Genomic DNA, 72,089 nt, shown 5'->3' on the forward strand with positions numbered 1-72,089 from the left:
AATATATGGAAACCGGCACGACACAAACTATTCGGGCGACCAGATAGTTCACGCGACAGGAGTCCCATCGCGCGAAAGGGAGCCTTTCGTACGACATGGATCTGTTTTAGTGCAAACCGCACTTCATTCGAACGTTTTAACCATTAAACGGCTATGTTTGTGTGTCCAGTTGAGTTATTTAGTTACAGGTATATAGTCTAACAGTCTAGAATGTTCATATAGTTCATAGAAATCATGCATGGAGGTAATAACCTCGTTATATTTCACCAAAGCACTAGTTAGTTAACTTAGTTAACTAACCGGTTGGTCATGAATAACAAAACTTAAGTAGCCAAACAACCGAATAAGTACAACCCGGGTGTGCCGGCTCAGCATGGAAAGAGTTAACTAAGTGTTGGAGGCTAGACAAGGTTAACTTATTCTAGGTCTAGGAGATTGTTTGGGTGTTCGTTTCACAAATTCAAGTGATGTGGTGGAACTAGATTGGAAACCAAGGCTTCCACGGTTTACACACTATTATATCAGAATCGTTCCTATCGAAAATGGGATCTGATCAACATACAACACTTAGAAAATGTCAGAACGAGGTGAAACAGCACTTTCGTGCGAGAGGGTGTCCCTGTCGTACAAAAGGGGTAATCTTTCGTGTTACAGGATGGGCTTCGTGCGAGAGGCTCTGTTTCGAGATGAAAACAGCTTGGTTTTGGTTGAACTGTTCACCTTCTTGGCTGGAATCGACCCTACTGTTAACCCACAGCTATGAACTAAGCTTGTGAGCTCAATGGGTCCATGATTCTGCCAAGTACGAAATCAGAATGTTTGTTTTGAAAAAAGTTTGAAAGATAAATCTACAATCTTTAAGTTGGTCCTCAACAAGTTGAGAGTTATCAGATTGCCCTTGCAAATCTGAGAAACTAAGTTCAAATGATTGAAGAAGTGTATTAAAGTTTAGAAAAGTAAAAGAAAGATAGAAGAATTCAAGGTGTTTGTGAGTTGTAAACTCACTTAGAAGGTTGCTGGAAGTAGCTCAACTGAATAGCGCGAAATCAGTAAGTTGAGAGAGTTTTCGGAGTTGCGGAAAGTGGGAAATGAAGGCGTGTATGCATATTTAGAGGGTTAGGTGAGAGTTTGGGATGACAGGCGAGTTTCAGGCGACAGGGCCTTTCGTGCGAAAGGGGTCTTTCCCTTTTGTACGAAATTCAAGTTCATCAATTTCGCGTATTTGTCGATTTTAAGCGTTTTAAATATGTAAGTGCAATGCATAAGTGTAATGTATAAATAAATGAATGTATAAATGAATTTTGCATGTATAAACAAGTATGGATTTGCGTATAATTGTATCAAGTATGTACGTATAATGAACGTATAATAAGCATTTACGAGTTATGTATAACAAGATGTATAAAAAGATCAAGCTTTCATTATGATTCAAGTCTCGGATTACAATGATTGGAAATGAAAGACAAATACAAAGAGGATACATGTTTTCAAAAATAGAAATACAAACAAAGTTTCTAAATAAGGGAAGTTACAAAAAGCGAGGCGTTACAGTCTCCCCTCATTTAGGAAATTTCGTCCCGAAATTTATTCAAGAGGAAAATGTAACGAACAGGTGCGGATACTTAGTCTTCATCTCACTTTCGAGTTCCCAAGTAAATACAGCGCCACGTTTTCCTTCCCATTGTAACTTAACTATGGGAATTCGACTGCGCCTCAATTGCTTGATACCTCGATCCATGATCTCGACAGGTTTCTCCACGAAGTGCAGAGTCTCGTTGATTTGAAGATCTTCGAGTGGAACTTGAAGTCCTTCTTCAGCTAGAGATTTCTTTAAGTTTGAGACATGGAATGTAGGATGGACATTGTTGAGTTCTTGAGGTAGGTCCAGTCGATACGCTACCTTGCCAATCCTTTCGAGAATCTTCAAAGGGCCTACATAGTGAGGAGCGAGTTTCCCTCTCTTACCAAATCGAACTACACCCTTCCAAGGGGATACCTTGAGAAGTACAAGGTCATCAACGTTGAATTCCAAAGGTTTGCGATGCTTGTCAGCATAACTCTTTTGTCGGCTCCTGGCTTTAAGCTAGTTGTCTCGAATCTGTAAAATCTTGTCCTTTGTCTCTTGTATAAGCTCGGGACCGGTGATTTGAGCTTCTCCGATCTCGTGCCAACAAATAGGCGAACGACACTTACGACCATACAATGCCTCGAAAGGTGCCTATCAACGTAATTATCAGCGTTTATATCTATATTGACCGGCGCTTTTAAACATTGATCGACATTATCCGGTGTATTTAAATTATGTCTGACCAACGAACTTATCATGACCGGTGTAAATATTCTAATTCCCAGCATAGCTAACCGTCATCAGAAAAACTTTTAAGTTCGTATTAGCACATATAATAGCGTATTTAACCTTTTATGATTATTTTTATTTTCAAATTTAGTATATATATAAATACTTTTATTTTCTATTTTTTTAAAATGTATATACTTTTATTTTACAATTTTGTTTATATATTTTATAATTTTGTAAATATTTCAACTAACTAACTATTATGTTTCGGAACCCGGAATCTCACTTAACTCGTTTTCGTGGTTTTCATAATGGCGAAGCAAATCGTTTGGGATAAGACGCGGAAGCACGATCAACCAACCACATTAGTGCGAGCGCCAAAAGATTTTGAAGGTGTGGCAGATTGGTTAGGAAGAAGTAATATCAGCTATGTCGTTCAAGCAGATCCAATAATATACAACATTCATATTGAAGAGTTCTTGAGAACCGCGAAAGCGAAAAACGTTAACAAAGTTAAGATAATCACGGCAACTATTCGCAACAAGGAGGTCGTCGTCACAGAAGATAGTGTGTGGAGAGTTCTAAGTCTCGGAGATAGTCATAAAGATGCATTATGTTTGTCAAAGGAAGAAATTCTGGAAGGATTCAGAGGCTTGAAGTATGTTGAAGACTTTCATTACAAAAATGTAATAAAGAGAAATGGTCTTACAAAGCATTGGCGATTTATTCTTCACGTCTTCGCAATGAGCATGGCCCATAGAAAAGGAGGTTATGACGAGTTAAATCTTGAATGGTCCGCTGCCATGCTCAATCTTTGCACCAAACAACCATTCAACATTTGTGGCTTGATATTTTATTGCATGGTTGATAACGAGAATAGGATGACGTGGGCCATGTATCCTCGATTCGTGCAGCTCTTTATAAATAATCAACATCCCGAACTCCCCCACGATGGAAACACGTATAAGTTTCAGTTATCGACCGGACGACAAATAACGGAACTAAAAAAAGAATGGGTAATGCTTCACAACTGGATGTACAGAGAAGAAAGACTCCCGTTAGTTAAAGCTGCATATCAAAAGTATCGGGATGCAGTTAAAGAATCGAGAAAGAAATAGAAGGATGTTGATGAGCAAGCAGAAGAAGAAGAAGAAGAAGAAGAAGAAGAAGAATAACTTATTAGAAAGAAGAAAGGGAAATAAGATGTGGAAGAGGGGGGATCTTCCAAGAAAAAGAAAGACACCTCGAATCCAGAAAGAATTATGGGTGATAGTATACATGCAGGCTCGACAAGAGAGCAAAGGGAACATATCGAGAACTTACGAGCTATCCGTGCAATGGAAGAATTTGAGAAAAGAGAAAGGAGAACGAAAAGGCATGAAATGATTGAGTCTGAGACTCTAGAAATTGTGATGACCGAAGAAGAAAAATTGGATGCTTTTGTTGAGGGGATGTTGGTAGATCCAAATGAATCAATGCCGAGCAAATCATCTCCCCAGAAAAAGAGAAAAATAGGGGAAGGATCTTCTAAGAATGCTCAGGCAAATCCAACGCCAATCACTCAACCACAACCACAACAAGCTCCATGCAGACCTTGTCCCTTCCAAGAGCTTTACGATAAGTTATCAAAAGAAATTGGAGCAGGTCCTACTAAGGAAATCTGCATTCTAAAGCGTCAGGTTAATGATACGAACGTGTTAAGAGAAAAGCTGAAAGAACAGAGAAAGAAAAACAAAGAGCTTCACTCATACATATCGGAACAAACGAGATTCATCAGATTTCAACAAGATGGAATGGAGATAATGTATCGAATGATCAGAGAATTATGTGCTAAAGCAAAGATACAACCAATGTTCTCGTCCACAGATATCTTCGATTACAAAAAGTTTAAAGAAGAGGAAGCAAAGCGTAAGGCCGAAGAAGCCTAAAGAAAGAAGCAAAGGTTGGAATCGACAGTAAATGTTAATGAAGATGATGAAAGTGAAGAAGAAGATGTGGATAGGGATGAGATGCCTGTGAGATTTTTTGAGTGGGGATTGGAGGATGAGATTATGTATGAAACAGAGGATGGTGATGAAGTGGCCCCATAACATCCTGAATGGTTCAAGAAGGAAAGAGAAAAACTTTCTGATTTCTATAAGTTAGTTACTGTGGAAAAGACAGAAACTACTGATAAAATCATTAGTTGGAAGTATTGTAATTTGAAATGGATGTTTATCGTAAAGCGACGTGGTGGGGTCATCCAACATTTCAAGACTGGTTTAGACATGCAAAGGCCTTGCCTCGGTGGGATATCCGTGAGCTAGGAAATTTGGACATGATCAATCCTACTTATATCAGCATCGGAACTGATTTCGAAAGATTAATTCAAGAATGTAATCGCGGATTTACTATCTTCAAACCCAGAATTCCACGTAGAAGGGTTTCAAAGACCACCAAAGATCTGATTACCTGAAAAGACAAGGTCACATTGGTCATCGACCCTGCAAAAGTCATGACAAAGATCAAGATCCCTCCGGAGCATCCAGTGACACTCGCCAACTTCAAGAAATGGTTTTACGATGGAATAACCGGTGAAGCTGTCATCAGATCAACCTCCAACGAAGATATCCGTATTCTGGATCCAATAGATATCTTCATGTTCTACTTGTCCGGTCTGGACATCTTGTACGGCCACAAAATACATGTCGGTGATGGAAACGAATACAAAGAAGAAGGCATGTTGTTTCAGCGGGCGGTAGAACGGGCGAGAGAGCGGAAGATTGAAATGATGAAAATCATGAACATAATAGAAAAGCAGAAAGAGCGAGACGAAGCAAAGAAGAAGAAAAGCAAAGAAAAGAAGAAACAGAAGTCTCCAGCTCAGCACAAAGATCCATCACCAGAACCTGTCGCAACAGAATCTCAACCTCCAACCTCATCCACATATGAGGTCACTATGGAGGATCCACCAATCGCAAGTGAACCTATTGTTAACCAACCACCACCTAAACCGACCGTCAATCAAGCTGCCACAAATCCAGAAACCGAAGCACAAGAATGAAGAACGATCAAGTACGCAACGATCTAGGGGAGATATTATTAGAGCTTATGAGACCGTTAGTACATGGTTTTAGTAGGTTTTCGATAGCTTTTGTAATATTTTGTTATGTTTTAGAAAGTTCAGGGACTAGATGTGCAATTAATGTAAATCAGCACAGTAGCGGCGTATTTAATATAGTAGCGTAATTATTAAATACGCCAGGCAGTAGATTTGTATAAATATGAAGCTCGATGAAACCCCTTGGCCAAGGTTTTTGGTGATTTTACTTGTGTTTTGACTTTGATTTTTGTGCTTAATCCGAACATCTAGGTGCTTTAGTGTTAATATCATATTGGGATTGTATAAACAACACTTGTTGTTTGATCCTTGCTAAGAATCTCCATCTTCATCTTTTGGTTTCTTAACTTTTCAGCATTCAAGCACCTAATCAATAGGTGTTTGGGTGTTGTCAATCATTCCACTGTGATCCGATCTTGTTTGGGACTCACAAATGAACATCGAATGATTAACAAAACTTGCATACGATTATAAGCTTTCGTCAGATACTAGTAGTCTTCTATTTCCTTGAATGTTCAACCAAATAATGAGTTAGCAAACTTCATTATATAGGTGATATACACATCATCCTAATTGAACCCAAGCCCACTATTACATATCAAAACCCAAAAGCCCATCTCGAGAACTCTACATAGTTCTCGAGATCCACTACTTGTCCAACACTAATACATATTATAATACATAAACCTCTAGGTCCTAAAATTAAGTGTTGGACAACAATGAATTATTTAGTTAAGATATATAAGAGTTAAATGTCATTTTAGTTCCTGTGGTTTGGGTCATTTTGTCAGTTTAGTTTAAAGGTTTCAGTTTTAGTTTCTGGGTCCAAAAAGGTTTCACCGTTGCCATTTTAGTTCACTGGGTTAACTTCATCCATTTTTTCTGTTAACGAGAAGGGCAATTCGGTGATTTTATATGTAATTTTGTGAACTAAAAGGGCAATTTGGTCATATAAAATGACCGAACTGCCTTTCTCATTAACAGAAATAATGGATGAAGTTAACGGAGTGGACGAAAATGGCAACGGTGAAACCTTTTTGGACCCACAAACGAAAAATAAAACAATTGGACTAAACTGACAAAATGATCTAAACCACATAGATTAAAATGACATTTATCTCCATATATAATTATGAAACTTCACGTTTTCTTTAAATTTTATCTAAATGGATCAAAACTAATTTTAAGATGATAAACGAATTGATATCAAATTATATCCATAATAATAAGAGTTAAATGTTATTTTAGTCCTTTTGGTTTGGGTCAATTTATCTGTTTAGTCCAAAGAATTCGATTTTTCACCTGTGGGTCTAAAAATGTTTCACCGTTGCCATTTTAGTCCACTGCGTTAACTTCATCCATTATTTCTGTTAACGAGAAAGGCAATTCGATCATTTTATATGGCTGAATTGCCCTTCTAGTTCACGTAATTACATATATAATGACCGAATTGCCCTTTTCGTTAATAGAAAATGGATGAAGTTAACCCAGTGAACTAAAATGGCAACAGTGAAACCTTTTTGAACTCACAGGTGAAAAATAAAACCTTTGGACTAAATTGACAAAATGGTCCAATCCACATAGACTAAAATTACATTTAACTCTAAAAATAAAAATAAAACTACAATTTTAGACCACAACATGTGATATCGGCAAGAGCATCAGGAGTCTGACGTGGAGGGGGACCCCGACGGGGAACACCGCCCCCGTCCAGATATCTGTGCCATCGGGAGCTTCTTCCCGTTCGGCCCTGAACTCTCTCTCTCTCTCTCTCTCTTGGTATGATTGGTTAGAGATGGATGGGGATGAATGAGGACACCATTTCCTATGGATGGAAAAAGAGAAGAAGGTGGTGTGATTAGATGGGCGAAGGGAAGCACAAAAGCTTTTAGGCTATTCTTTTAGTAACTAATTTATTTAAAAAAATCGTTAAAAATAATTATCATATTTAACGTTTAAGTAAACTCAAATAGCATATTTAGTTTACTAATTAGTTTCTTGTATTCATAGAATCAGTAATATTCACATTTATAAGTTAACAATGAAATAGACATTTAACCTTATTATTACAATAAAATATTATTTAGAGTTTCGTAAACTTGGGGCATTACACCTTTTTATCTTTTTTCTAGAACAAAATATTAAATTCTTAGGGTAGCAGGTAGCTTTTTTTTACTTTAAAAAACCCATTTAAATTGTGTAAACTTAAGAAAACTTTATAAAAAATCCATATAAACTCAACAAATCTTTCTAAAAAAATAGGAAATGTAATATACATATATTTAAACATTTTTAAAAAAGAAACACAAAAAAACATTGAGTAGTTTTTTTTAATATATTTGAACATTTTTAAAAAAGAAACCCAAAAAAAACACCGAGTAGTTTTTTTTAATGTTTCAGGTTACATAATATATATGTCCAAAAAAATGTAATATACAAATTTTCATATTTTTTTAAACAGTAAGCGGTTTTTTTTTTCATTTTTTTTCATAAATAGGTCTGTGTACATTTATATTACATTCTCTGGTTTTTTAGAAAAAAAAAATAAAAATATTACATAGTGTTTATTTGGGTTTTCTCAACTCACATGGGTTTTCGATTTATCTTTCCCCTATATTATATATAGGGGAAGGCTACAGAGAAAACCCGCTTGAGTTGTGTAAACTCAAAAAAACCTTTCTAAAAAAATAGGAAATGTAATATACATATATTTGAACATTTTAAAAAAGAAACACAAAAAACACCGAGTATATATATATATATATATATATATATAGGGTCAGGATTTAGAGAAAACGGTAGAAAGTATGAGAACGATGAGAACGCTTATGGATCGTCCGATCAAAACAATCTATGGACTAGATTGGCGCGGTTGCGTTTTCGAAAATAACATCAATTTTATTACGTGGACGCGCTTCACTAAGGGTAAAAAAGGTAAAACATCATTTCTCACATAAAACGCCGTTGAAATATAAAACGCCAAACAAATACAAACGCCAATTTTATTACTGCGTGCTTTTTTCTGTGTTTTTATTTAAGCTCTCAGGCTACAAAAACGCCACAAAATGTGAAACGCCATAATATATAACGTCAAGCCTTACATCCGGATAAATGTTAATTACATTTTTTGTTATAAAAATAATATCCCACCTAAACTACGCGTCAAAAAAAATCCTATAAATAGAAACGTCTCACCACCGTACGTTTATCACACCAAAAAAAACAAAAAAAAAATACAGTGGTTCCTAAAAATATATAACTCAATGTAAAACGCCAAAAAAATATAACGATGGCAAACATCTTTTCTTTGATACTCAGTAATGTTCTGCATGAAGTTTCACTGAATGATTTGTTACGTAAGTGTAGTAAGATTTTGCTGCATGAGATGGACAAAATTCAAAAAATAGGGACTAATGACACCTATATGTCATTCTGTCATCTTTGTTCTTGAAGAAGGTTTGGATGATTAGAAGAGACCTATCCCAGTGTAAATGCTACTTTGACCTTGATGATTATAATGAAGACGACGGGCAGATAGCATCCACCCACACAGGGTCGATCTATGTCTCCAACATCCACAAAGACACTTCAACACATGAACAAAGAAAATAAACCACGCCAAACCCAAAACACCATTTATTTGTGACAGTTTTTGTAGTTTCAAAAGAAAAAAGAGACTGATGACACTAAAGATTTAGATCATAAATTGCTTCTATTTGTTTTTTTTTTTAATTTTCTTTATCTGTTGTTTGTTTTGTAATTTCAGCTAAGAAACAACAAAAGTACATTAATACTATAATGAAAAATATAATAAAACGCCAAAACGAGCAAATGCTTGTAAAACGCCATCATGCCATAAAAACGCCCCCAAAAAAATACCAAACTATAATAAAATTACTTTGAACAAGTACTATTATAAAAAACCTTAAAACAATGTGCAAAGAAAATAAAACAAAAAAGTCCCATTGTTATCTAAACGCCATTGGAAAACAAAACGTCATAATTACAGCCGTCAAGATTAGACGTGTTACACCATAAAAACAGGTGAGTCTAAAAACAAAACACGGTAACTGCAAAAAAACAGTAAAATGAAACGACGGAAAACATAATTACTAACATTTATTATATTGAAAGCCAAATACTTGGGGAATTGAATTTATTTATCTTTTTCAAAACGCCATAATTACCTGTCAAGCGCGGGAAAAACAGTCAATATAAAAGAAGACCATAAGAACACAAGCTCAAACATGCCAAAAACATTGACTAAAAACGCCACATATTGTCCAAAACGCCAAAAACTTTAAAAATGGCTAAGGTTATTGCATGGAGGGTGAAGGTAAAGACAATCAAAGCCACGCTTGGTATGAATGAAGGGGTTCAGAGGGATATCCTGGCCCTTGGGGTTCCAATGGCCAACGATTGTGAAAGAACCCAAACTGTAATAAAAAGACTGAAAAGAAAATTTCCGGCAAAAGATGATGATGATATTGACGATACTCCTCTACCAACACTTAGCAGTTGGGTGATGCATGAGAAAGAAAGAACGCTTGAAGTGACTTATAAAAACGGGGTGCAATATTCATTGCCAATGGAGGAAATGTTGAAGACAGGGTTGTTATCTATCACTGAACAAGTCTGTGATTTAGCACCTTCGAACGATCCAAAATCCAAGGATGCAGTGATATTCAAGAATAGGCTGCAGCAAAGAAGAGACGAGCTAATGGCGTTATACGCCAATCTAAAATTTGATGATGATGAATCTAAAGAAAGTGATGAACAAAGCGATGGGTATATCTCTGATGTAATCCCATTCACGGAAGACTAGTAGTTAATTTTGATTTCGTATTATTGTAATTTTATAAAATATTAACCTGTGGTAATCAACTATTAACAAAAAGACCCAGGACGCCAAAAAAATGACATCGAAAAAGCCATAATGCCAAAAAAATTAACTATTTGACACAAAAAGAATTAATTCAACGAGAAAAAATCTGAGAAAAACAGTAAAACGCCAAGTAATTAATGATTCTAGATAACGCCAAAATTATTTTGCACGCCAAAAATGAAGTAGCATGTCAAACGCGAAAATCGGGAAAGGAGAAGAATACTAAAAAGACAAAAAAAACCCCTCGGACCCTGACCATGTCCCGCGCCACGTGTTGGGTCAGGATGCGTTCTCACTGTTCTCACACTTTTGGGTGTTTTCTCCTGGTCCCGTTTCTCTCTCTATATATATATATATATATATATATATATATATATATATATATATATATATATATATATATGGGGAAGGATCCACTAAAACGAGAGTTTTGTCTAAGTAGCTTAAGGAAGATTGTGATGATGACATACGACACTCCATATAAATAGGAATGGATGACATTTTGGTCCTAAAACATTTGGATCCTTACAAGTAGGAGTGTGAAAGTCACATGTGACACCTCTTTTCTTTTCTCAAAAATGCAAAAAAAAAAAAAAAAATCTAGCACAAAAGATTCTACCATAAAAATTCTAGTACAAAAAATATAGCACAAAAAATCTAGTACAAAAAATAGAGTTAAATGCCTGGTTGGTCCCTGTGGTTTGCAAAAATTGCAGACTTGGTCCCAGTGATTCACTAATTACAGAGTTGGTCCTACTAGTTGTATTTTTTGCACTCGTGCTCATTGCGATCTCGTTCCCCTTTTTCTTTCATTTATACCGGAACCTTTGAATTCCTTAGATATGATGTAGCCCATTTGATATCTTCGTATCTGAGAATCAACAAAAATTGCGAAACAAAATTTTAAAATTGGATCAATAGGTCCTTATCACATACTTAAGTTAAATATCTCACTTAAATTGATGTTAAATGACCAAATTGCCCTCAACAATTAAAAAAAATAAAAGTAAAAATATATGAAACAAAAGGAGATGGGCTCACCCCATCATCTTCTTCACCCCATCTCTCTCTCTCCCCCTCTGAAACACCAGTAACCACCATCAGCCATCATTTTTGGGCCACCACAACCTAAAACCAGCACCGCAAACCACCACCTGAAACCAGCACCGTCGCATACCACGACTGCCCTGTCACCAACTTCAATCGATCTAAACTCAGATTCTGTTGCGAAACTGACAAAATTACATAAATTAACGTAATGTTAACGACACACGATATACTATATCAATTCTTCATAAATCATAATTCACCTCTAACAAATTCAATAGCAAATTCACTGAGAACATAAATAGAACTCACTTCTATTGAAACAATACGAAGGTAAAACTAATTCAATTAAATAACAAATACCTTCAATCGATCTAAACATAAATCATGTTGCGAAATTCAGCTGTTAAAACAACTTTTAAAACGATTTGCATGCAGAATTACGAACCCAGTGGATGCGAATTGGAGTGTTCTATTGAATCCCGGTAACTGTTTGGAGTGAATTAGTTATTTTTTTGATGTATAGGTGTATGTATATATATCTGAAGGAGATGAAGTGATGATGATGAAAGATAGGGTTTGACAGAGCAAATAGATTTGTTTCTGTTTCTCACTCTGAAATGATGACAATGAAATGTAACACCTCGTAAAATCATGTCCAATACAATGGTGACACGTGTCATAAACCTTGATAATGTTAAAAGATAACTGGAGGGGTTAAAAGTGTCAACATGTAAATTATTACATCTGAGTGACCTTTTAAACGTTCCCAAAGCTTCGTAATGTGTTAATACACTCTTATGAATGTATGATAAAGATTTCATAAACTTTCGGTTAAATCTTGTGATGAATAATTCAAATATCAAGGAAAAATAGTCACATGTGTCTATACGACAAATCTTCATTTAAATGGCCTCTTTCAAAGACTCCAAAACTTTATTTTGCATGGTATTACTTCTAAGGACTTTTCAGAACTGATGAAGTGGACCCTCTTGCTGAAAGTGACCTTGGATTCGAGTTATGAAAGTTGCATGGTCAAAATCTAAAAGCTCTAAAAAAGTTGTCTTCTGATTAAAGGCTTACGGACCGCAAAGTGTCACACCCCGACCATGTAAAACAACAAATCATGGCGGAATCATCGGGGAGTGTTGTAACAGAATCATTGTTTCATAACACATGGAAAATTTAAATGTTGTTTTATTGATCAAAAGAAGTTACAATGTCTTAACATCAAGGAAGCATATATAATTATCTAGTCTTACATCTTTTATTGTTACTAAGGCCCGAGTCTGCCTATGTGTATCTTGATCAATCTTATGCATCATTTCCTGAAACACATGTGAAAATAGGTACGTCAGCATAAAAATGCCTGTGAGATACATAGGTTTTATTGATTTAGGATTCATGACTTATAAATAAAAAAAAATGTTTAACAAAAGCTAGTCATGATCCTTGTAAAATGTCTTCTTTTATAAATTATACAAAAGTGATAAGAAATTAGATAATATAAAAGAACAATGCAAAATGAAATGAATAACCAAGTAAGAATGAGTTTGTATAAAATATGTTGTTTGTAAAACAATGTTTCATGAAGATATGATATAAGTGTAAGATGTATTATGTCTAACTTGAAATGGTTTAAATAACGTTACGATATGTAATACCATAAAAGCACTTATATATAGGAAGTACCAGCGGCGTATCCACCATGCTTTTATCATATTACACATGCCTCGTTATTTAAATCACTTACCAAACAAACCACCAATGTTAAAATGTTCATGTATTAAACAAATGTAATGTATAGTGAATAAAAGCCTTTATTGAATTAAAAGCATTTACTCAACCCTATAAGAAAGAAATGTACAAAATAATGCATTTGATAAATTATAATCAAAAGTTATGTTCTGTAAAATAATGCATGTTTTACTGATATAAACATCTATGCGGTATTGTGAAAATGCATACATTCAAGCCTTGAGACTGTGGCGATAAACCCTTAAACGAATTTAAAGATTTATCTGAATTATGTGTATCGAATTCGATCATTCCATTCATCCAAACAAACCTAGGATTTCAGGAACGGTAGTTGTCAATTCCTATGGTATCACTACCTACTAACGAATGGCGTGATCAATGTTAATGAATGTATTTTTATCCCATTTAAACAAACCAAATGTCATACCAAAATGTAAGCATGTTCTATGAAAAACAATGTACCTAGTATGCTAAGTGAACATACAAGATAGAAATGTAAAACAATGTGTTCATGTGCTACTAGAACATATGCAACAGAAATGTAATGTAAATCAATGAGTCCATATGCTACGAGAACATATACAACAGAAATGCAATGTAAAACAATGTACTAAGTATGCAACAAATGAACATACATAGCATAAAATGTAATGTAAAACGATGTACTAGGTATGCACTAAACGGACATACGTAGCAAAAACATAATGAAATCATGTACTATAAGTATACTAATGAACATAACAAGCGTATGATGTAAAATCATGAAAAGCATGAAAAACACGAAAGTAACAAGTAGGTACATGTGTTTCACCCCAAAACGTTTGAAAAAAAAACAGTAAAAGAGGGGAACTATGTACTCACTTGAGGGTGCTTAGGAGTCTTGAATAACAACCAAGCAAAGCTAGAGGGATCACGGAATCAAACGACACCTAATATAGATAACTACATAAATAACCGGACCTAAATCGGATAGAATGAGGTTTCGTAAACCAAATGAGTATTGGAACTCGTATAATATGGTTTAACGAAGCCTACATACTAAAACGAAACCTAACCTAAGTGCTTACGACCCATTACGACTCGTTTAGGTAGCTTACGCTACTTTAACGCGTCGTTCGCGTAAAACGCGTTTGGACCGCCTAACTAGTCCTATGATAGGTAATATATACCTTAACATGTCTAATAATGTTACCTAATCAGTTTAGATGTCAAAATTTAGGTTACATATGCTTAAAATGAATTTATGCATAAAAAGGGCATTTTGGTCATTTTCCTAAGGCATATAAACTACCTATCATACAAATAGTTAATCGAAGTGACCATAAGGTATAACCTCGGAAGGTTATTCCCTATACAACTACGGTCACAAAACATGTTTGGTCGGATCCTAATGATCGACCAAACGGATCGGGTTCGAAAGTCTAAGCGGTTGTTTAGACCGCTTACCTTTACGACCCTATATAAGCACCAAACCTAAAGTGACGAGCTAAACATGTTAAAACATGTTTAACGAGGTTTGAAAACAGGTTTGGTATCAAAACAAACGGTTTGGTTACCTAAAGTAGTTTGGTTGCAAAATACGCATTTTGACCGAAACTACGACTCGTCACTATACCTAGATAATGTGGTAATCAGTAGGTATAGTCACAAGGGACTATAACCATCGTGATTACGCTCACGTTACGAAGTTCAAACGAACTTCGTGTTGACCATAAACTGGCCAAAGCTGAAAGTCAAACAATGCTTGACTTTCACGCTTAAAACGCGTAAAAGAACGAAAGAACACTTACAAGAGGTCAAAGAAATGGAAGTTTGATCCAATTATTCTCAGGTATGGAGTGTTAGAACTCCAACTTAGAGAACAAATCAGATCAAGGTGTGAATTTGCAAATGAAACATGGGGGTATTTATAGTTTTCGGACCACCGTTAAGATCGTTCCTCGATAAACGAGCTTTAATCCGGGCCTTACATGTGTACCCCCTGATTTGTAAAACCATGGGAGCCTCAAAACAAGCCCCTAGAATCATAAAAACCATTTGCAACACTTGGAAACAGCTGGAACAGCTGGAAATCAGATTTTTGCAGATCTGCAGGTCTTAGGCGCCCCACGTAAGACCCAAGGAAGGTCTACGCGCCCCGCCTGGACTCCACAGATCAGCAACAAGATTCAGTTTTTGCAGTTTCAGTCCCTGCATGCTTTTAAGCCCCATTTTGACACGTTTGAGACCCGTTAAGCCATTTTCAAGGCTCTACAATGATGCCTAAACATAGGGGATATGAAACATGCTCAAAAATATGTCGGATGTCGGTTCGTTTGGTCGTACGGTTGCGTTGTTCGGTTAATTACGACGAAACACGAACGGACGCGAAAAACCATCCAAATTACGCGACGAATGGAATTTTATCATTCCAATCACTAAAACATAATATTTTAACGATTACATAAATTTTTGGATGTCCGGATGTATTCAGAACGTAAGATATGCGCGAAAATGCAAACTTATGCACTTTTTGACGCTTTTAGTCCCTGAATGACCAAAAAGTTTATTTTAACATACCTAACCCCTCAAAGCCTATTTCTAAGCTATGTAAAGGATATTTAGGGTATGTTTAACTTATGATCAAGTTCCAGAATGTCCGTTACAGTACAAATCGGCATACTTTCGTAGTTTGTCGAAATTGGTCCGTGTAAGCGAATAAACTTGATTTCGGCACACCAAACCCTCCAAAACTTATTTCTAAGCTATGTAAAGGTTATTTAAGGTATGTTAAGCCTATGTCACTGTTCCAAAATGTTTGTTGCATTAAACTGGTTATATTTACGCATCAGTTCGCGTATAACCTTCCAGAAAGCGATTTAAAGCTCGAAATCGGACAAGAATTGATATGTGCAAATGACACACATATTTATACAAATCCAGGTATGAAATACAATAAGTCATTGATTTGGTATTTGTTTGATGGCCGTGGAGGCACAGGTGTCACACAAAGCATCCACCTTACAGACTGTAAGGTGGCTTAACTGGGCGACAAAATTTAAAAGCGGATACGGACCGTAAGGCCTTGGCTTACGGTCCGCAAGACCTGTAACTGGGCAGTAAAATGGACAGCTGCAGGTTACAGCCCTTCCACCGCCTTTGCAAACTAGTTTTTCGATACCAGGGACTGTGCAACTTGTTTTTACTGCCCTAGGGACACTTGTTAACATCTGGTGACCTCCTAAGAACAGCTGCAATGATCTTAAGACACCCAAACTTCCTATATAAAGGGCCTTCTTGTTCTTTGTTCATGCACAAATCAATTTTTCACTCTCAAAACTCTTCTCTGGAGCATCAAACTACTTAATAGAAAAGTCAAACGGGTTAGTTTTTATAAAATAATTCATAACTGATAATGTAGAGGATATAAAATACATTTTATCACTTAATCAACTTGGTAAATAATATAAGAACATGTTTACGCATGTTCAACCCGACAATTCTGAGCTTAAGCTCGGTTCTCAACCGAAAGTCGCAAAAGTATACTTTTGCTTTGACTTTCAGTTCTGACCCGATTTAGCTTAGTTTAGTTATTCCTTAGGGTTCCTTTGATACCACATTATATGTTAGTATAACCCTCTGAGATTATACTACATGGTTCCTTAGAAATCTGATTCATTTGCACGTCCCCGTTAAATGCTTAAAAATTGACCATTATGCCCTTTTATCATTAAAATGAGATTTTTGAAAATGTGAGAGGACAAAAACCTTTATTACTGATATATAAGTATGTCCTAAAAAGTTGACATCCGTTTCTGGTCTGAAATAAGAGTTATGCACAATATCGTAAAACGAAAGCTTTTTATTAATTAAATTGCATTTTTGGCATAAATCATATTTAAACCCAAATTTTGGCACCAAACTTTCTACCCACTATTATAATATAATATTTTGGGACTTTTGGAAATTTTTTTCAAATTTTATGCGGACTATAACATAGAGTTCTTGCATGGACTTGGTAATTGACGTTAATGCCCTTTTCATTAATAAATGAGTTTTATGTATCATTTGCATGTCAAACCTTTTTCTACTGATTTTATACATTAAATAAATTATTTTAAACAGTTGAGACTTATAAAAATCTCAGATTTCCTTAAAGAACCCAAATATCGTCAAATACCGACTTTTATGCGATTTAGGCGCATAGTATGGTTTAAAACCATATTTAGCACCTAAGACTTGTTACCTACTGATTTTAAAAATAAATTTTTATACTTTAACAGTAAGTAAAAGTCTTGATTTCAGATTTCCAAATTTGACCCTTAAAGCATATGTGAAATGACCAAAATGCCCCTGCGGTGCATAGTTTGGTCACAAATGATAAACCTCACATATGTATGATATCTTACTGATGTAACATGATAAAGTTTATATTTTTACTGTATATTTTAGACCAGAACCTCAGTTTACTACTTAACCTCTTTTATAAACTGCAAAATGACCAAAATACCCTTACGGGGCTTAAATTGGTTTTAAATTCGTTTTGGGCATAATAGAAGATATCCTACTGATATCATGACATATTTAAGGCATATTAACTTGTGGAACTTGTACATGACTCATTTGGTTACCCATTATGCATATTCGCGTTCGGTACGGTTTATGTAACTAGTTTACATAAATTGACCGAAACGGGTCAAACCTTATCATTCTTACTTCAAAATCCAGAATGTGTTTAGTTTACCCATTAAATACAAGTCTTCATACTTGTTGGGTCTAAATCACATTCTAATCCGGTCTCCGCTTAAGATTGCATTTTGAACTGTAAACCTTTCATTAAAACTAACCGGTCTAAGTTTAAACTTAAATAAGACCAGTTAGGAATCTAAGTGATTATTAAAACCTTCATTCCAGATTTAGGAGCCCAGTAAAAGCTACTTGTACTTGCTAATTTGAAATACGACTGAGAATAAAGTAATTTTAGCTCAGGTAAACACTTCTAACTTATTTTCCGTTATACGAGCTTGGGATACGGTATTTAATAATACCGCTTGGTCGGTTATGAAATCTCTTAATCGGATTGTGATTAATAAATTTACATAACCCATTTTAATCTGTTTTGTTTGATGCAATGCCTTTGGGGGGTTAATGACCGTGTCCTGGATATCCTCGGCTCATTCATTAGAAATGGCCACGACTTAAGCACGGGGTGTAGGCATACACCTGACCGTTGCGTATGTAAAACGGTATCTCACTTGTGAGGAAACTTCTTGTGCGCCTATACTAAGTGGTGTGTCTATTAATCTTGTCTCGGCTCTTCTAACCGGGCCCTGAACGGACGACAAACATATAAATCTGTATACAAGATTATTTTAATAATTGTCCCAAGTTATAAAAGAATATTTGTGCCTTGTGCACTTAAATCAATTTTATTAAATATTTTCAAAAGATTCGGTTAATTGTATTTACAAGTGTAAACTGACGTATTTTTCAAAAAGACTAAGTGCAGGTACTAAGCGTAATGGGCTGGAAAACTCCTGAGTATTAAATAAAGAGTCTTGCAAGCTTCTAATACTTAAAGTCTGTTGAACAATATTTCTTTCTATTTTAGATCCGCCTGTGGATCCATTTACAAATCGTTGTGTAATATTTTGTTATACTTTCAACTCAGTTTGTATAATTACTTATAGACTTCCGCTGTGCATTAAACTGTGATTAATTGACTATGATGATATCAACTACGTCACGATACTCCCCACCGGGCCCACCGGTAATACGTGGAAATATCGGGGTGTGACAGGTTGGTATCAGAGCCAACATTGAGTGAATTAAACACTAGCCTTTTGTGTTTAATCTCAATGACACACTTGCACATTCCTTGACTTCCGAGTCTAGGCAAAGGACTTAAGATTAATCCTAATCTTAAATTGTTTTCTTTTGTTTGTTTCTTTTGTTTGTTTTGACAGGATCAAAGACAAAATGCCGCCACGTGTTAGAGGTAGAGTTGGAAGAGGAAAGGCCTCAGTTTTAACAAGAAATGATCACGAAGCTGGGCCATCTCACAGGCGCACACCATCCGCATCACTCGGATCAAGTCCTCATGAAGACTGGAGGACCTACCTTGAGCCTGTGAGATGCTCGGTCTCGCTTAGCTCCTCACCATCTTATCATGATTCATCCGGGTTGCATCAGAATGACGAGTCCGACCACTCTCACCATTCCTTCATACCTTTGCAGCGATCGGGTTCGCACCATGCCTTCCAGGACCCGACCCCCTATTTCCAAAGCCGGTTCAATCCAATGAACCAGATTCAAGAACCAGAGGGTCAAAACCCTTTGGGACCCGCTGACCACAATCCTGAAATGCAGGACATGGAGATGGATGAAGACCCGGATCCTGAGATGCTACCAACTGGGACGCCGACGCATCCCATTGAGATTTCCAGTGGCTCATCCTTTCATGGTTCGCCTTACAGGGGCCCTGACATTTTTGCAGAAAGATGGGCCACATACAAGTGGGAGTACACTCCCCCTCACCGCAACTCACCACCCCACCAACAGGTCCCTTCTGAGGATCCGCATTTTCAGGCGGTCACGCCGCCACCATGGCCAGCACCAGAGCAGCAACTGCCTCCGAAACCACCGAGGCGAAGAAGAACAGGTGCACGGATGTCCGTGCATGGGGGTTTCCACTTCAGCACCCCCCAACACTCGAGCAACAGCCACTACCCGCAGCTGTATGAAGACCCGCAAATGGGTGGGCCTTCAAACCCTGTTTCTGAAGTCGAATCTGCACCAGTCGCACCACCACTACAACAAATGGGTTATGATAACCCAATTCCTTCTTACCACGGCGCAGCGGCATATAACCCGTTTGAGCAACAAGCTTACACGGGTTACAATTACAACAATGCCCCTATTATTGACCCGTACCTCGAGGCGGTGAACTACAATGCTCTCTACCCTGGAGGACCCTTTCTAGCTGCGTACCCAACTAGGTACCCAGCATATGGGTATCAATACCCACCACCTCCTCAACCTCAGCCGCAGCAGCAGCAGCCACAGATCCAACCACCACAGCAGCAAGAAATCTTCCAACGGTTGCATGAGGTGGGACAAAAGGTAGAGGAGGAGCATAGGAGCCGCCGTGGTTTACTGAAGGGTTTGGCAAGCCTCATAAAAGGGAAGTAGAAGAAGAGGGATTATTAAAATCCTTATTTATTTGTTTTGTAATTTTAAATTTCAATTAAGTGCCTGCGTGGACATTTATTTATGTATTCGGTCCCTGTGTGGACTTGTATTTCTTCTTTTAGTCCCTTTGTGGACAAATTATTTATTTAAAAGTCTCGTTTAGGGCAGCTATGTACTCCTTTCAATGTATGGGATGTTTTATTTTTAAAATTTCATTTGCTATTATATATATATATATATATATATATATATATATATATATATATATATATATATATATACTACTTTATAAAGCATATAGGAAGGATAGAATGGTCTTTTGCCACTTTACAACCTTTTGAAGCTTATTGTACAACCTTTAAAGCACAAAGTGTTGAAAAATTGTTTTCAACACATACCCCGCTCATCTCATTTGGGCGGCCAAAGTTTTTCATTTAACTTTTGAAATCCCGCTCATCCCCACTTCCCCATACATCTGTCTTGTCTTTTCATTTCACAGTCTCTTCTTCCTTTTGATCTCTCTCCCTCTCAAAACCATCTGCATCTCTCATTTTTCTATAAACATGAACCCTAAAAGCACCAAAACAGAAACAAAGATTAACCAAAACACTGATAAAATAGCATGGACGGAAGATGCGATTAGGGTTTCACATATCTCATTCTTATCCGCCTCCGCCTCTCTCTCTCTCTCTCTCTCTCTCTCTCTTTCCCCTCACCCTCTCTCTAGCGACGATTCAAAAACTGCAAGCGATTGATGAAGATTTCACCAGATCCATTCTGATTCTGCTATCATCGGCGGCTATAGATGGTGGTTGTCTGGTTAGGTTAGCCATTTCGACTACTCGACATCCCTAAGGTAATTTTTTTTGTTGATTATGGTTATTTCCTTTGAAGATTTGATGAAGATTAAAACATGTGTTCACCACAGAACGATGGAGAAGAGGTGCAGCTGAGACAACAATGTTATAGTTTATGGGAATACGAACAAGGTAATTTTGTTCTGTCCAGTTTCTATTTTTTATAGTTTGTGTCATTTGATTTCCAGCTCTTCTAATGTACACTTCTAATGTAAACTGATGGTGGTGGACAGTTATGTTAACTTTGGTATTTGGTGGTTGTCATTCATTCATTGTGCATGCTTACTATGAAGGTATGTAATATTAGAAGAAGGTATGTAATATTAGAAGAAGGTATGTATGGATAATTAATATGTGTTCTTTTTTTTCTGTTTTTGGTTCCTTGACTTCCCTTCATATTATTAGAGTCAAGATCTTAAATGAAAAATTGGTTACAATGGAAAAAGATCTTATTAAATTTACTGATCCACTTTAACGAGATGCACAATGCATCCCAAACATGACGCATCCAGATGCTCCAATTGGAGGAGAAGATAGTTCAATAATTAGTAAAACAGTATCTGAGTTTAGAGCTAATGTTGGTTTTTTGATTTTGCAGGAGTATAATAAGACTAAACATCCACAACTTTTGTATGAAGCTAAGTTGTACAGTCTTCTTCAGGTAGGAAGTATGTGTGGTTTGATAGTAATATAACAATGCAGATTTATATGTTTATCTTTTATTTCACTCAGAATGATATGATTTGTAATGTTTTATTTTCACTTGTAGGTGGTATACCTTCCATAAAATGGTCCGGTGTAGATGCAGAGGATAATGTTTTAATTATTGATTTGCTAGGACCGAGTCTTGAGGATCTGTTTGTGTATTGTGGGAGGAACTTTCAATTGAAAACAGTCTTGATGTTGGCTGATTAAATGGTAAGTTGTGTATTAAATGGTAAGTTGCTAATTAAATGGTAAGTTGTGTATTAAATGGAACTTTCAATTGAAAACAGTCTCGATGTTGGCTAATTAAACAGTCTTGATGTGTGCAGGCCAGGCATCAAGAGGAAAAGAAGAAAGAGGAAGAAGCAAAAGCGATAGCATTGGAAGCCGAAAAAGCTGCAAAAGAAGCACCTGAAATGGCGGCTGCGGAAAGTCAAAGAAACGCTGCTGAGGCTTTGACTGCTTCACAAGGAGCGGTTTCTACGGAATCCGGTTCTGGTAGACTCAATAAAGCACCCGAAGGTGAATCTATATCTATTAGCCAATATTATTTGATAACGAATCACCGTACAATATGTTACTCTTTCTTCTCACTTTACGAGTGGTTGAGTTGATGGCAGGAAATGTCCTCAAGGGTGCTGAGAGTGCTTTAAAAATGGAAGAAAGTAGGTTGCAAATATATAAAGAAGTGGTTGGAAAAGGTTTTGCTTCGGAAATGGATTCTAATCGAGTAAGTCATGAGTGACATGCTTTAAAATTCCATCATATGCACCAAAAGATTTGGTTTGAATTCTAAGGTCATTTAATGGTTAACAATATGATTACTAATGGGTCAAATGGGTTAACTTTAAAATCTTAGTCAAAATTGAAACGAGTCAGGTTGATAAAAGTGACCCGAAGTACCTTTACATGTCTTTGTAGCTTTGGCAACACGTTTTGGGTTTTCATATGCCCATAAGTTTGTTCACATTGCCACCACACTAATATTTTTATGGTTTTGAGGTTGTATTTTTGGTGGGTTTGTGGCTTAGGGACTGATGTAGCAAAATAATATTCGTATTTTTTATGGTTTTGAGGTTGTTGAAGACTGATGAGGTGATGGTAGCGGCCGCCGGCGGCGAACACAAACTTTGGGTGCCACAGACCATAGGGGTTGCTAATGGAGAGAGGTCCGATTAGGTACATACTACGGAGGATCTGTTGAGAAGGTTTGAGAGTACCTCATCTACATTTTCAGATTATTCTAATGGTTAGATATTAGGGGTTCTGTGGTTCAAATACTTCATCTACATTCTGTTTTTTTTAATTCTACTCTCCACGAACCCTAATCTGGTCAAGCTTGTAAATCCCGCAGTTAGGTGAGCTCCAGCGATCATGAAACGGTCAATTCTGGCTCGGCTCGGCTCAGATTTGAAACCGAGCTGAAAATCTAAGCTCGGGTTTGGCTTGGTTTTAAACCGAGATGGCTCGACTTGATTTGGCTCGATTGTAAAAATAAAAGTTAATACGTAGCTCTCAAAATTCAGTATTCTAAAATCGTCAATTATGGCTTGATTTGGCTTGATTTGTTTCTTGATAGTCAATTATGTAGGTTTATTGATTCTTGCTCACATGTTATATGTGAATTTTGCGTAATCATTTGATATGTTAGAAATCGCGTAGAAGAAGGATATAATAATTCTCAATTTGCATCAAAGTGACAGTAAATGTATGATGTATCTGTAATATATGTGCAAGGCTGTTGATTTTCTGTTTATGAACTCTGAAGTGTTGAATTTTGTATGGATGCTTGGATATATGCATGTTTGACTTTGTTATTGCTTTTGTTTGTGTATAGATTATAGGTATCTTTCTGTTTAATAAAGATCAAAATAGTTTTTTACTTTGAATTGAACAATTCTTATTGCTTACGTTAAAATTCGACTTTGTTAAATTGCGTACGATGTGTTTAATTGAAATCAATAAGAGGTCTCTTTAGGTCTGTTGTTGTAAGACGTAGTCTGATCACATAGATCGAGTGAATAACATTATATTCTTTGTGTATTTTTCATTGTTTGTACTTAACAAGGGTATTTACAGGGTTTATCATCAAGTCATTTGAACTCGGGTTAAATTAGGTTGACTTTTTTTAAGCTAAGTTATGAGAAAAATAATTACATGACAACACATAACCAAAACAAATAATATATGTACCTTTTTAAACTTCAATTACATTATTGTTGTCTTTTACTTTTCTGTTATCAACAAACTATTACATTGTTGTCTTTTTTACTTTTGAGTTATTAACAAAGTATTATTCTACTTTATCTTTTTAAACCTAAAATTAAATTATTATCAATCTCATCTATTTTTTTAACTGTTCAATCCTTTGATGCATCAAAACCATTCGCATCCAACCCATAAGTCTGACAACCTTAAGAAATGCTGACGAATGGAGTGATGTGGTAGGTAGTAACTTACTCTTATTTGAAAGAAAAAAATGGGCAGTCTTAATTGTTGACATCACTGTATCGCGCGGATTTCCGCCTTGTAAGAAAAACGAGTGCCAACATATCATGAATAAGAAAACTAACTTAAGTACTATACAATATATCACGAGACGACTGATAAACTAACGGTAAATGAGAATCCTATTGTAAATCGTCACTCCCGCCGCATCGCGCGGGTAAATGGCTAGTATATATATATATATATATATATATATGAATATATTGTATGAAATAAATCAAAAATATCATTCCAATTTAATATTGATCTGCCATTAAACAAAAATCTTAAAGGTAAAGCCTAGCCCATATGTCATCTTAAGACATGGCCATGATGGTAGTTCCTTTTTAAGAAAATAAATTCTTGTTAACATCTGAAAACATGTTAGCACTCCTGACAATAGTGATACGATAAAATCACACTTGTCATCCTTATATTGGATTTTTCCAATTCCTTATCCTTATCTAATAATTTAGAACATCCGTTAGTGATGAAGTGCCTACGAGCCATAATCATTGTCTAGTAAGACAAAAGACAGTTGTAGTCTATGACTTCCTGTCAAGAAAGGTAATGAACTATGTTTAAACCTAAATGCCTCAATTCATCATGGCTTCTAAATTAAAATTTGTCCTTGTGACAAGGCCTTTTTTGTGCCACTTTAATACCCATAATAGTCTAAAACTGGGATAAATTATAACAAAAATTTAAATAAATTAAATTACCAAATTAACTAATATGGTTTATAATTACCATGGTTAATGAATCATCAAAGAAAAAGACGATTCCATAATAAGACTTCTAAATAAATTGTTGTCATCATTTTATATAGCAATCAACCTACATGGCTGATTCTCAAGAGGTTAACAGTCACCCAAGGGAGAGAAATGATAACACCGGGGTTAATGTAGTTGGTGCAGACTTGTAAGCATTAATAGATAATGCCGTCACTCGGGCTTTAGACAGACAGTTTAATGAATCAAGTGGTACTCGCACCAAGACCCAGTCTGTACCTCATACGAAACCACCTTCCAAGACTCATACATCTCATAAAGACGATTCTCATCATTCGTTGAATCAAAGGAGTGTCCCATCTAAACAGATCGTGCTTAATCAGGAGCCACGTGTCAAAACTTGTTCTTACAAATACTTTGTCTCTTGCAAGCCAAGGGACTTCACAGGAGAAAAGGGAGCCATTGATTGTATGACATGACTCGATGAGATGGATACCGTGGTTGATATCAGTGGTTGTGCAGAATTGGATATTGTGAAGTTTGTTTCACAATCGTTTAAAGGTGAAGCTTTAGCTTGGTGGAGGTCGTTAATCCAAGCTACAGGGAAGATCCAATTGTATAATTTGTCCTGGGATCAGTTTGCTGCTCTAATCTAGGAAAATTTTTGTCCTCAGCATGAGGTTGAGAAAATCGAGACTGACTTCTTGACTCTGGTCATGAAGAACTTGGATTGTCAGGCGTATGTTACAAGCTTCAACACTATGTCCCGATTGGTTCCTTACTTGGTCACACCGGAACCGAAGCGCATAGCATGTTTTATTGGAGGTCTAGCTCCGGAAATAAAGGGTAATCTGAAGGCTTCCAGACCTATGACATACAGGTAAGTGGTGGATCTGTCTCTATCTCTCACACTTGATGCTATCAGAAGCAAGACTGTCAAAGCTTCTGAGGAAGGAAAGAGGAAACGGGAGGATGAGAGTTCCCATCGCTCCGATAAGAAAAGGAAAGGGAACTCAGATCACAGGAAGAGTTCTGGGTTTAAAAAGGATACCCAACAGACAGGTGAGAAGCCTAAATGTAAAACCTGCCAAAAGCGCCATTTTGGGAAGTGTAGATTCGAGTCGAAATCACAGGCATAGTCAAAGCCTAACGGATGTGGGATCTGCACGTCCAAAGAGCATATGTCACACCCCAACCGATGGCGGAATCATCGGGGTATGGCACTGAGCGAAACAGATTGTCCAGAAGTTTCCACAACAACTATCATTACTATTCAATTTAAATAATACGTCCCATACCGTATCCCAAATAATAAAACAAGTTATTACAGATAAGCATCTAGTCAAATATACTCTTCTGACAACTCAGATTTAAATTAAATTATAAATATTGTTCAAATGCCTCTAGAGACTCGATCTGCAAGATCTACAGACAACTATGCTCTAGACTCTTATTCCTAGCTCGCCTTCCTAGCAGATAAGCATCCTAATTGCCTGTCACATACGTTAAAATAAAGTCAATACATGAAATGTAAAGGTGAGCATACAAGTTTGATATAGCATATAGAGTTCAAAATAGTTCACGCATAACCAGCACGTACACAGAGGAAAACGAAGCATGTTAATTATCGACATGGATCTATCGATACCAGTGACTGCGGATTGACTGTCCGAGACAGTTCGCAATACATGATTACCACCGTAATCCATGCAAGTAATTGTCCTTAACAACCCCCGTGTGAATGGGTGCTGAGTCCAAACTATAGTACTACGTCGTTAAGGCAGGTAGACAGCATTCCACGTGTAAACATAATAACAAGCATTCATTTAGTCACGTAATACATGCAGAACGGTTAGCGTTTAAATAATTGAGTAGTGTGTTTGATTGTGATTTTAGATAAGTAACGTATGTAACACCCAAAAGTGCTAAAGCAAAAAGGGTTCGAGTATACTCACAGCGATTGATTGATGGATTGAAGGGAGCGCTTGAGATTAGGGTTAGCCTGAATAGTTCGATAGCATAACGATGAGTAACGCGTAAAATGGAAACAAGTGCTGATGGGTCGAACAGCTCGGTCGATCGAACTGCAGGTTCGATCGAACGGGTTGTTCGTTCGGTTAGACAGTCCGTTCGGTCAGCCTGTTCGATCGGCCGGTAGGCTCGATCGGTTGGACTGTTCGAGTGGATTGTTTCTTCCTTTGCTTAGGATGTTTTTGTGTATGATGGCTTGACCTTGTGAAGTTTTCGTTGTAGTATTTGAGAACATTGAAGTGTCCTTACCTTTCAGGTCGATCGATCGAACGGCCTGTTCGATCGGCCGGCTTAACCGATCGGTTAGGTTCTTCAGAATGGGTCCTCAGTGGGATGTCACCGGATCGGACAGCATGTTCGATCGGGTGGCACTCCAATACGTCGAACGAGTTGCAAAATCGATTAAGGGTTGAAGCATAGTATCTCATGATCCGAAGAGTAATTCAACCCAAACCGTAGTTCGATCGAACAACACTTCGTTCAATACTAGACTTCATGAAATTGTCAAAGTGTGGGGCCATGTGCTAGCCGATCGGCTGGCCTGGTTGATCGGTTGACATGTCCGATCGGTCAGCATTCTGACCTGGTCGGCCTGTTCATCTAACACTTGGCTGTCCTGATTGTTTGACGTGATATCGAGGTATTTTGACAACGAGCTGAACCATGGAACCTTCGTTCTTACTTGTTTCTCCTGTTAAGACAGGAATCACCCAAGTCCGGCCGGTGAACGGTTCAGAACGGAGTTTATAGTTTAACCCAAAATCGGTGAACCTCGTAGATAGAATCCGAATCTTGAACCACGCAACCATTAGAATTATTAGTGAGTTGGCTCAAGCTCCGTTTCTACCGGTTTGAAGGCATTGAGTGTAAAAGAGTTGAAAAAAAGTTGGAAATCCTTCTTTCAATCCTTTACACCATGTAAATGTTCAGATCTGTGATAGATCTTAGTTTGTTTTTGTGGAAATCGGCTAGATCCAAGTGATTCTTGGTGGATTGAGGCCAAAACATGATGTTCTTGAAGAACACCATGATGACATCATCCTAGAATACTTAGATCTTGATGATTTCACGGTTACAAACCAAGATTTGAAAGATAGAAAGGTGTAGGAGTGTGTATTGATCAAGAAAGTACAAGATTTAGGATGAAATCTTACCGGGATTGAGAGAAATCTGAGAAATGGTGAGGAACACAAGCTGGTCGGTCAGAGGGTTTCCAAAAGTGGAAAGAATGACAATGACAGGCCTATTTATAGGCTTCCAAAAGAGGAAAGGGCTGGCCGATCGGCCAGGCATCCCGATCGGACAGCCTGCTCGATCGGACAGTCTGTTCGATCGGCTGGGCTGTTCCGATCGGCTAGGAGCCTAATCGATCAACAGCCTGCTTTGAGTGTTCGGTGCGACGATTTCTGATATTTCGATTTCGATTGAAGACGATACGAGTACGATAGATTTTCCTATTCAAATTACTTTTAATCCCAACCACTATATCTACATACAAGCATCTATATTTCACACTATCCTTTCGCTACCATTCATCATAATTCGATTTTCGATTGAGTTGGATTGCGTTTCGAGTTTTGATTCAATTGATCACTACACATAACATAAAGTAAACATGCACAAGTAACACATAAGGCACACACACACGTATAATAATACCAAATTCGCATAATTCGAGTTTCGAGTTTGATTGATGATTCGATTAGCTTGATTATTGATTGATTGACTTTATCGCATTGTTACTTCCTACTATTCACAGTCGTAAAGCGTTTCGCGTCGATTAAACATTCGATTACTTCGATTTCTTTGATTAACAACACTTACTCCACATAATACAAATAATAAAACGTAGAATAGACTAATTACAGTCAAAGAAGTCAAACTTGACTTGGACTTTGACTTTGACTTTGACTTTGACATTAGAAAACACGGGGTGTTACAGCATAGGACTTTGGATTGCAAGAAATTGAAGGATGCAACCTGTTATGGTTGTAACGAAAAGGGGCACATAAAGACTAATTGCCCAAAGAATCCGAGAAAGCTTGATGAGGCTAAAAAGACCAACGCTCGTGTCTTCCAAATGAATGCTCAATGAGGCGGTTCAGAATGACAATGTTATAACAGGTACATTCCTTATCAATGATGTTTATGCTAGAGTATCGTTTGATTCAGGAGCAAACAAGTCTTTTGTAGACAATAAATTTTGTAAGTTGTTAAAACTCTAAGCATAAAGTATGAAGTAGAATTGGCCAATGGTACCTTAGAGACTGCTTCAACAATATTAGATGGATGTTTTGTATCCATTAGGAATCACTCTTTCCCGCTGTCCTTGCTTCCGTTGAAATTAGCAGGATTCGATATAGTGATAGGCATGGATTGGTTGTCTCATAACCAAGCCCAAATTGTATGTGATAAGAAGCAAGTGGTTATCAAGACAACTTATGGTGAGCCATTAACAATTCAAGGAGATACGCAGTACGGATTACCTAAGCAAGTGTCTATGCTTAAAGCATCAAAGTGTTTAAAGAAAGGTTGTGTCATTTATATGGCACAGGTAACCATTGATGAACCTAAGATTGTGTCATTTAAAGAAAGGTTTATCATAATCGCTTCAATCTTAGCGGGATCCACCTGGATACCACGCTCACTTACCACATGTCCAAGAAATTAGGCTATTAGCTGCTCAGAAGGAAGATGTTTTGGAAACTAACTTTCCGAATGAGAAGTTAGGTGTGACTGCTGATCCTTTGTCATGTGGCAAGGATGGAATCCTAAGATTGAATGGTCGAATCTGGGTTCCAATCCATGGAGGGCTTAGAGACGTGATTCTTCAAGAAGCTCATAGCTCGAAATATTCTGTGCATCCAGGCAGTGATAAGATGTATCAAGATCTGAAGGCAAATTACTGGTGGATAGGTTTGAAGAAATCTATAGCCACATATGTGGCTAAATGTCTGACGTGCGCGCAGGTTAAATCCGAGCACCAAAAACCGTCAGGTTTACTGCAACAGCCTGAACTTCCCACTTGGAAGTGGGAAATGGTAACTATGGATTTTATTAACAAGTTACCAAGGACGAAGCGTGGGAATGATACGATTTGGTTTATAGTCGACAGGTTGACCAACTCAGCTCACTTCTTGCCTACAAAAGAAACACATAGCTCAGATAAGCCAGCTCAGCTGTACGTGGATGAGATTGTATCTCTCCGCGGGGTGCCAGTATCTATTATCTCTGACAGGGATACAAGATACACATCTCATTTTTGGAAAAGCTTTCAGCAATCTCTAGGCACTCGTTTAAATTTCAGCACTGCTTATCATCCTCAGACAGATGGACAAAGCGAGCGTACGATTCAAACGCTTGAGGATATGCTCAGGGCTTGTGTTATAGACTTGGGTGGAAGTTAGGATGACCATCTTCCTTTGGTGGAATTTTCGTACAATAATAGCTATCATTCGAGCATCCAAGCAGCGCCTTTTGAGGCTTTGTATGGAAGAAAGTGTAGAACGCCAGTTTGTTGGGCGGAAGTTGGAGAAGCCCAACTGTCAGGACCTAATATAGTCCTGGAGACGACGGACAAGATTGTGCAGATCTTTGATCGTCTCAAAGCTGCCAGGGACAGGCAGAAAAGCTATGCAGATATGAGGTGTAAACCTCTAAAATTTGAAATTGGTGATAAAGTCCTACTCAAGGTGTCACCCTGGAAAGGGGTGATGCGTTTTGGTAAAAAGGGCAAGCTGAGCCCAAGGTACATAGGACCATTTGAGATCATCGAATGTGTCGGAATTGTGGGCCTCCAAGCTAAATCTGCCAGAGGAGCTTAGCGGAATTCATAACGTATTCCACATCTGTAATTTGAAGAAATGTCTAGCCTAGCAATGTCGCATAAGGACATAAAAATTGATGAGAGTTTGAAGTTTGTTGAAAAACCCTTGTCGATCGAGGATCGACAGGTCAAGAAGCTACGAAGAAAGCATGTGCCAATCGTCAAGGTGAAATGGGATGCCCGTAGAGGCCCAGAGTATACGTGGGAAGTTGAATCCACGATGAAGCAGAAATACCCTCAATTATTTCAGTAAATCTCGAGGTCGAGATTTCTTTTAAGGGGGTGAGGCTGTAACACCTCGCAAAATCATGTCCAATACAATGGTGACACGTGTCATAAACCTTGATATTGTTAAAAGATAACAGGAGGGGTTAAAAGTGTCAACATGTAAATTATTACCTCTGAGTGACCTTTTAAACGTTCCCGAAGCTTCGTAATATGTTAATACACTCTTATGAATGTCTTATAAAGATTTCATAAACTTTCGGTTAAATCTTGTGATGAATAATTCAAATATCAAGGAAAAATGGTCACATGTGTCTATACGACAAATCTTCATTTAAATGGCCTCTTTCAAAGACTCCAAAACTTTATTTTGCATGGCATTACTTCTAAAGACTTTTCAAAATTGATGAAGTGGACCATCTTGCTGAAAGTGACCTTGGATTCGAGTTATGAAAGTTGCATGGTCAAAATCTAAAAGCTCTCAAAAATTTGTCTTCTGATTAAAGGCTTACGGACCGCAAAGCATCCACCTTACGGACCGTAAGGTGGCTTAACTGGGCGATAAAATTTAAAAGCGGATACGGACCGTAAGGCCTTGGCTTATGGTCCGTAAGACCTGTAACTGGGCAGTAAAATGGACAGCTGCAGGTTACAGCCCTTCCACCGCCTTTGCAAGCTAGTTTTTCGATACTAGGGACTGTGCAACTGCTTTTTACTGCCCTAGGGACACTTGTTAACATCTGGTGACCTCCTAGGAACAGCTGCAATGATCTTAAGACACCCAAACTTCCTATATAAAGGGCCTTCTTGTTCTTTGTTCATGCACAAATCAATTTTTCACTCTCAAAACTCTTCACTGGAGCATCCTGATTTAGAAGGAAGCTCTCTTAGTGAAAATCTTCGTGCTAAGGACTATTGTAAGTGTTCTTAGCTTCTTTAGTTAAGTTTTCATTAGCTTAATGACCGAAAGTCAAAGTTAGCGTAATTACGCTTTGACTTGGTGATTAATCACTAACGGTCCAGCCATTATTCGAATTGAAAGTGGCTTTGTGTTGGTAATTATGTAGGTGTTAAACCCTTAAAAGGGCACCTCCTAGTTATCACATTTACTTGGTCAATTGTCGGGTCAAACTACTTAATAGAAAAGTCAAACGGGTCAGTTTTTATAAAATAATTCATAACTGATAATGTAGAAGATACAAAATACTTTTTATCACTTAAACAACTTGGTAAATAATATAAGAACATGTTTAGGCATGTTCAACCCGACAATTCTGAGTTTAGGCTTGGTTCACAACCGAAAGTCGCAAAAGTAGACTTTTGCTTTGACTTTCAGTTCTGACCCGATTTAGCTTAGTTTAGTTATGCCTTAGGGTTCCTTCGGGACCACATTATATGTTAGTATAACCCTCTGAGGTTATACTACATGGTTCCTAAGAAATCTGATTCATTTGCATGTCCCCGTTAAATGCTTAAAAACGGACCATTATGCCCTTTTATCATTAAAACGAGATTTTTGAAAATGTGAGAGGACAAAAACCTTTATTACTGATATATAAGTATGTCCTAAAAATTTGACATCCGTTTCTAGTCTGAAATAAGAGTTATGCACAATATCGTAAAACCAAAGCTTTTTATTAATTAAATTGCATTTCTGGCATAAATCATATTTAAACCCAAATTTTGGCACCAAACATTCTACCCACTGTTATAATATAATATTTTGGATTTTTGGAAATTTTTGTCAAATTTTATACTAACCATAACATAGAGTTCTTGCATAGACTCGGTAATTGACGATAATGCCCTTTTCATTAATAAAATGAGTTTTATGCATCATTTGCATATCAAACCTTTTTCTACTGATTTTATACATTAAATAAATTATTTTAAACAATTGAGACTTATAAAAATCTCAGATTTCCTTTAACAACCCGAATATCGTCAAATACCGACTTTTATGCGATTTAGGCGCATAGTATGGTTTAAAACCATATTTAGCACCTAAGACTTGTTACCTACTGATTTTAAAAATAAATTTTTATACTTTAACAGTAAGTATAAGTCTTGAACTCAGATTTCCAAATTTGACCCTTAAAGCATATGTGAAATGACCAAAATGCCCCTGCGGTGCATAGTTTGGTCATAAATGATAAACCTCACATATGTATGATATCTTACTGATGTAACATGATAAAGTTTATATTTTACTGTATATTTTAGACCAGAACCTCAGTTTACTACTTAAACTCTTTTATAAACTTCAAAATGACCAAAATACCCTTACGGGGCTTTAATTGGTTTTAAATTCGTTTTGGGTATAATGGAAGATATCCTACTGATATCATAACATATTTCAGGCATATTAACTTGTGGAACTTGAACATGACTCATTTGGTTAGCCGTTATGCATATTCGCGTTCGGTACGGTTTATGTAACTAGTTTACATAAATTGACCGAAACGGGTCAAACCTTATCATTCTTACTTCAAAATCCAGAATGTGTTTAGTTTGCCCATTATATACAATTCTTCATACTTGTCAGGTCTAAATCACATTCTAATCCGGTCTTCGCTAAATCTTGCGTTTTGAACCGTAAACCTTTCATTAAAACTAACCGGTCTAAGTTTAAATTTAAATAAGACCCGTTAGAAATCTAATAGGTTATTAAAACCTTTGTTCCAGATTTTGGAGCCCAGTAAAAGCTACTTGTACTTGCTGATTTGAAATACGACTGAGAATAAAGTAATTTTAACTCAGGTAAATACTTTTAACTTATTTTCCGTTGTACGGGCTTGGGATACGGTATTTAATAATACCGATTGGTCAAGTATGAAATCTCTTAATCGGATTATGATTAATAAATTTACATAACCTGTTTTAATATGTTTTGTTTGATGCAATGCCTTTGGGGGTTAATGACGGTGTCCTGGATATCCTCGGCTCATTCATTAGAAATGGCCACGACTTAAGCACGGGGTGTTGGCATACACCTGACAGTTGCGTATGTAAAATGGTATCTCACTTGTGAGGAAACTTCTTGTGGGCCTATACTAAGTGGTGTGTCTATTAATCTAGTCTCGGCTCTTCTAACCGGGCCCTGAACGGACGACAAACATATAAATCTCTATAAAAGATTATTTTAATACTTTTCCCAAGTTATAAAAGAATATTTGTGCCTTGTGCACTTAAATCAATTTTCTTAAATATTTTCAAAAGAGTCGGTTAATTGTATTTACCAGTGTAAACTGACATATTTTTCAAAAAGACTAAGTGTAGGTACTAAGCGTAATGGGCTGGAAAACTCCTGAGTATTAAATAAAGAGTCTTGCAAGCTTATGATACTTAAAGTCTGTTGAACAATATTTCTTTCTGTTTTAGATCCGCCTGTGGATCCATTTACAATCCGTTGTGTAATATTTTGTTATACTTTCAACTCGGTTTGTATAATTACTTTTAGACTTTCGTTGTTCATTTAACTGTGATTAATTGACTAAGATGATATCAACTACGTCACGATACTCCCCACCGGGTCCACCGGTAATACGTGGAAATATCGGGGTGTGACATGAAAGATAGGGTTTACCATAGCAGATGCTGTGGTGGTGGTGAGGGCTGCAATGGCGGTGACTGGTGTGGTGGTAGGTGTTCGGTGGTGTAGATCAGATGGTGGTGGTGGGGGCGGGGTGTTCAGTGGTTTGGGGATATGGTGGTGGTGGTGGGTGGTGGAGTGGGGAAGAAGAAGGGTGGGATGGGGTTGGGCCACTTATTTATATTTGTTTTTTTTTAATCTTAAAGGGGTAATATAGACATTTCACACACACATAAGTGAGATATTCAAAATAGGTTAGTGATAAGGACCACCCGAGTGTAAAAATTACAACTATTAGGACCAACTCTGTAATTAGTGAACCATTGGGACCAATTCTTTAATTTTCGCAAACCACAGGGACCAACCGGGTATTTAACTCCAAAAAATATAACACAAAAAAAATCCAGCACAAAACAATCAGAAAAAAAATTAAGACAAAAATATGCAACACAAAACATTTAGCACAAAAAATTAGTACAAAAATCCATCACAAAAAATGCTATACAACATAAAAATACAACACATTTTTTTGGGTTTTTTAGTTGTCATATTTTATATAGCAATATGGTACTTAAATTAAAAATAAAAAAACGCTCGATTTTATGATGAAATTTTTATAAAAAAATTATAAACGTTTAAAAAATGAGGGTGAAATACGCATGTGGAGAGAGAAAGTTAATAAATAGTGCTTTTCCTAAGATACCCTCACATCTCTTTCTTTTTTCCTACATTTTCATCTTAACAAATGATTTGAAAAATGAAGGTTAAGATTCATTCTCATCCTACTTATGCAAAATAAACTATATATATATATATATATATATATATATATATAGGGTAAAGTTCATTTGAGAACCACCTTTATTATGAGAACCAATGTGAACACACCAAAAAAAAAACCTAAAAAACCTAAACACCCCCCCCCATCTAAATGCTAAAAACTAAACCCCTAAAAAAACCTGATAAAAACCTAACCCCCCCCCCACCCCCCACCCAAGCTAAAATGCTAAAAACTAAACCCCCAAAAAACCTAAAAAATCTAAAAAACACACATTTTTGTTATTTTTTACATTAAAATCGCTACTTTTAGTAGCCATTTTTTTTTTAAATTTAAAAAAAATCTTTTGGTAACGAAATATAGCGATAAAGTGTGGAGTTCTTGAGTGAACACTAGTGTATTTGTGGAATGGGTGAACAAATTCTGACCATTCATTTACATCGTCAAATCGTAAAATACACTAGTGTATTTTCATTACCAAATATTGATTAAATCCTAGCGATTGATTAGTTCACACAGTTCACTATCAATGGGGTTGTTTACAAATGAACATAACCCTATATATATGGTAATCATATGAGGAAATCACATGTAAGTTAAGAAAACTAAGAAACCCAAATAAATGGATCTTCTTTTGCTACGTGTTATAGCTTTTTACAGATGTGTTAGGTGTAACAACCAGAGGCTTCCATGTGTTATGTAACAACTTTTACTTTTTCAGAAATAGCTGAAAGTCTGCAAAAGCTGTTACATGTGGCAGCCTCTGATTGTTACACGTAACACAGTCTGCAAAAACGTGTATCACGTGATGAGATCCATTCATTGGGTTTCTTAGTTTTTCATATGAGTTTTCTTTCTATCCTTACCTCTATATATATAAATATATATAGGGGAATGACAAAATGAAAACTTTGGTGAGTTAGGGGGACAGGGTGTGTGCGGGGATGGGGTTTACTGCACGGGCACAACGCCGCCGGCCCCATCAGTGTATGGTGTGAATGGTCAATTTCGGGTGTAGTCACCGAGGTGGGGAAGAGTAGAGAGATGGTTAATGGTGGTCCCCACCCTCTTCATACTAATCAAACATTTAACCTTTTTTTATTTATTTAAGAAAAAAATTTTTGGGTGGAACACCCTTAGTGTTTGATTGCAAAATGGGGAGTGAAAAGGGGAGTTGACATGACATGAGGTGATTGACTAGGTGAAGAGTTTACCACTCCCCATAAGGAGCACCCATCTACCCTTAAGAAAACCAAGAAAACCTCATCTCCACCATTCATCCATTTAATCTAGGAAAAATTACAGGTTTTGTCCTTTATCTTAATACCATTTTTCAGGCGGTATCTTTTTCAACGTATTTTGACAGGTTTTGTCCTTTATAGAAAAATCCTTGCACGTGTTGTCCTTTACACCTAACCCAGTTAATATTTCTTGTTAAATCTGGTCAAGCAGGGTAGTTTAGTCTTTCTACCCATTTATTTGTTAATCTTTTTAATAAATAAAACAAAATTTTTTAATAGATTAGAAAACTAATATCTTTATAAAATTAAAAATCTTTCACTCTCTAAACACACACACAGTACTGCCTCTCTCCCTCTCTCTATCTATCTCTTTATTATCTCCCGCAACCATCTCCATCTTCTACATCAGAACATCTTCAACCATCGCCACCGGACCACCTCCACCCGCTACCACAATAGTGAGTATAACTGATGGTGAAGAACAATCAAGCAATCAAAACAAACATCTACAGGGTAGAAAATGTAGGAAAGCCATAAGTTGAACAATTAAGCAATCAAAACAAACATCGCTCACCGGAAATATCCCCACAATCTCACAGTAACACTTACTAGACGAAGAAGATACTTAATCTCACCTTTCACATAATCAAAACCCCCTGAAGCTACAATGTCTGGATATCACCCCTTCTGTACTTCTGGATATTCACATCCACCATCAAAATCACTAATCCACTACAACCTTCACTCACACCAACTTTTTATTCCCCCAATTTCATAAACAACCTTCAACATTCCATTATCATCAGCTCCCTCTCGTCTTCGTGTTCAAATACTTTCTTCCATCGTTGCATCTGCAGTAAACAACAATACAAACCCTAATGTGTAACACCCGTAATAATTTTTAACATTTCTACAACATTAAAGTAAGCATTTTATATGAAAAATGCCACTTAACAAAACTTTTACATTATAAGTAATTAAACATGTTTACAACATTCCAAAACATAATTGAATGTGTTTTCATAAATCCACTTTTGATAAAACAAACTAAACCAACTAAGGAAGCTTCATTTGATGTGTGCGGTTCGTTCCATCGAGCTTGATCGTCCTCCATTACGGTACCATATACCTACATTTCATAAGACATGAATTGAGTTAGTCATTTGGCATCTAAAAACATGTTTGAGCCAGTTTGTGGGTCAAAATATGCCACAATAAGTTTAGCAACAAACTTCCAAAATATCAAGCCGTCGCGTGACGCGGCGGCATTCCCATGTTCTGTCGTGTGTCGTGACTATTGTCGTGTGTCGCACCCGGATTCTGGTCTCCTGTCGCGTGCCGCGGGGAAGTCCAATTTCCAGCAAGTTTGCTTCTGAAACCTGCATTTCGCCCAGCTATATTTATTTATCAAAAATCAACTTTAAAACGCCATAACTTTTTATCTACGGGTCCGTTTTAGGTGATTCTTTTTCCTACGCGACCGTAATTTAATTCTCCATCTCATGGAATAAAAATCTGACATTCAAACTAATAAAATTCTAAATTTTTAAGCATTCGGCTTATTGCTCAAAGTCAACATTTTGACCCGTTTGAATTTAAGACCTCTCAACTTGTTTCTAGTTAATCAGAAACCATATTCCAAAGTGTTTAACTCAATCCTCTATCTCGGATTCATAACTTTTGTGAAGTACGTGGCAAACACCTAAGTTACGCGCATAATTTATTTTGACTGTTTAGATGACTTTTGTGCATTAAGCATCCAACTCGCCATTTTCCCTTCGCATCTTGCATTTCCATACTAGTTAACTAATTATTTTCCACCACAACTATTTCTGTGGTGGATTTAACGTAAGGAACCCCAAATCCCAATTTTTACCCTTCGACTAGTCATTTTACGCAAATGAACCATTTTTAGGCATTTCAACCCACAATGTTTTTGCCTACACTTTTATATGTATTTAAGGGTTTCATAATCAATAAACAAGTTTCTAAACAACCTCTAACGGTCGTTTACCCGGTTTGCCCGTTAAGGGCTTTTTGGTCAATTCTAGTCTCTTATTTTACGACAAAAGACTCTCACCAATTATTGACCAAAATAGCACTTTTAACTACAACATAATTATGTGTACCTGGATCGGATCAATACATTGACCCGTTTTAATACCTGGTCTCGAAAATTTGCTAATTCATAGCAATGCGAATTCATAAGCCACTTCATCCTGTAAGCATAAGACTCGACAAGTGCTTATTAGTCGATATTTGTCAAACGGTATCCTCATTACCATTTGACCCGTTTTACTCTTTTTATTCATTTAGGCTTACTTATAGTAACTGTTAAAAAATCCATTTTTACAATTAGCTTTCCATGGCTAATTTACCGTTTTATTTCTTTTACCATTAAACATGGTTTTTATCATTTATATTAATTCCGACCCGTATTATTTCACGTCGGGAACCATATCTTGAATATTATCCTTATTGTATTTGCAACTTATAGAATAAACATTTATTCTACTAAAAGGTGTAAGTTTCACTGACCTCGCATCCGGTTATGTGCTTTTTCCGCGTACTCGATCTGTTTGACCCGCTTCTTTCCCAAGTCTTCGTCTAGCTTGTCTAGAGTCAAACTATCATCATCACAATTCGTAAGACGGTTAGATTAGTGATAATCGTTTACGACTATTCCATCCTACGGGTTTTATGTCGAATTTATCATTTGACCATATCAAAATTATCATTTGATCTAATCATTGGTCGGTTTGACTTTTTAAAAGTCAATTGACTTATCAACATATTCAAATGCACATTTGGTTCATTGAACTCACTTAGGCATATTTCATCCGAACTCTTAATGAAATCAAATTTTACACACAACCAAGTAGACCGCGATTTCATTCAGGCATTTCATATCACTGAAAAATGGGCTGTTTTTGGTGACTTGTTTATCCTGTTTACAAGTATTCAAAAATTATGATTTTTTTATGTGGTGCACCTCTCGGAGGGTTAGACCTTGTGTTAAAATTTCAAGATCTAACTCTTTACGAAAAATTCATAAAAATTCATTTACTAGGCTGCAATCAGATTCGTCACTTCTGACTGCAGCTTATGGAAAAATTCATTTAAAATTCCTCGTTTATCCGATTGACGAAATTCCAATTGGCGATTCTTTTAATCACTTAAAACTTTCTACAGTAAGAATTTGAGATCATAACTCAATTCCTAAATTGAGTTATGAAATTCGTAATGGGCTGCAAATTCTGCCAGAAAACGCAGCTTGAACCTTTGATACGGAAAAATTCATAAAACGCTCTATTTTCGTCGAAAAAATGCGATTCCAGTGGGGTTTTAAAGATATTTCCTGGAATTACATTTTAGACTCAAGAAACACATGTTTTTGTCAGGTTTTGTTCAGGTTACAACCAATACAAGTCGGCTGTAAATTATGATTAGGAGCTGTTTGAATTCAGCTTTCAATTTGAACATGTTTATGACATTATAACACTTATTCTTAGCAATCAAAACCCCTAAAAGCATCACATACACGAATTTAATCAAAACCCACTTAGCACATATATGGGTGGTTATCAAATTCCTATTTTTCAATCTTAATTCATCAATTTTTCAACGAGGGTTTGTTCCTAGACATGGATTCATCCTAGTTTCACCTAAACATCAATCATGCAAGCTCGAATTTTGATTTCATAAGTTCATCAAGAATCTGAGGTGGAATCAAATAATGAAATTTGACATACCTTGTGATCCCCTAGGCTTGGTGATCACTAATTTTAGCTTGGTTTTCCATTTAGACTTGATTTGCCCCATGAATATGGTTGATTTTGATGATTTAGGGTTCAAAAGAACCCCTTTGTTGGCTCTGTGGAAACGTCGACCAGAACACACTTTGTGTGTGTTTTGGTTTTTAATTTTTTTTTAATCAAAACTCTTTCCACACTTAACCCTTTTAGTCCCTATAGTTCTAACCTTTTTATAAAAAGGTTCATAAATTCTTATTTTATATCGTTTTTTCACTTAACTACTCATTACTAACTAGGTTAATTATTCCTAGTTAACTTAATGGGTTCAGGGAGTTAAATCCCGTTTCATTTTAAGTCCCGTTAACTCGGGCCTCTTATAAACTTTATCTCCTCTAAAGCTTTTATTCCCTTTTTAATTTAATATTAGGTTTATTTATTTAAATCCTAATATTTACCGGGTTAATTTCACCACTAACGGTATTTTACCCGTCATAAATATTAACGTGGTTTAATTACCAAACCTGATTTCGAGGTGTTACATAATGAATCGGAGAAGAAAAAGAAGATTGAACAAGTGGAAGAGGATTTGTCGTGGATACATGAGAAAGCTCTAGATATTGTGGAATTTAGTGGCTCAGTAACTGATGTGCACAAAATGCAACATATAAATTACATCAATTGTGGCATAAAACTAACCTTTTTTTAGTACTAATGTTGGAAAAAGTGTGTTTTTGTCTTCCTTTTGTATTTTCAGGATTAAATGAGCTCAAATAAACAAAAGAAGCAAAAAGGCAGCTAAATCTAACATAGATACAAGAAAAGGAACAAACGTGGCATGCCCGACCTCCCGACAGCATCTTCCCAAGCAAAACAAGAGAACAGAAGGCTGAACACGCCCCGTGCTCAGTGAGCACGGGGGCGTGCCCAAGTGTCAGCAGAAAAGACAAAGCTGTAGAAGCTTCTATCACCCACCACGGGGGCGTGCCCAGCGAACACGGGGCCGTGGTCAACTCTAAGATTCGCAGGATCTAGGGAAATCTTGATAGTACAGATACGCTTCTACACACGGGGTTGTGCCCAGTGGACACGGGGCGTGGTCAACTAATGCAGACAAACTGCAATTAATGAAGAAAGAGAAGGAGGATGGACACAGGGCCGTACCCAATGGACACGGGGCCGTGCCCGAGCTTCTGTTCAGCCTATAAATAGGGGTGCTTGGATCACTTGCAACTCATCCCTTGGCACACCACCTCTCTCACACTTCACCCACCACCCACCACCATCACAACACCATCATCCACCACCATCATCCATTGTCCATCATTGAGTGTGTGAGTCGTCTCGGGATCCAAGATTGATCGTAAGAGTTCTTGACAATCAAAGGACATGTTTGCCTAAGTCTCTTACACCACTTGGTGAAGACAAGTGTTTAGTGTAATACTTTTTATTTTTTAATCTTTTCGCACTTTTTATTTGGTTATGTATTAATGACTTTAATAACTAGTTTCTTATGTTGAAGGTGATTCTTCCTTATCGTTTGTCCGTGGTGTCTTGGCATTATTTTACTGTCTATATAAAATAAAAGATTTTCACCATTCATATCTCCACGGTCTATATGGAGATATGTTGGCTACCTGGTCGGGGGTTAAGGGAACGGTTTGGTAAGAGTCTTGCCATTGTTCAGTGTATAGATCCTGCAAAGGACCTGGGTCAAATTTAGTAGGACCTCCTTTAATACCCACCGGTATTGGATGGCGGGGGTCCAAACTCTTTGATCCCCTCATAAGTTAAACTACTATTAAAACTTTAACCCGGCTACTTAGGACTGTATCCCTGCTGACTCAGACTACTTAGCCGAGGGTAACGTCACCTTCAAAAGAGGGGCCTATCACAATATGCATTAATAACTTAATTAATTATCTTTCAATACTCCGACCCTTTAGGATTGTATCCTTGCTGACTCAAACTACTGGGTTGAGGGTAACGTCAACTTCAAAAGAGGGGCCTACTACAATAACTAAGATAATCTCTTAAAAAGTGCAAAAGTGCGGAAATAATCAAAGGTTACACTACACACGAGTCGGATCCAAGTGATTCATCTTGTCTATCTGTATTTACTTTTATTTTTATTTTCAGCATTTTAGTTAGTTTTATTTTTCTAGTTTAAAACCTTTTTCTAACTTTTGATTTGATTAGACGTTGAGGATAAACCGGTACTAAAAGCTCTTGTGTCCTTGGACGACCTCGGTATCTTACCAACACTATACTACGTCCACGATGGGTGCACTTGCCCATATGTGTGTTTAGTGTTAGTAAATATCGTGTTTTATAAATTTAAAACTTGGCTAAAAAGTGTAAAAGGGCTTAAAGTATACACCTAAAATATATTACACTACTCGCACATCAGTAACACAAACACTTCCCGGTCAACGAGTTGGATGATATTCGTTGCCGTGGATTCTAGGCGTTCCTTTGGCTTATGTTGGAATCCTTTTTGTTATTGAAATTGCTAAAACCGTTATGAAGTTTTCTTCGCCTAAACATGCTCGTCGGAGGCTGGTTAGTGGCTAGTGGCTTAATTTTTGTTTCTGTTAGGGTTAGGGTTTGTGCATCTGTTTTGTTTTGATTACTTGATTGTTTGAACTGTAGATGTTGTTTCTAATATTCAGTTGGGGGGGGGGGGGTAGATGGTGGTTGCACTTGGGAGGCGGTGGTGGATGGTGGTTGTAGGGATTATAAATGGGGGAAACGAAGGAAAGGGGGAAAGACATGTTTACCCTCGTATACATTTCACGTGACCATATTTAACAGACTTTTAGGTCTAAAGGACAATACATCTAAGGATTTTTCCTATAAAGGGCAAAACCTGTCAAAATTCGTTGAAAAGGACACCGCCTGAAAAATGGTAATAGATAAAGGACAAAACGTGTAATTTTTCCTTTAATCTATGGTGTAGATAAAATCAAGAACAAAAAGTTACTTTTTAAAAAAGTGTAAAGTCTGCAAAAATGTTTTTCAAAATTTGTTACAATCTGACATAAAAGTGTGTCTATTTGTACGTGTTGCATAAAAAAACTTGCTAAACAAAATGTAACATATTGTTAGTTGCACTGCAAAATAAAAAACCTTTGTAAATTCTGAAAATACTAAAAATTGCAACAGTTGAAGTTATTTTTTTTAAATGTTATCAAAACCCATAAAATGTGTAACATGTGAAGTTAAAAAATGTAACACTAAAAAAAAATGTAACTTAAAAAATGTTCTCTCTCCACTCTCTTTTGAAAAAAAAATGTACACAAATTTAGAAGAAAAAAAATGATTGTTAAAAACTGTAACACGTGATATTTTTGTGTCCACACAAATGAGTTTCTTAAGTTTCTTTAACTAGAGTGAGACTTCTCTAACTGATTGACTTTTATAAAACGCTAATAAGGAGAAAAAGTGTTTAAAACTCATAAGGCTACAACCATTGGTGACCAAAATCTTGGTTGGTTGGCCAAAAAGTGAAAAAAAAATAAAAAAATCAATTAAAACTCACGACCAAGTTGGTGTGTCAACTTTGGTTGATGATTTTTTTTATTATTTTAAAAATGCCATATGTTGGCTTGTAAGTGGTTCTTTTATAATTATGTTTTCTATTTTTGTTTTATAACAATTCATTTTAGCTAAAACATGATTTTCTTTAATAACTTTTTAAAATTTAATTATTAAAAAAATCTGAAAACATAGTGTTGTTTAACTATTTTTTGTGAACATATCGATATAAATTTTATCAAAAACCGAGTTCCTTCAAAAAAAATATATATTTTTTAATTATATTTTTTATAAAAAAATGCATATATCTTTGTTTTCCACATGTACTGGTCTTACTGGTTCGTTAGATTTTTTTTTATAACTTTATTAATTATGTTTGATGAATGTGTGTGTATTTTTTTGTTAAAAGATTTCTTATATTGTTGTTAGTTATTTTGTTTTTAAAACAAATCGGTTTCAAATAAAAATATTAATTGTAATTATTTTTAACGATAAATAATAAGCATAAAAATACATATTTAATAAAAAATGTTTTAAAGGTTGGGTTGTGAATGCGAGTAGAAGGTTGAGGTAGATTGGGTTGTATAGGTAGAAGAGGGAGAAATTAGTTTTTTATTATAAGGTTGGTTGGAGAAAATTGTGGATGGAGATACCCTAAGCACTTTTCAAAATGACTTTTTGTATAGAGAGTAAAAGTTAGTTTTGAAAAATTAGTAATGAGTGACTTTTTGAAGCTTATTATGACTTATTGGCTTTTCCCACCCTTTTTAGTTATCATACATGAATAAGCTAAGCCAAACATTTTTTAAAAAACAACTTATTGACTTATTGGCTTTTCACACCCCATAAGCTAATCGAAAAACTTTTTTAAAAACTCATTTTCAAAAAGTTATAAGTCAATAAGTCCTTTTAACAAAAAGTATTTTTGAGTTAAGACTGCGGGGTATGGGGTGGGGGTTTAGGCGTGGCCCTTGGGGCATGGGTTTCAAGCGGGGCGTGGGGCGGTCTGGCCAAGCTGACATGGCGGGCTCTAATTGGACAAACCAAAAGAAGCCGTTGGGCTAGCCGTTGGCCAACGGCTATTTAAAAAAAACAAATAAAATTTAATTTTTCCACTATAAAACCTCACAATTTCTTCCATTTTTTTACCACATTCATCTTCAATTCTCCATCTACAAAACGAAAAAAATGCATCCTCATAACCGTCCTTTTGACCCGAACAACCCGTATGCATACCAAGAAAATAATCCTAGCCCACCACCCACTCGTCCAATGGCTCGTCCATTTTTCATACACTCTTCTATGCCCGACATAGCGGGTTATGCATCGTATATCGGGAATCGTGTGTTTACTAACTTCCACACACCGACGATTCGATACCTACCCCGTTTACACAATCGCCCATCGACCTTTCACCAACCACCATCGACCTTTCACAAAACGAAACCGTCCCCGAAACTCAACCACCCAACGATGGTCCTTCCGCACCCCAACCCATAAAAAGAGAAGCCATAAGAAAAAAACCGAGGTGGATAAAGCACTTGAAACCATCAAGCGAAAACAACTAAAATGGACCGTTCCTGAAGAACTTGCATTGGCGAGGGGTTGGTTTCAACAATCTCAACATTCAACTTTAGGTATTCTTAAACTTTGTTTTTATTGATGTTTTTTTTTATATAACTTTGTAATATATTAAATTTCGTTTTTATAAAAACAGGAAATTCTCAACATCGAACCCATTTGTGACAAGGGGTTAGTAAAATATTCCATGAAGAATTGGGAAAAGAGGTTTATCGTGAAAACGATAGCTTATCCTCGAAGTGGACCGAGATAAGCACCCAACTTACAAAATATAGTGGTTTTTTAAATAAAGCAAAACAAAACCCAAAAAGTGGTGAAACCGAAGCCGACATTGTGACGAATGCATTGCTTCAATTCAAGACAAATGTGGGGACCGACTTCTGTTTTATGCATTGTTGGGAGATTTGTAAGTTTCATCCAAAGTGGGCGAATATCCCCAGTGGTAGCGAAAGCAACACGTCTTCCAAAAGGTCGAGGGCCTCGTCCCAATCTGATGCACGAGATCAAGAGATTGAGGACCTTTTTGATGATTCGCCAAGCCCAAACCGGCCTGAGTATGGAAGAGATGCCACAAAAAGGCGTGCTCAAAAATCAAGATCTGCTACGGCATCACCTTCAGCTGGGAGTTCGCTCTTGCATAGAGGAATATACAACGACCAGTTGGATGCCATTTCATCCAAGATGGATACATTCAACGTCTTCCAACAACAAAGGATCGAAATTCAGAAGAGCAAAGAAGCTAGAGATGCCGCTAGAGAAGCCGAGAGACAAAGACGGGAGGATTTGAAAATTCTATCCCAGCCGATTGATCACCTAAAGGGTGACGAGTTGGAAATAGTCTTGCAGATGAGAGAAGAGATAAAAAACAAATATAAACGTTAGGAAATTTTTTTATGTAATTTTTTTATGTAATTTTCTTTAATTTTTATGTAATTTTCTTTAATTACAAAGAGCCCAAAGAGCCCAGCCGGGTCAGCCCAGCGAAGCCCACCAAATCCACGCCCCCAACCCCCGTCCCACCATACCCTGTTTTAATGTGGGTCGCCCCATGTCTGCCACCCAAGCCACGTGTCAACAAATGTCCCAACCCAAGCCCAACCCCCGCCCCACCATACCCCGCAGTCTAAATAAACTTAGCCGCCCATAAATTCATCTATCAAACGTTGCCACGTGGTAGCATCTACTTCTTTTTTTACAAACTCATTTTTCTTTTAGTGATTTTTATTTACATCTTCTACACTTACAAAACTCCTTTTACTGTTAATTTTTTTCTTGTACTTTCAATAATAAAGTTATTATACTTTTTACCCCTCTTTTACAACTATATCACATGTCAGTATTGTATTGATACCACCACCAGAATATACGGAATGAAATACTAGTTGGTTATAAGACTAGAAGGTATGGGGGCCGGCCCTGTCTCGACAAGCCCCGGCGCCGCACCCCCACACCACCTCCCATTGCTCCGTCCCATCCTCTCCGTCACCCACAAGACGAACTCGACGTGCCTCTTTTCTCTCTCTCTTTCATCCTTTTCTCTCCTCTCTCCCTCTGTCTGTCTCTAAAATCAAATCAATTTATATTTTTTAATTGTTTTTATCAATAGTGTGGGGCCCTATTCTCCACCCCCTTGGTCCATCCCCTTTAGACCCATCCTCACTCCCGATGACGTGACGGCCCATCCCCTTAGGGATGAGCCTCACCATACCTTCTAGCCTAATGTGCAAGTGTAACCAGCTTCAAACATGCTCTTGCAATTTAGTTCATTGGATGGTATTACTCAACTCAAGAATCTCATGAGTGGCATTTGGTGTGGTGTGGGACAAAGGGAACACCTTAAATGTTAAATCTTCATTCTTTTTGCCTCAAATCTCAGCCTACCTTCATTCACTTTAATTTTATCTCGAAATGACCGACAAACACCTCTGTTTGATTTTTAATTTCCCAAAAATAATGTTTGGAGAATTTACAACTTCACCCCTTAGGTCATCCGTAGTCATAAAGCCCTTTGTGGGGCGTTATGCGACACGTGTCGTGCCACGTCACACAGGGGCTTTATGGGGCGTTATATCACTAGAGCCCGTAGTCATAAAACCCCTACCCATCATTACCTAATTATTAATTTTCAATTTTATTAATTAATTAAAAAAACCTTGCTTGTTTGTGATTGGTCCATTTTTCAAAATCCTTCACCATCACGCCGCTAAAAATCTCGCGCCACTCCCCTATTTCTCCTTGATAGCGCCCCACGTTTTCGTGTTGCCGGCGCTTTGGCGGCGCGATGAAGGGGGAAAGCGCCCCACTACGGAAGCTCTTAAAGCTTCACTTACCACATGACGTGTCCAAGACTTGATATATAAGAAAACTTATTTTGCCAAATCTCCTCCAATGCTTACATTAGACTTGATATAACATCAAGCATTATTAATAACAATGGTGGTTTTTTATTTATAGTCTTACTACCCTCATTATTCACTTTTACAAGGTTATACTTTCGGTCACCATCTCCTTATATAAGGTATAAATGGATGGATCCTAATTTAATGGCATTGGTATAAGACAAAGAGGGTTGGCTTTGTGTAAGCTAATCCCAAACCTTTCAGTCATATCTAGTACTTTTGGTTGAAGATTCACATCAAGGTTCCAATCAAAATTATTGACCAGTGAACCTAGGATGATAGGAATGGTACGTAATGCAAGCGGAAAACCAGGGCATATTCTTCGTCCAGCACCAAATGGGATTAGTTCAAAATCTTGACCTCGAACATCAATTTGACGCGTCAAAAATCTTTCCGGCTTAAACTCTTTCGAGTCTTCCCATATGGTTGGATCTTGCCCTATGGCCCATGCATTCACAAGCACTTGTGTGTCCTTCGGGATGATGTATCCACAAAGTTTGACTGGGTTTTCAACATTTCGAGGAATCAATAAGGGAACTGGTGGGTGTAGTCGCAATGTCTCGTTCACAATGCATAATAAGTAGGGTAACCTTGAGAGATCATGATCTTTAATGTTTTTTCCTTTACCGATAACATGTTTAAGCTCATCTTTGGATTTCGCCATGACATCCGGGTTGCGTAGTAGTTCTGTCATTGCCCATTCTACCGTGGTTGATGTTGTATCGGTGCCACCAACAAACATATCCTATTATCATGATACATATTTGACGTTAATACACAAAAACCATTTGATATAATCAAAATATGTGTTAGAAAAACCTAATATAATTCCTTATTAACTCTCTTTTATGTTTGTCTAACTAAACAAAGAAAGGCAAATAAAAAAGGATATTGTTGTGATGTTTTTTTTCGTATGTCATTAGGGTGTCCGGTGTGGGGGCGGTAAACCCACCGGCACCGCATATCACCCACCGCCAACATGTTTGCCGATTTTATATTGCCGAAAATGTGGACAAAATCGGTGAAGGTATACCGATTCGGGAAGAGGGAGGAGAGGGGAGAGAGTGGGGTTGTGTGGTGGGGTCCATGCCATCTCAACCAATCGCACATTTTAAAAAAAAAAAATAGTTTACCACTTCACCAAGTGTCTAACTATTGCCAACATTTTGGGCATAGTTTACCACTTTGACATGGCACACTCTCATTGGTTGATTTTTTAGTTTGCCACTCTTAAGTGTTTAACCACTCCCTACGCCCTTAGTAATTCACTGTAAGAGCATTCCCATCCAGTCCATCATATGTAGTGTGTGGGGTTTTTAAAATGTAAAAAGTATAAAAAGTGGTTGTGAGTGGAGGAGAGAGAAAATATTACTGTTCATCTGTATATTTGGGGGGACACTGTTCACCCACTATAATTTTTTAATATATATTGAAAGTGGTTGTGAGTGAAAGAGAGAGAAAAATGTAATATATATTGAAAAGGAGAGAGAAAAAGTATTTGTTTTTAATGGAAATATATTGATATAGGAGTTGTTTTTTTAGTGAAATGTATGTATATTTTTAGTGAATTGGATGTGAATGCTCTAAGACAGGGGAGTTATAGAATAATAGAGGGTGGGCCTCTACCCACCCAACTTTATCATTTATATCCGTCACTGTTTTTAGCTGTCAGTATCTAAACCCAAAACCTATCACATAATTTTTTTTAAGCTAGCCTATACATAAATGAAAGTTTTTGCCAACTATAAACCAAGTAAACATACACAATTACGTACAAAGTGTCTTATCGTACAAAACGTATAAAAGACATGAAAAAGACAAAAAAAAAACGTGGTGACATTTTCGTAATTATTTACTCGTAGAGTAATTATGTAAAATGTTATTGTAGAGTAATTTTGATCTTGTAGAGTAATTTTGTAAAATGTTATTGCAGAGTAATTTTGATTAGAGTATTATAATTACTCTACAAATGATCTTGTATGGTAATTTTGATCTTGTAAGGTAATTTTGTAGAGTATCATAATTACTCTACAAATGATTTTATATAATAATTTTGAATTGTATGTTGTTTGATAAACTTGCAGAGTAATATTGATACACTTGTAGAGTAATTTTGATAGTTATCATACAAGATCAAAATTACCTCTACAAGATCAAAATTACCCTACATGAACATTTTACAAATTAAATTACTCTACAAGATCAAAATTACCCTACAAGATCATTTGTAGAATAATTTTGATAATTACTCCACGAGTAAATAATTACGAAAATGTCACTGCGTTTTTTTACATTTTCACCATATTCGTACGTTTTGTATGATAAAGATATTTGTATTTGATGTTTGTCATAAGATATAAAAAAATTTTAAATCCCGAACAAAATTTAAAACCTCAAACTTTGAAATTCGTATTAAAAAATTCCTTGTATATTCAATATATATAAAGAGGAAATAATTTACTCACTAACATCAAGAACTTGATTTGTGATCGATTTAATTCCTCCGGGCTATCTTGGCTGATTTTCAAACACACTTCCAATACATCATCATCCACCGATCTTCTCATCGCCAACCTATCTTCAATCAACTCCTCAAATATTGCTAAAATCTTCCCAAAATGACGAGTCATTCTCCTCCTAATGCCTTGTGGATCGATCTTTTTCAACACTGGAAAAAAGTCCACTAGGTTTGGCTTCCCAACATCCACTAAAATGTTGGTAACCACATCCCTAAATTCTTTACTTGAATCCTCCTCATACGAGTTTATAAAATCCTTAGAGAAAAGAGTGTTGGATATGAGATTCATTGATGTTGTGAATGTAGCTCCTCCAATGTCCACATAATCTTTGGACATGCATGCTTTTTGGCAAAATGCTATGAGTTCTTTAACTTTTTGGTCCCATATTTGTTGCTTGGCCTCAAGGGATTTGTCGGAGAAGATGTTGGTATGGACAATCCTACGGAGGAACCGCCACTGGGTACCGATCGGAAGGACAGTGAGGGAGTACTCGGAGAAGTTGTGGGCGTGTAGGGCGTCGGGAATATGCCTGTTAGAGAAAGCAAGGTCTTGCTTTTGGAGTACTTCTTTGGCCGCCGCCGTGGATGTGATCACTAGAGTGGTTTTTTGACCAAGTTTTAATAGCATTATCGGGCCATGAGTTTGGGCTAGCTTGGCTAGGGACCGGTGTGGTTGGTTGCCTAGCAAGTGAAGATTTCCTATGATCGGCAGCGAGGTTGGACCGGGAGGTAGGTTCTTGGGTTTGCTAAAACCTAAAATTGAGAAAGTAGACCGAATAAGTACGTATGTAAACAACACTACAATAACCCAAACCAAAATGTCCATTGATTTTGGATTAATATTATGGGTGGGTTCAAAGATGCTATATGCTATATATAATTGTATAATTATTAAGGGGATATATTCAAAAAAGTAGCACTCCTCGTTTCGTTGAAAATATATTCTTTTTCTTTCCAAAATAGTACTGGTTAAATTTTTCCACCTTAAATTAATATATTGTTGTGTAATAACTAGAACCTATTAGCAATGTATAGAAGAGAATGGGAGTACAAAAGATGAATTTCTTATTGATATCACATACAAAATACATGAGCCACTATATATAGGCTATAACATTAATACAAACATAAATGTGACATGGGGGTTAGAAATGTGGATAGTCACTAATAATGGATGCATTCATAACACTCCCCCTTGACTATCGACATGATGATATACTATTCTTTAATACGCTTGGTGATGCTGCCTCGTTAAAAACCTTACTAGGAAAACCCAGTGGGACAAAACCTCAGCTAAGGGAAAAAGAGTGCAGCGCGTATTGTCTCCCCCTGATACTTCTGGATCAGGTATGTTGCCTCATTAAGGAAAAAGAGTACATACATTGTGTATATTATGGGTACATTACTCCCCCTCAATTTTACTTGTATATCTTGATGATGTTGAATCCAATCTTCTGTGACAATTGCTTGACTTGATATTTGGCGTAGTGTTCTTTGATTTAAGTGTTGTTGTCTACATTGTCTTCATACAGTATGGCTTGAGCTTCTCTTGATCAACTCTAATCTACATACTTCTTAAATATGTTGAAATCTTCGACCTTCATAACTTGTATCTGGATTGAGATCGAACTCTATGCAAGTCTAACATATATCAATCATAACCCAGGACGCCATAATGTTCTTGTGGAACTATCCCGTGTCTCGAGTTTGTAAATATGTCAAATAATTATTTAATGCGCTTTATAATTCTGCCTCGTCAAAAACCATGCCAGGAAAACCCAATGGGACAAAACCGTAGCTAAGGGAAAAGAGTGCACTACGCATTATACATAATTAACAACATGATTTATGATGATGTTAAATTAGTACTTCGGGACCTATAAGATAAACTGATACTACTGGATCAGTTATGTTGTCTCGTTAAAAACCTTACCAAGAAAAACCCAATGGGAAAAACTTAGTGAAGGGAAAAAGAGTGCAACATTTGAGATTAGAACTGTAATCTTACCAATACAACGTAATATCAGATGTCGTCTTGTTTGCAAGATACGTCAATGCTCTGATCGCAATTAAGTATGGTACTTCTTGACTAAGTAGTTCAACATCCTTTTCTTGGGGTTGATAAAAATAATTTTTCTATGTCAATCGATCAGACAATCGTTCATGTTCTCAACGAATGAGCTTTTTCTATATAACATCTTCTAGATGTAGTCAGATTGATGAACAAAAATAGTACATATATACTCGAAACTACAGGTCGAGGATAACTACACTTTGTAAAGGTCATTCAAAATTTTCCTCTTTAGTTTGAGAGTTCCCTCTCGATAATGTTTACATTATCACTGTAAGAGTGAAATCTTGTTAAATAGATCTAGCTCATTTTATCAAAATTATACCTCTCTTTTCAGAGTATAGTCGAATGTACCACATACGAGTAGTTTCCTTTAAGATTCATATATATATATATAACAAATATGGGGTTATTGTTTCATAATGCTTTGAGCATTTTTAATCCTTCAGGGGTTTTCATACAGATGCCATTTGCAATTGTCTCGTACATGTATACGGTGATGACATCCATAAGTTATTTTATCTGAAGTCATTCTGATATTGCGAGGCCGCTTAAACATCTAAAGATTATCGCATCCACTACAGGGGTATACGTTTCCTCATAATCAACTGCTGGGATTTGGGAAAAATCTTTATGTTAAAATGCGTGCCTTACATCGCAAAAACTCATTATTTACGTTTCCTTTTATTTAAAGACACCCATTTATAACCTACTGGTTTGACGTCTATGGGTGTTCGAACTGCTGGTTCGAAAACGTTTAGTTTGTCGAGCAAATTTAGTTCAACCTTAAGTCATGTAGCCATTTTGACTATTTGTGTGCGTACACTCTTGCACACTTTCTATATATGTAATCCTTTTCTTCATCGATTACATCTATTGCTATAGCATAATCAAATATATCATTTTACACATGTTTCATTACGGTTCCATAGTGTACTTATTTTGTACATAATTCATCGCGATCTCATATTTGTTTGGTACTAGAGTTTCTTTTAGAACTCCATTAGCCTCTTTTGGGGTTTTGACAACAACCTTCTTTAAGGTTTAGTATGCAACCACTTCTGGGGTTTTGTATGCAACCACTTATGGTGTTTTGTGTGCCACCTCTTTTGGGGTTACACCAACTGCGTTACTCTGCTCTTTTTGTGTTTGTGAGTTTTATCTTTTTGGAACCGATTTATCTCTCACAATTTGTTAATATGATAATCATTTTGTGAGTACTTCCATTCGAGCAGATAAGTTTCAGCTGGTATATGTGACTTTGTCACCTTATTTGTGTTAGTGAATGCATCTTGTATTTCATTTGTTATTATTTGCAAATACACGCTCTTTCTTTTGGACTTTAGATTTGTATTGACCACTTCAGGAGTCGATATATAATATGATGCATTTTTTTATGTTACCAGTCTTTCATTTTCTTGTCCCCCCCTAAGACTGGGAATACGATGTACATATCCCATTTATATGTTATGGTGGTGCTATTGGTACATAGGTTGCACAACAAAATATATAAAAAAAATGGAAACTTGGTTCTCTCCAGGAGACCAGTTGTAATGGGGAGTATTTGTGATAAGCAGTTGGTTTTGAATTGATATAATCAATCGACGAATTCTGTCTCGATTACGTATGCCTCTCATTATATTTCACATTGTGCCTAAAAATGGTCCCTACAATTGGGTTGTCAAAGAACAGTGTTAAACCATGTAAAAAAACAACGTTCCGTAGTGTTGGGCATATGCTACATACGGGTAGCTAAAAACTCACATGTAACCATGTATGAATGCCACAATCCACACAACTGTACATTTCAATGGTCCCTTATAAGAGGGATTGTTTGTAGGAGTCTATTGTTTGGAAGGGCATAAAAATTTATTTGCCACAAAAAAAAAAAAAAAAAACCTAACTAGACATATGATAAGGCATTTTGGGAGCAATGTTTTTAGATTACTTAGAGGTGCTAAGGTACCGATTAGCATGTTTGATTGTTTAGCATATCATGATGCTATCTTGATCACCTATTTGGTCATGCCATGTGGTGAACGTATAAATATTCTAGTAACTTCTGGTTACTCACCATATTTGATTTAATGGAATATTGTGGAAAATTAGTATCATTTCTAGTAACTTCTAATATAGTCTTCTGGCCATATTTGCTATATGATATATTTTAGATATTTAGTACATTTTCTTTTACACCATTCCAAGGTGATGACTTTTCATTCAAACATAGTGGAAACTTAATAAATTTCTTCGGTATACATTAGAATATGATGCATTATGAATTACAAAATTCGATATCAACGGGTAAACTATCGATGCTCTTCTGGAGCATTTAATATGCTATTAACACGTGAAATAGTATCAATAACGTCTCTACCACGTGAAATATTATAGTTTTAGCCTTTGTTTAGAGGGAAAACATGTACTATTCATAAGGTTTTCCATCACTAGGCTATATGTTAGCCAAAAACGCCAAGTGCGATGAACGAAAATTTGGGTTAAACTTGAAAAATCATTATTAAAAACAAACGGGACTTTGTATATTTTTGGGAGAACTTTGGGTTCTCATCATTGATTTAGGATTCATGTGAGCATCAACACTAACTCAAATGAATTATTATCTATTAATTTAAGTAACTAACATCAGAGTAGTTTACTTAAGCTAAAGTCCATTAATTATTTTCATAGCTATTTTTCATCATTTTCATGTGAGGGCTCATTTCTAATGACTATATCAATGTCTATTAATATTTGTTTAGCAACAACAAACAATTAGAAGAATAACCATACAATTAATTATGATGACTATGCATAGTATTGTAACAAGCTGAAATATCAAATCACTAAAGCATAACAATGTTTATCTCAGCGTAGTTGTTTTGGTAACCAGCTACCAATGAAATTTGTATTAATTTATTTAGCACATTTAACTTGTCAAAAGGCAATACATATAACATATATGCTATCTAAAACAATGAGACCAACAGAAGTATTGCTAAACAAATGAAATCCGTAATATCTACCCATAAGCAAGTTATATGCATGTTAATTATTCACAATTTATATGCATATCAATTACATATATAAATCACACACAATCCTAGGACATTATACGTATACATATATATATATGTGTGTGAGTGTTAAAGAGATTAAGTTCATATTAATTTGCTTGTCATGTCTAGAAAAAAAATATTAAAGATCATTTAAAGTAATAAGAATTAATCAAATTTCTAATTAAAAGATATTAATAAGAATGAATTAAAATTAATAAAGAATGAATTAAATGGAAAAATGATATTTAATGATTTTAATTTCTAAGCATTAACCAACATCATATATATTAATATCCATGTTCATAACTCCATATAATTTAAGATTGTAATTAAATGAATATTAAAGATCATTTAAAGTAACGTACCCATTTGTTTATGATGTGTTGTGTAATTTATGCATAAATGTAACATGATATAGCCAATCACAAGTATATCATATATACACATATTTGTCACTACAATTTAAAACATAAACAAATGTCACTATCAACTTTCTCGATCATATAATAACATATGAATCTTTATTACTCGTAAATGAGCTTTCTTATACTAATAAATTTTGTTGCTCAAGAAAATATAACAGGCATCTTGAGATTTTTTGTGTCATGTTAATTTGCAAATAATATCTTTTACCACAATAATATTTTATAGAATCAACTCACATATTTAAATATCTAATAGCAAGTAAAGGACTTATACAATTGCAATAACAATGATATACAACAAAGTTGACTAAGTAGTTGTCATATTATAACATATTATCATATAAACATGTGCATTATTGTAATACCAATTGTATTTTGGTAGTTCATCATAAATTGTCTAAATACTAATAACAAAAACTAATTAATGGACTAATCAAAACTCATAACCATAATAATAAAAGCACATAATGATTTAGAATTTGTAATGTCTCTTTGAAACCCCAAAATCTAATTAATGGACCAATCAAAACTCATAACCATAATAATAAAAGCAAATAATGATTTAGAATTTGTAATGTGTCTTTGAAACCCCAAAATCTAATTAATGGACCAATCAAAACTCCTAAACCATAATAATAAAAGCAATAATGATTTAGAATTTGTAATGTCTCTTTGAAACCCCAAAAACTAATTAATTGACCAATCAAAACTTATAACCATAATAATAAAAGCATATAATGATTTAGAATTTGTAATATCTCTTTGAAACCCCAAAAACTAATTAATGGACAAATCAAAACTCATAACCATAATAATAAAAGCACATAATGCTTTATAATTTGTAATGTCTTTTTGAAACCCCAAAAATAATAAAAACACATAATGACCATAATAATAAAAGCAAATAATGATTTAGAATTTGTAATGTCTCTTTGAAACCCCAAAAACAATAAAAACACATAATGATATCAAAACTCATAATCATAATAATAAAAGCAATTTATCCCACAAGTAATAAGTTGATTACAATTCAAAAACCAAAACTAAATCTTCCAACAGTTAGTTGACATACAAGTAGAATTATATTATTAAAATCTTTAGAGTAGTTTCAAAATGAACAATTGTGGGGATTTAAATATATATTGCATATTTGGGACAACTAAATTAACGCATAAATTCACTAGATACTTCAACTTTTCAAACCGTTAATGAAACATACCTATTCAGTTTAGTGTGCCAAAACTTCTCTTGAAATCCAATAAAATATTTAATGATAAAAGGGAGATAACCAAGAGGTGTAAGAAATTAGTTACAATACTGTAAATAATCAATTAGATAAACTAGGAAAACCATTGTGTTTGTTTGTGAAAAGAAAACTATTCAGATATGTTAACACACAGTAAAGTAAACAAAGAAGTAAAAACATTATGATCCTGGTTAAATAAGGATGATGTTCATGATAATTTTAATCTTAAATCATAACCAATAAAAAAGATCAAGAAAAGCGTAAGTTAATTTTAGAGTTTTATCATACTAACAATCGATGAGAAAAGAGGTAATAAAATTAAAACAATTAAGGGGTTTCATACCAGATCAACAATTTTGTCTTTTATCTCTTTCGCCAACGTTGATACGACATGGTGTCTTGTGTTGATACAATCCAACTCCAAAAGCAATTCGTGCTGATAACGTGTTGTGTAATAACTAGAACCTATTAGCAATGTATAGAAGAGAATGGGAGTACAAGAGATGAATTTCTTATTGATATCACATACAAAATACATGAGCCACTATATATAGGCTATAACATTAATACAAACATAAATGTGACATGGGGGTTAGAAATGTGGATAGTCACTAATAATGGATGCATTCATAACATATATGTATTTTTGGCTTACTTTTAACGTGGGCTTTTTCTATGTTTCTTATTTCATTTTTTTAATTTATTTGGCGTGAATATATTAGGGAACATGATTAGGAGAGAACACCTTAAAGTGTGAGAACGGTGAGAACGATTCTCAGCTACAAGATCTTAGTGGTTTGTGGCTGAGATTGATGTGGTGGCATTTTTGTAAATAATAAGGGTCTTGAAACTATCAGAAGGGGTAAAATAGGAAGATCCAAACAAAGATACACATGATAATCACATGTCATTTTCCCCCATCATTATTTAAACGACAATAAATTTTTTATACGTGATTATTTTTCAAAAAAAAAATTACACCATAAAACTCAGCGTTTTTTTATCTTTCCAACGAGTATATTACTGATATACTTTTCGAAAAAAAAAATACTTGGTTTTATGGCGTTTTTCTGAACTGTGTTTTTATGGCATTTTAGACTACGTATTTTCATAGCTTTTGTGAACTAGGTGTATTTATGGCGTTTTGACTAGATATTTTCATGGCGTTTTTCTGAACTGAGTGTTTTATGGCGTTTTCAACTGAGTTTTTCATGGCGTTTTTCTGAACTTGCTGTTTTCTGGCTTTTTACAGTAAATTATGATTTTTCTGAGCTCAAAAAATATTAATTTAGGCTTATTGTGACAACCCTCACTAAACCAGGTATCCGTACGACTTAATTAATAAATAATTACTGCTTAATTACTGTGCTTACTTGAACTTGTGGATAAACTGCTACTTGATTGCTGATACATGCACATACCTGCATCATACTTTATTTACTGTCACTACATTATTTACATGCTGAACCTTAGTGACAAACATGATGCACAAAAGCACGGTAGCACAATGAACGGATAACCTATTGAACATGCTGATATAGCCAGCATCAGGCAGACACTGCCTCTAAGGCCTGTATGAGCCCGAGATAGTTACTACACTAATAGTGAGTGTGGAGATACAAGGGTTGTAGAACTGCGTCTCTAGGAAAAAGTTACAGTGACAGGATGTGCCAAAAACGTACTCTAAGTACAAAACTCAGCACTTTAACTAAAAATCCAGCTTCTAGCTAACTAATAAAGTGCCAAAACATGAGAAAAATATTACTAGACACTTTCCAAAGTGTCGGGAATGAGTTGTGTCCCTAAAAATAATAATAATGACACTTTAAAGCTTTATTAAGCGCTTTAACGGATTACTATCCAACCGAACAACCGGACTTTACCCGGAACACAAAAATATTGCCATTAACATTATTTATCTTTTTCTAAGCCAGTTAGGGTCCCTGAATACCCTAACACCCACTGTAATGCACAACACACTAGTAACCGGGTTAATCCCTAAGCTAACTAAATTAACCTAACTAATATCTAATGTTTAGTTGAAATCTAACTAGGTAACCCCCCCCCCCAACGATTTCGGTCACAATGTGACCCCCATGGTACATCACTTGATTATTTTAATCCCTCTTGTTCCATATCTACTAGACATTGCATCCATTGGATAATGATCATTCTAGTTGCCTATAAGTTCTAACCTAAGCACACTAATCACTTCACTTAACATTTCACCACACACACACACCCTCTCCTCTCTCTTTGGCTCTCGGCCGAACCACCACACAACCATCCACCCATCTTTCGGCTTTGATCACCTCATTTCAAGACCATACAAGTGTTAAGGATCACCTACAAGGAAGCTTGGTGCATTCGGAACTCGAAGGACCTCATCTCATTGCTTTTATCCACTCATTTTGCGACTAGAATCTTCCCTAGCCTCGAGCTAGTAGTAAGTTACTATAATCACACTCTCGAACTATTTTAAGGTGGTTAAAATGATATGTAACGGTTAAAACTCGTAAACATGCAAGATGATACATAAAAGTCTACTAAAAATACTAAAAGTGATGGTTAAAAGCTAGATTGTTGTGTAAATCTTGTAGTATTTGATTTGTGTAGTTATTTAGGCCCGATCTATGTTGTGGTAGCTCGGATCATCGTTTAACCCGGATTGGTCATGATCATGGATCATGACATAAAGCTTGTTTAAGTGTAACAAGAGTTAAGTGATGAAACTCTACCACACACGAAACTTGAACTTGTGTAAAATCAACTTTACTTATTGTCACACCCCGACCACGTAGGACAACAAACCGTGGCGGAAACGTCGGGGAGTGTTGCAACAGAAGCTATTGTTTCATAACCATGGATACAAAATAGTTTTGTTTTATTGATAAAATTAAACATTACATTGTCTTAACACATAGAACAAACAAGTTTTATATCGTCTATCATAGTTATTATGTCACTAAGGTCTTGTCCAGATCCTATGTGACGCATGCATCCTAGAAGTCAATCAAGCATCAACACCTGAAACATATGTAAAAACTTAGTCAGCAAAGAAATGCTGGCGAGTACATAGGTTTTATAGGAGTGTTGGATTCATGGCTAGTTTAAATGTTGCAATACTTTATTAAAAACTTTGTTTTAAAAAAGAGTATAATATTGCAACTTAAATAACCAACTCAAATCAAGTGGGTTATAGTTTATAAAACCTCGTAGGCATGATTCTTAACCCCAAAAACATTTGTTTTAGAAAACCAACTTGTAAAATATCATGTAAAAACTCGTTAAAAACTCGTATAGTTTATATTTCTTAGAAAAACATTTTTGCGTGACATCATTTCAAAATCGTTTACCCAAGTGAACTAAATAACGCCACGATATGTAATATGATGAAAACACTTATATATAAGAAGTACCAGCGGCGTATCTACCATGTTTTCACCATATTACCCCCGTCTCGTTATCTATACACTTAACCAAAAACCAATCGTTTATCGAAATCATTTAACATCGTTTCCAAATCGTTTCTAATTCGTTCCCAAATCGTTCCCATATCGTTCCCAAATCGTTTACTCGTTTAGATCGTTTAAATCGTCCTCGTTTTAATTGTGAAAACTTATATATGGTCGTCTCGTTAATAACATTCAAACCTTTGTGACTCGTCCATCGTTCAACTCGTTCTCGTATTAACAAACCACCAAAGGGTAAGTTAACAAACATCAGATTCAGTCGCTACCCACAACCCCCACACATAACCATGGGTGTAGTAAAGTAACGGGATTTGTCAGATCCTATGGTACCATAACCTAATACTGGTCGGCTTGATCAATGCTAATGAATGTCATTCGTTATGTAACTACAACCAACAAGTTCGTTCACTTTATCGAAATCGTTCTTAGTTTAGCAAAAATCGTTTTAATCGTTTTTGAAATCATCGTTTAAACCTTGAAAACATTTCGTACATATGAATCACCCCAAAACATTTAAAAACAGTAAAATAGGGGAACTATGTACTCACATGTAGTGCAAAGTATCCTTGATCAAATAGAACTTCAACAAACTCGAGCAAACCAGAGAAATCAAGTAGCACCTAGTAATCGAACCACTAGTCAAACAATAGACGCCTAAATCGGAAGATCGGATAGAATGAGGTCTTGTAAACCAAATGAGTGTCGGAACTCATGTGATATGGTTTAACAAAGTCTACATCCTAAATTGAAACCTAACCTATGTGCTTTCGACCCATCGCGACCCATTAAGGTAGCTTACGCTACTTTAACGCGTCGTGCGTGCAATGCGCGTTCGAGACGTCTAACTAGTCCTATGACAAGTATTATATGCCCAAACATGTTTAATTATGTTACATAATCAGCTATGTGTCAAAAGTTTAGGTTGCATATGCTTAATTACCAATTAGGTATGAAAAGGGTATTTTGGTAATTTACCAAAGGCATATAAACTACCTATCATGCGACTAATCAAACCTAAGTGACCATAAGGTATAACCTCGGAAGGTTATTCCCTACTCTACTATGGTCACAAGACATGTTTGGTCGGATCCTAATGATCGACCAAACGGGTCGCGTTCGAAAGTCTAAGCGGGTGTTTAGTCCGCTTGACTTACGACTCTACACAAGCACAAAGCTAACAAGTGACGAGCTAAACATGTCGAAACATGTTTAGTTAAGTTATAAAACAGGTTTTGATGTCAAAACAAACGGTTTTGACATCCTAGAGTAGTTTGGTTACAAAATACGTGAGAAAACGCATTTTGGCCGAAACTACGACTCGTCACTGAGCCTAGATAACGTGGTAATCAGTAGGTATAGTCACTAGGGACTATAACCATCGTGATTACGCTCACGTTATGAAGTTCAAATGAACTTCGCGTTGACCATAAACTGGTCAAAGCAGAAAGTCAAACACAGTTTGACTTTAACGATAGAAACGAACGAAAAGAACGAAGGAATACTTACAGAAGGTCCCCGCAAGATTTGATTCTGATTTTTCTCTCAGGTAGGAAGCATATACTTCCACTTAGAGAGCATAAATCAGATTTCAAATTGTGGGTTTTGAAGTGAAATGGATGGGGTATATATAGGATTTCTAGAACCGTTAAGATCGTTCGTCGAAAAACGTGCTTTGATCTAGACCTTACATGTGGGCACATGGTTTTCAAAACCATGGGAATACTTAAAACCATCAAATGGTAATGCAAAACAAGGATCAAAACCATCCATGTGTGGCACATTGTTTTGAAATACCATGGATGCCTAAAAAATGGACCAAGTTCAATGTATCTGCCAGAAATTTCAAAAAGGTCCATGCACTTGTAAAACTTGATTTTTTTGGCACTTTTAAACCCATTTAACCTCATTTCAAGGCTCTAAAATGATATTAAAGTATAGGGAACTTAAAATATGCTCAAAGACATCACGGATGTCGGTTCGTTTGGCCGTACGGTTGCGTTATTCGGTTAATTACGACGGAAGTCGTAATGAACGCAAAAACGATCCAAATTAAGCGACGAATGGAATTTTATCATGCCAATCACTAAAATAAAATATTTTAATGATTACATAAATTTTTGGACGTCTGGTTCTATTCAGAACGTAAGATATGCGTGAAAATGCAAACTTGTGCACTTTTTGACGCTTTTAGTCTCTATTGATCAATAAAGTTTATTTTAGCATACCGAACCCTTCAAAGCCTATTTCTAAGCTATGTAAAGGATATTTATGGTATATTTAACTTATGATCAAGTTTCGGAGTGTTCGTTACTATACAAATCGGTGTAGTTTCGCAGTTTGACCCAAATAGTCCCTGCGATCGAACAAGGTTGATTTTAACACACCAAACCATCCAGAACTTATTTCTAAGTTATGTGGAGGTTATTTAAGGTATGTTAAGCCTATGTCACTATTCCGGAATGTTTGTCGCGTTATACTGACTGCGTTTACGCACCAATTCGTGTATAAATTTCCAGAAAGCGATTTAAAGCTTGAAATTGGAATCGAATCGAATTGTAAAAGCACCAAACACAAATACACACAGAATAACACCAAAACACATATAATAACACCAAAGCACATTGTTTTATTAATAATCAACATTGTTTTACATCGTACATCGATTACAGAGCACAGTTGTCACAGTCTCCCCTACTTCAGGAAATTTCGTCCCGAAATTTTAACTAGAGGAAGCTTGTGAAAAAAAAATGCGGATATTTGGTCATCATTTGGTCTTTATGTTCCCAAGTAAATTTTGGGCCACGTTTGGACTCCCAACGAACTTTAACCAAATGAATCCGTTTGTTCTTCAACTGCTTGAATGTACGGTCTACTATCTCCACGGGTTTCTCAACAAAGTGCATCGTTTCATCGATTTGGATCTCGTCGAGAGGAATGTGAAGATCAGCGTCAGCTAAACACTTTCGCAAATTGGACACGTGAAAGTCGGATGAATATTCCCAAGCTCTGGAGGTAGCTCTAGTCGATAGGCAACCTTCCCAATTCTTTCCACAATCTTAAATGGTCCCACATATCGAGGTGCAAGTTTTCCTTTCTTTCCAAATCTCACGACTCCTTTCCAAGGTGAAACCTTGAGTAGGACACGATCTCCGGCTTGAAATTCTAAGGGCTTGCGTCGCATATCCGCATAACTCTTTTGACGGCTTCGAGCTGTCACAAGATTATCGCGGATTTTCTTGATTTTGTCTGTTATTTCCAGAATGAGCTCAGGCCCAGTAAGCTGAGCTTCACCGGTCTCGTTCCAACAGACAGGTGAACGACATTTTCGACCGTAGAAAGCTTCGAATGGTGCCATTTTAATGCTAGCATGATAACTATTGTTGTAAGAGAACTCGATCAATGGCAGATGAGAATCCCAATTACCACCAAAGTCTATCACGCATGCTCTAAGCATATCCCCCAAAGTTTGAATTGTCCTTTCAGATTGGCCATCTGTTTGGGGATGATAAGCAGTGCTTAGATTTAGTTGGGTTCCCATAGCAGATTGCATGGTCTTCCAGAAATGAGATGAAAATCGAGCATCACGATCGGAAATGATACCCAAAGGAACACCATGTCGTGAAACAATCTCATCAACATAAATCTTTGCAAGTTTATCAGTAGATAGGTCCTCGCGAATCGGGAGAAAATGAGCTGACTTCGTTAATCGATCGATAACAACCCAAATAGCATCGTGACCTTTAGATGTATGCGGTAACTTAGTGATGAGATCCATCGCAAGGCTCTCCCACTTCCAAACCGGTATCTCTGGTTGTACAAGCAAACCAGAAGGTCGTTGATGTTCAGCCTTGACTTTAAGACAAGTTAGGCATTTCGATACATACAAGGCAACATCTTTCTTCATACCAGGCCACCAGAACTTAGTACGAAGATCCTTGTACATTTTATCAGCACCAGGATGGATAGAATATCGAGACTTGTGAGATTCGTCCATCACTAGGGCACGAAGATCGTCTTGTTTCGGGACCCAAAAACGATCCTTGAAATAAAGCAAACCATCGCCTTTTGCTTCGAGTTTAAGCTCAAGCTGATGTGGTAATTCCATCTCCATCAAATTTTGTGAGACACAAGATTGCTGAGCTTGAAGAACACGAGTTTGAATATCAGATACTGCTTGAACAGAATGAAGCTTGACTCGCTCTTTTCGACTAAGCGCATCGGCCACGACATTCGCCTTACCAGGATGGTAGCGAATCTCGCAATCGTAATCGTTCAAGAGTTCAACCCAACGTCGTTGCCCAGCTCTTTCTGATTAAGATTATGCTGGAGACTTTTGTGGTCCGTGAAGACCACACACTTCGTTCCATAGAGGTAGTGTCTCCAGATTTTAAGCGCGAAAACCACAGCTCCTAACTCAAGATCATGAGTCGTATAGTTCTTCTCGTGAACTTTCAACTTTCTAGATGCATATGCTATAACCTTACCTCGTTGCATGAGGACGCAACCAAGGCCTAAGTTGGACGTATCGCAATAGACAACGAAATCATCGCTTCCCTCGGGCAGAGATAGAACAGAACTTCTGCTTCAGCGTTTGGAACGCTTCTTCTTGTTTGGGTCCCCACTCAAAAGGCTTATTCTTCTGAGTCAAAGCAGTGAGTGGAACCGCAATCTTCGAGAAATTAGAAATGAATCGACGATAATAACCAGCAAGACCAAGAAAAGATCAAATCTCTGTAGGTGTTGTCGGCGTACTCCAATCCTTAATAGCAACAATCTTGGATGGATCCACATGAATACCCTGCTCGTTGACTATATGACCCAGAAACTGAACTTCTTTAAGCCAGAATTCACACTTGGAGAATTTAGCGAAAAGTTGTTCCTTCTTAAGGAGTTCCAACGTTAAGCGAAGGTGTTGCTCGTGATCGGCTCGAGTCTTCAAATAAATGAGAATATCGTCGATGAACACAATAATGAACTTGTCTAAATAAGGTTTACAGACCCTATTCATTAAGTCCATAAAGATAGCTGGAGCATTTGTCAAGCCAAAAGGCATGACTGTGAACTCGTAATGCCCATATCTCGTGCGGAAAGCAGTTTTGGGAATATCTTCTTCGAGAACACGAAGTTGATGATACCCAGAACTCAGATCGATCTTAGAAAAACATGAAGCACCTTGCAGCTGGTCAAAGAGATCATCAATTCGAGGTAGGGGATATCGATTCTTGATGGGAAGTTTATTAAGCTCACGATAATCGATATACATTCGAAAAGACCCATCTTTCTTTTTCACGAAGAGGACAGGAGCTCCCCAAGGTGAAAAGCTCGGACGAATGAATCCTTTATCAGATAACTCTTGAAGCTGTTTCGATAACTCTTGCATCTCTGAAGGTGCAAGACGATAAGGTGCTTTCGCAATCGGGTTGGCATTGGGTACAAGGTCGATATGAAACTCAACTTGACGAACTGAAGGTAAACTAGGTAGTTCATCAGGAAACACCTCTGGATAATCCCGAACAATCATAATATCTTGAATACTCTTACTCTTGTCTTTTTCTTCGGTGACATGTGCTAGAAAAGCAACATATCCTTTTCTCAAATAACTCTGGGCCTTTGTACACGACATAAGCTTCAAACCGCCAGATGGCTTCTCGCCACATATCTCCAGAATATCGCTAGACGGAAGAGGAATACGAACAATCTTATCAAAACAAACCACCTCAGCGTGGTGTTTGGTTAACCAATCCATTCCAACGATAATGTCGAAACTCCCAAGTTGCATTGGCGTGAGGTCAATAGGAAAAAGATGGTTATCAAGGTTCAAATGACAATCACGAATAACAGAATCGAGAACAAGAGGTTTACCAGTAGCAACTTCGACAGACAAGGGTTTCCTCAATTTAGTTCTAGGTATCGCAAGCAAAGGCTCAAAAGATAATGAAACAAAACTTCTATCGGCTCCAGAATCAAAAAGAATAGATGCAGGTCGATTGTTAACAAGAAACGTACCATTGACAACAAAGGTACTATTGTCAATGAGGTTGTCAACTCGAGCCTCGTTTGCATTCAGATTGAATGCTCGTCCACGAGCGGGATCGATCATTGGAAAAACAAAAGAGGCATTGAAAACATTGACAAAACACAAGAAAGGTGATCATTTGTTCGTTACCTCGAACAAACAAACGACACGCGGTGACTAATCAAAGTAAATGGGTCAATATAATGTATCAACGAAGACATGCTCGCCTATAAGTGAACACTCACCCCAAGAGTTCCCAGGTAAGAGTGACTGGTCCGATTATGTGGATTTGTACGAACACTCTAGCCTTAGACAGAAAACTCAGAGTACAGGCATTCACTCTTCCAGTTTGCACGTGTTCACATTATTTAGATCCAAACTTTGATGAGATTTTGAAAATTCAAAAGGCACTAAGCCAAATATGAATCAAACTGGAAGGGTTCAAAACCATATAACAGAGGGTTCAAAACCGAGTAATCAATCATCCTAGAACGGATGATTAATTTTCGAAGCAGATTCGGATTTGTGTTCTCGTTGTGGTTATCACCTAAGGATAGGTGACGGTATTGTTTTAAAATCTAAAACACAAGTAAACTTGTGTTAGGGTCGTAAAGTTATAGTCTAGGTCAAAGCATTACTAATAACCTAATTCCCTATAACCATTGGCTCTGATACCAACTTTCTTCTGTCACACCCCGACCACGTAGGACAACAAACCGTGGCGGAAACGTCGGGGAGTGTTGCAACAGAAGCTATTGTTTCATAACCATGGATACAAAATAGTTTTGTTTTATTGATAAAATTAAACATTACATTGTCTTAACACATAGAACAAACAAGTTTTATATCGTCTATCATAGTTATTATGTCACTAAGGTCTTGTCCAGATCCTATGTGACACATGCATCCTAGAAGTCAATCAAGCATCAACACCTGAAACATATGTAAAAACTTAGTCAGCAAAGAAATGCTGGCGAGTACATAGGTTTTATAGGAGTGTTGGATTCATGGCTAGAATAAATGTTGCAATACTTTATTAAAAACTTTGTTTTAAAAAAGAGTATAATATTGCAACTTAAATAAGCAACTCAAATCAAGTGGGTTATAGTTTATAAAAACCTTGTAGCCACGATTCTTAACCCCAAAAACATTTGTTTTAGAAAACCAACTTGTAAAATATCTTGTAAAAACTCGTTAAAAACTCGTATAGTTTATATTTCTTAGAAAAACATTGTTGCGTGACATCGTTTCAAAATCGTTTACCCAAGTGAACTAAATAACGCCACGATATGTAATATGATGAAAACACTTATATATAAGAAGTACCAGCGGCGTATCTACCATGTTTTCACCATATTACCCCCGTCTCGTTATCTATACACTTAACCAAAAACCAATCGTATATCGAAATCGTTTAACATCGTTTCCAAATCATTTCTAATTCGTTCCCAAATCGTTCCCATATCGTTCCCAAATCGTTTACTCGTTTAGATCGTTTAAATCGTCCTCGTTTTAATTGTGAAAACTTATATATGGTCGTCTCGTTAATAACATTCAAACCTTTGTGACTCGTCCATCGTTCAACTTGTTCTCGTATTAACAAACCACCAAAGGGTAAGTTAACAAACATCAGATTCAGTCGCTACCCACAACCCCCACACATAACCATGGGTGTAGTAAAGTAACGGGATTTGTCAGATCCTATGGTACCATAACCTAATACTGGTCGGCTTGATCAATGCTAATGAATGTCATTCGTTATGTAACTACAACCAACAAGTTCGTTCACTTTATCGAAATCGTTCTTAGTTTAGCAAAAATCGTTTTAATCGTTTTTGAAATCATCGTTTAAACCTTGAAAACATTTCGTACATATGAATCACCCCAAAACATTTAAAAACAGTAAAATAGGGGAACTATGTACTCACATGTAGTGCAAAGTATCCTTGATCAAATAGAACTTCAACAAACTCGAGCAAACCAGAGAAATCAAGTAGCACCTAGTAATCGAACCACTAGTCAAACAATAGACGCCTAAATCGGAAGATCGGATAGAATGAGGTCTTGTAAACCAAATGAGTGTCGGAACTCATGTGATATGGTTTAACAAAGTCTACATCCTAAATTGAAACCTAACCTATGTGCTTTCGACCCATCGCGACCCATTAAGGTAGCTTACGCTACTTTAACGCGTCGTGCGTGCAATGCGCGTTCGAGACGTCTAACTAGTCCTATGACAAGTATTATATGCCCAAACATGTTTAATTATGTTACATAATCAGCTATGTGTCAAAAGTTTAGGTTGCATATGCTTAATTACCAATTAGGTATGAAAAGGGTATTTTGGTAATTTACCAAAGGCATATAAACTACCTATCATGCGACTAATCAAACCTAAGTGACCATAAGGTATAACCTCGGAAGGTTATTCCCTACTCTACTATGGTCACAAGACATGTTTGGTCGGATCCTAATGATCGACCAAACGGGTCGCGTTCGAAAGTCTAAGCGGGTGTTTAGTCCGCTTGACTTACGACTCTACACAAGCACAAAGCTAACAAGTGACGAGCTAAACATGTCGAAACATGTTTAGTTAAGTTATAAAACAGGTTTTGATGTCAAAACAAACGGTTTTGACATCCTAGAGTAGTTTGGTTACAAAATACGTGAGAAAACGCATTTTGGCCGAAACTACGACTCGTCACTGAGCCTAGATAACGTGGTAATCAGTAGGTATAGTCACTAGGGACTATAACCATCGTTATTACGCTCACGTTATGAAGTTCAAATGAACTTCGCGTTGACCATAAACTGGTCAAAGCAGAAAGTCAAACACAGTTTGACTTTAACGATAGAAACGAACGAAAAGAACGAAGGAATACTTACAGAAGGTCCCCGCAAGATTTGATTCCGATTTTTCTCTCAGGTAGGAAGCATATACTTCCACTTAGAGAGCATAAATCAGATTTCAAATTGTGGGTTTTGAAGTGAAATGGATGGGGTATATATAGGATTTCTAGAACCGTTAAGATCGTTCGTCGAAAAACGTGCTTTGATCTAGACCTTACATGTGGGCACATGGTTTCCAAAACCATGGGAATACTTAAAACCATCAAATGGTAATGCAAAACAAGGATCAAAACCATCCATGTGTGGCACATTGTTTTGAAATACCATGGATGCCTAAAAAATGGACCAAGTTCAATGTATCTGCCAGAAATTTCAAAAAGGTCCATGCACTTGTAAAACTTGATTTTTTTGGCACTTTTAAACCCCTTTAACCTCATTTCAAGGCTCTAAAATGATATTAAAGTATAGGGAACTTAAAATATGCTCAAAGACATCACGGATGTCAGTTCGTTTGGCCGTACGGTTGCGTTATTCGGTTAATTACGACGGAAGTCGTAATGAACGCAAAAACGATCCAAATTAAGCGACGAATGGAATTTTATCATGCCAATCACTAAAATAAAATATTTTAATGATTACATAAATTTTTGGACGTCTGGTTCTATTCAGAACGTAAGATATGCGTGAAAATGCAAACTTGTGCACTTTTTGACGCTTTTTCTCTATTGATCAATAAAGTTTATTTTAGCATACCGAACCCTTCAAAGCCTATTTCTAAGCTATGTAAAGGATATTTATGGTATATTTAACTTATGATCAAGTTTCGGAGTGTTCGTTACTATACAAATCGGTGTAGTTTCGCAGTTTGACCCAAATAGTCCCTGCGATCGAACAAGGTTGATTTTAACACACCAAACCTTCCAGAACTTATTTCTAAGTTATGTGGAGGTTATTTAAGGTGTGTTAAGCCTATGTCACTATTCCGGAATGTTTGTCGCGTTATACTGACTGCGTTTACGCACCAATTCGCGTATAAATTTCTAGAAAGCGATTTAAAGCTTGAAATTGGAATCGAATCGAATTGTAAAATCACCAAACACAAATACACACAGAATAACACCAAAACACATATAATAACACCAAAGCACATTGTTTTATTAATAATCAACATTGTTTTACATCGTACATCGATTACAGAGCACAGTTGTCACACTTATGAAATAGAGTTTAAAACTAGTAGATCTACGGATCTACAAGCGGTATTTTCAAAGGACCAAGTGTCCAAGAAATCATATTTTTCTAAAGCCGGATCTTACATGATCAAGAGTGATTTTTAAACGCACAAGTGTGTAAACACTTGTGTAACACTAAGTTTCGACAAAGAACTAGTTTTGTCAAATTTTACAATAAGTTGTAAAGATGGAATTTCTTTAGAAACGAGGCTTTTTACGAAACCGGATTGATATATATAAAGATCCACTAAAAGTAATGGGATTTACTTCATAGTTTTGGAAAAACTACAAGTTCATGTGATTCTTGCGATTTACATATTTATTGACTAGTTTGTTGCTTTGAACGTTGTTCTGATTGAATAAGAAAATTGTTGGTTTGATTTATAAAAGAAAATGATACGCTTGAAAGCGTGGCCACCTCCGGTTACAGAGGAAACTCTGGCAAAATTTTTCCAAAAACCTAACACTTAGAAATATTTTCACTACAAGTGTTAGAAATACATTTTGACATGTTTTCAAATTATAGATTTCGCCACGACTTTATTTACAAAATATCGGAGGTGGGATTTCACAAAATAAAACTTGGTAAATATATATTAGTATATATTTTTCATAACGTCATTTGTTATGTGTTTATGATTATTTTGTGGAATATACACATATTATTTTTAGGGTAAAAATAATATTATCGTGTTAACGACTCCAAAATAATACGAACCCTTCGCAATAATTATTTAAGTTACACCGGTAATTATTATTACCACTCGATCTTTAAAACGTAACTTACGCATTTAAGGAAATATTTATGAACGCGTATTTTTGTCAAGGTATTATTTTGGGAAAATTATAGGTATTAAAATATAATATTTTTGGAAGAATATTTATATTTTGGTATAAGAAGTAAAATATATATTAAGTGAGACTTAATAATATATTCAGAAGTTATACGAACACACATGTATTAAATCCCCCATCCTTGGGAAGGAAAAATAATCACCAAGTATATACAGAATGTAAACACGAAATAGTTGTCTAACTATTTCCCAAAAACTTAAACCATAAAGCTAAGGCACGGCCGTCCGTCTAATAGAGTTAGTACGTGTAGGTCGTCGCACAGCTGCTTGATCAGGAGGTATACTTGGTAGAGACGCACCACTGTGAGTTCATGTCCCCCTTTTCTCTTAACTGTTTTCAGTTTTCTAAA

At 36.3% G+C, this 72,089-nt stretch overlaps 3 protein-coding genes across 7 annotated transcripts; 2 read left to right on the forward strand and 1 right to left on the reverse strand.

The window, feature by feature from the left end:
* Window positions 1–19,044: 19,044 nt before the first annotated feature.
* LOC110931515 (early nodulin-75-like) lies at window positions 19,045–20,256 on the forward strand. The gene has a single exon (XM_022174905.1). The coding sequence runs from the start codon at window positions 19,045–19,047 to the stop codon at window positions 20,254–20,256; it is 1,212 nt and encodes a 403-aa protein (XP_022030597.1).
* A 431-nt stretch (window positions 20,257–20,687) lies between these two features.
* On the forward strand, window positions 20,688–23,632 carry LOC110931513. Of its 5 annotated transcripts, none has more exons than XR_004888287.1 (7): window positions 20,688–21,112; window positions 21,185–21,245; window positions 21,347–21,406; window positions 21,712–21,774; window positions 21,883–22,050; window positions 22,133–22,340; window positions 22,439–23,624. XR_004888287.1 is itself a non-coding variant. In XM_035987388.1 (4 exons), the coding sequence occupies exons 2-4, from the start codon at window positions 22,048–22,050 to the stop codon at window positions 22,561–22,563; spliced, it is 321 nt and encodes a 106-aa protein (XP_035843281.1). In that variant the 5' UTR covers window positions 21,477–21,774; window positions 21,883–22,047; the 3' UTR covers window positions 22,564–23,632. The 5 variants fall into 5 exon arrangements, 1 of the variants encoding a protein (XP_035843281.1); XR_004888285.1 differs by having other exon boundaries at window positions 21,347–21,426; window positions 22,148–22,340; window positions 22,439–23,620; XR_004888284.1 differs by having other exon boundaries at window positions 22,148–22,340; window positions 22,439–23,620.
* A 24,346-nt stretch (window positions 23,633–47,978) lies between these two features.
* Window positions 47,979–51,390, reverse strand: LOC110929042 (7-ethoxycoumarin O-deethylase). The gene is made up of 2 exons (XM_022172140.2): window positions 50,464–51,390; window positions 47,979–48,743 (listed from the first exon to the last, which is right to left on the reverse strand). The coding sequence occupies exons 1-2, from the start codon at window positions 51,340–51,342 to the stop codon at window positions 48,135–48,137; spliced, it is 1,488 nt and encodes a 495-aa protein (XP_022027832.1). The 5' UTR covers window positions 51,343–51,390; the 3' UTR covers window positions 47,979–48,134.
* Between the last annotated feature and the right edge of the window lie 20,699 nt (window positions 51,391–72,089).

Source organism: Helianthus annuus, chromosome 3, assembly GCF_002127325.2.
Source record: "Helianthus annuus cultivar XRQ/B chromosome 3, HanXRQr2.0-SUNRISE, whole genome shotgun sequence".
Classification (NCBI taxonomy): domain Eukaryota; kingdom Viridiplantae; phylum Streptophyta; class Magnoliopsida; order Asterales; family Asteraceae; genus Helianthus; species Helianthus annuus.

Excerpts from the sequence above, each read along its gene's own strand:
- LOC110931515 (XM_022174905.1), top strand. The coding sequence starts at position 19,045 with ATGCCGCCACGTGTTAGAGGTAGAGTTGGAAGAGGAAAGGCCTCAGTT.
- LOC110931513 (XM_035987388.1), top strand. Across the intron at positions 22,341-22,438 it reads ACTCAATAAAGCACCCGAAG|GAAATGTCCTCAAGGGTGCT; the intron begins GTGAATCTATAT and ends AGTTGATGGCAG.
- LOC110929042 (XM_022172140.2), bottom strand. The coding sequence starts at position 51,342 with ATGGACATTTTGGTTTGGGTTATTGTAGTGTTGTTTACATACGTACTT. Across the intron at positions 48,744-50,463 it reads AAATCAAGTTCTTGATGTTA|GATATGTTTGTTGGTGGCAC; the intron begins GTGAGTAAATTA and ends TCATGATAATAG.